Source organism: Molossus molossus, unplaced genomic scaffold (genome assembly GCF_014108415.1).
Source record: "Molossus molossus isolate mMolMol1 unplaced genomic scaffold, mMolMol1.p scaffold_m16_p_20, whole genome shotgun sequence".
NCBI classification, from domain to species: Eukaryota; Metazoa; Chordata; class Mammalia; order Chiroptera; family Molossidae; genus Molossus; species Molossus molossus.
In genome coordinates, this window is record NW_023425356.1 from 25,689,811 (window position 1) to 25,746,818 (window position 57,008).

Consider the following 57,008-nt stretch of genomic DNA (forward strand, 5'->3'; position numbering starts at 1 on the left):
AGGAGAACATTAGTCTGAACTGGGGGCTCCTAACGTAGGACTTCCAGGCTCTGCGAGAGGAGAGAGGAGGGAGGGTTGCCTGAGCCAGTGCTGTGCTCAGTGCTTTCCAGGTGTAAACTCACACACCCTGTCACAGGCCCGTGCTGGTGATGCTGATTCCCATTCCCACTTACAGTGACTCTGAGACTTAGGGAGGATAAGCAACTTGCTCAGGGTCACACAGTAGGGAAGGGGGCATTGGAACAGAGTGGTCTGATTTCACATCTTGGGAACTCAACTACTAGCCAGTACTGAATTGGGGACATAACTCCACATGGGGGGGTGGGTACTACTTAACTGCTTTCCCGCCAAATGGTTTTATGTTAGATCTTAGTCAAGCGGAAAAGAAGCAGGACTTTCAAAGCCTTTGATTATCACTAGGACAAAAGAGCTCTGTGGAATTTCACTGAGAAGACCCGTATATTCAAACTTTAAGAAACCAGAATCCAGCCCAGTTCAGTAGATTGAGCATCATCCTATGGACAGAGGTCCCGGTTCAATTCCTGATCAGGGCATATGTCTCAGTTTCAGGCTCGATCCTCAGTAGGGGGTGTGCAGGAGACAGCCAGTTGATATTTCTCTCTCACACCCATGTTTCTATCTCTCTCAAAAAAAAAAAAAAAAAAAAAATCAATAAAAACATATAAGAAAATAAAGAAACCAGAATCCAAGAAACTTTTCTAACTACCAGTCCAAACTCTATCATTTTAGTAACCTATTATGCTTTGCAGCAATTTCACCCCCAAACACGGACTTGTTTCAGACCAGGGTTCTTTGCACGTACTTTTGAACCCAGGAGCACGTGTTTGCTGACAGGGTAAGCGTCCAGGACGCTCCCGCAGCGCCACGGAACGGAGCAGTGATACTTCAGATTTCACACAGTGCCTTTTCTCCGAACAATCTAGGCATTTGCAGAACCAAAGGTATGAATTTATCATTATTCTGCCATTGTCTATTTATTTTTATTTTATTTTATTAAAACATTTTTTTTCTTTAATGATTTTGGAGAGAGAGGAAGGGAGAAGGAGAGAGAGCTAGAAACATCAATGAGAGAGAACATCAATTGGCTACCTCCTGCATGCCCCCCACTGGGGGTCGGGCCCACAACCTGGGCATGTGCCCTGACTGGGAATTGAACCAGTGACCTCTTGGTTCATGGGTCAATGCTCAACCAATGAGCCACACTGACCGGGCTGCCTGTATCTATTTAGTCAGCATGAATTCTATGCCAACACTATTCCAAACATTCCAGTGACGAAGCATGCAAAAGTAAAAACCCAGCAACCTGTTCTTTTAGAGTTCACATCTGAGTGACAAAAAAAATACCTACAGTATGTAAACCTTTTAGTGCCTCTTACTTCTTATTGAAAAGAAGCAGGTAACCAAATAAGTGCACTAAAAGTGAGGTACTGTGGACTGAAATGGTCGGCTCTTGGCCCTGACCTCAACAGCCTCTTTGTTCCATAGGTCTGCCTGCATCTGGGCTTCTAAATCACAGCTTGATTGCAGAACTAGTATATCAATTCATAAGGAGCCAGGCCTAGCAAAATTGGTCCTTGTTAAGGTATGCAGAAGAAAAAAAACTCTTCTAAAAATAATATACGCTATAATAATATATTCAATTTTTTTAAAATTATAAGGTCTTTTGCAAATGTAATATTAGCATTGATATTAATAAATTAGGTCAATTGCTTGGTTTTTAATATGGTGTAGTGGGTTCAAAGAGCAACCGATAGACCTGAGAAACAGTGAAGCAATGGCAGAGAGATACATCTCTGAGTTTCTTCTTCCTTCTTTTCTGCTCCAAGGTAGAAACCTTCCCTTATTTATGTTGAATTCCCGGTGGCTGGAAAAATGCTGGCATGTAGGAGATGCTCAATGACTATGTATTGACATGTTGAAAAAATTTTTAAAAGGAAGCTTATAGAGAATAAAAAGCAGCCTCTTTGGGCAGCGGTGTCTCCTGTTGCCATCTCCCCACTCCTCACGTTCAGACAAGTGTCCCCTTTGCAGGCCGTTCTCATTCCACGTGCACCTGCTCACGCACACCGAAGGCCAGCCTCTGGCTTGTGGCAGATGCTTTCTCCCATGTCCCACCTGCGCCTGCCGTGGGCACTGCTTGGATGAGAAGGTCAGAGGAAGAGGAGGCGATGTGCCTGCAGAAAGAGTAGGAATCAGGGTCTGCTTGAGCTCCGCTCCGCCACTTAAGAACCCTGTGACCTGGGCAAACCCAGCAGCCCTCTGAGCCTCAGATTCCTCATCTGTCAAATGGAGATAAGCCAGGCTAAGGCATTTTATGTGGAAAATGAACTGCGCTCATGGGATGCTTCATCAACAGAAAAAGCTGCTGTACTCAGTATCTTCACTTTATTCTATCAACAGAGTAATTATAAGAAATGGAGGCCCACCCAGTGAGCCCATCCAACAGCAGTGAGCTCTCCCTCGGTGTCAGCCTTGCACGATGGATGCAGCAGCAAGGACACTCACGGCCATGCTTCTGGGGCCTTCATTCTGGCGGGGGAGAGAAAAAGAAGCTTATGAACAAATAGGAAACAATTTCAGATTGTGGTACGAGTTATGCAGATGATAACGTAGGGTGTTAGATGTAGAGTGGATGCTGCTTTGGAAGACCTCTCCTGGGGAGGTAACAGACAGTTTAACCCACTGACCAGGTAAGAGGGAGCCAGCCCTTTGAGGTCTGGGGAAGTGTCGGGAACAGGGGGAACAGGGGTGCGGTGGCCTGGAGCACCAGGCACAGTCACAGCGCCAGGCTGCTGAGCTCAGCCTGAGAGCCACCTTGGGGCCGGTGGGCTCCTTGCAGGCTCCTGCACAGGCAGCCTACCTCTGCCAGGCCAGCCGCGCCCGCACCACTCAGTCGGCCTCCTGCGGCTGTGAATTTCTTGCTCTGGGAAGTAGGGAGGGCTGGCCAGGCCGGGATGGGGCAGAACCAGCCTGAAAGGTGTTGGGAAAAATGGAAACAAAGAAAAAAGGCAGAAAGGAGTGGTGTTGAGGGGTGCACAGGCCCTCCAGCCCAGATTCTGCAGAGAATTACAGAGTCTTGTTCATCCCCACCTCAGGGTTCTGGCTTTGGACAGGGAGGACCCTAGAAATGGACTCTCCCTCTCGCCATCCCCCCCAGTGTAGGAGGACGCCGTGAGGATTAGCACTGCTTGGTGTTAAGGATCCACCACACCTCTCCTCACACCTGATTGCCATCGGCTCCATAACTTGCCATTTAATTGCTCACCAGGAGGCAGGAGCCGCCTCGTCGCAGCCCCATGAAATGCCAGAGCTCTCTCTGCGATGCTGTGTGACTGGAATTACGCTTTGCACAGCCCACTTTTAGAAACAGGGCCTACCACTTCGATACACTTTGTGATCATTGAAATGGAAGCATTTTCACTTCTAAAATGGAATCACTCTCAGCCCTGACTGAGGTTTGGCTCAGCAGTTAGAGTGTCGGCCTGTGGAGCTAAGGATTGTGGGTTTAATTCCTGGTCAAGGGCACATACCTGGGTTGCAGGTCTGATCCTCGACCCCGGTCAGAGTCGTACAGGAGGCAACCAATTAATGTGTCTCTCTCACATCAATCAGTTGATGTGTCTGTCTCACATCGATGTTTCTCTCTCCCTCCCTCCCTTCTGTTGTGTCTAAAAATCAATGGAAAAATATCCTCGGGATTAATAACAACAACATAATGGAATCACTTTCTCTTTGTCTGGAGGCCTGGGCCCAGACCGGCAGCACTGGCAAGTGGAGGGTTTCCTCAGACCCAGGCACAGCTGACCAATCCCATAACAGCTCTGTCCAAACACAGGCCAGGTTACGGGACTGCCAGGAATCTTACCTGTGCCTCCACGTTTCATCAGAGGCGTGTCCCTCGGGGAGCCTGAGCCTGTCAGGCTGTGACTGTTTCTCACCCTTATTTGTATGTCATCCCCTTCCACCTTATGCCAAGGTCATCTGGGTCAGCCTGGAAAATGGGGAGGACACTCCTCAGGGGGTGGGATTCCAGGAGTGAATGGGTGCTGAGCCCGGCAGAGTCTGTCTGAGGTGTGGGAGGAGCTCAGGACTTGGGTCCCTTCTTCTCTACAAGCTCCTCATGGCCGGGGCGAGGGCCAGACCTCAGGTTTCCCTCTGGCTGGGTGGTGGAGGCCAGAATCTGCTGGGCCAACAGCAGGGAGGGTTCGGAGGAGTGTGTGCGAGGTGGCCTGTCTGCTGGTGTGCCCTTCCCGACCCTTTCCCCGAGTCTTCAAATACGAGTCTGAGCTGCCATAACAAAATGCCGCAGACCATGTAACACAAACTATGGACAGTGGTTTCCTCACAGTTCCGGAGGCTGGAATTCCGAGGTGGAGGTGCCAGTGTGGCTGGGCTCTGGGAGAGCTCCTTTCCTGGCTTGCAGATGGCTGCCTTCTCGCTGCGTCCTCACCGGCCCTTCCTCTGTGCTGTGTGTGTGTGTGTGAGGGGCGTCTCTGGTCTCTTCCTTTTCTTGTTTTAATCTTCACCCAAGGATATTTTTACATTTATCTTTAGACAGAGTGGGGGGGAAGAGAAACATTGACGTGAGAGAGACACATAGATTGGTTGCCACCCACACGACCCCAGCAGGGGCTGGGGCGAACCGCACCCGAGGTACGTGCCCTTGGCTGGAATCGAATCCGCGACTCCCTGGTCTGCAGGCCGATGCTCTAACCGCTGAGCCACACCAGCAGGGCTCTCTCCCTTTTCTTATTAGTACACTAGTCCTATCCGTTTGGGACCCCACCCGATGCCCTCCTCTAATAGTATTTTTTCAAGGCCCTATTTCTGAATACAATCACCCTGGGGGTTGGGGCTTCGACATATGCATACTGAGGGGACATAGTTCAGTCCCTACATCAAATGTCAAAGCCCATCTTCTCTCCTCATGGGTCTCGAATGCTAAGGCAGGTAGGACCACAGAGGAGATGCGGTCATTCGAGGCCGTGCCCAGAGCCATGGCGTCCCCCAGGACCTCAGGGAAGAGAGTTCTCTTCTGAAGGTGATGGTGGGAGGAGGCTCAGAGGAGAGTTTGGAGGCATCTGGCCTGAACCTTGATAAGAAGTGCAGGGTGAACGGGTGGCCTAGTATGCACAGGGGCAGTGTGGGCCGACCTGGGGCCAGGTGAAGAACACACGGGGCTGGATCAGTTTGCTGTCTCCACTGCTCTCCCCTGCCGTGGGCACGCTGGGAATGTGTGTGCTGCCCGAGTTTCCTCGGGCTGAACGTGCTGTTCGAGCGCATCGCACCACCGCCAAGGACAGAGCTGGCTGGAGTGGCTGCGACAGGAGGGCTGTGGGGGGAATCCTGCCGCAGCTGAAGTCCCCACACCTGGTCCAGCCTGGTAGGGGTCAGCGCTGGCAGTGCCCACAGGGGGCGAGAAGACGAGAAGAATCGTGAGGAGACGTGGTCGGCTGGGAGACTGCAGAGACTGCAGAGAGAGAGAGTTCTGGGTGACTCGAGTCAGGTTCCATGACTGCTAGGAGGTGCAGGAAGGGAGACCAGTGGAGAAGTGTAGGGGATCCTCATGCTTTCAAGGGACCTCAGAGAACCCAAGGAAGCTCAGATGTTCTGAGGAGTCTGAAGCTAAGGGCATCAAAGGCATCAGGGAGCTTGGGGGTCAGGCAAGAAGGTATTCAAGGGAGTTCAGAATCTCCTAGACTGGGGGTTGGAACACAAGATCTCGAGGGGATGGGGCGATTCGAGGTTTCCACTTTCTGTCCTCCACATGGTCCAGAATGTGGACTTTGTAGCTGAGGAGTGACGGCAGTCAGTCCTGCAGAGTTCTTATGCCTCCCTGGGGGTTGAGGTCCTCACGGGTGGTCTGAATACCGCCCGTAGCCATCTGGAGGAGGACGCAGGTGGGCTTGCAGATGTCTTGGATCAGGCATTGTGCTGTGAGGTGTGCAGTGGACTTTCCATTTGACAGAGGAGCGAAACTGAAGCTAGGAGAAGTGACTAATCAACAATTTGCTCAAGCAGACTAGTAAGTATGCTGAACTAAGATTCAGCTCGGATCTGGCTCCAGAGGCAGTGTTTCCTCCTCTTCGCACTCTCTGCCCCGGCTGGTTTGCTATCATTAATTCATTGAGCATCTATTGAAAACCTATTATGTGCTGGAGTGTGTGGTATTTTCAAGGGCTACAAAGACAAATAAGACACGCGGGCAGGGGAAATACATAGATAAGTGAACTCAGATAATTCAGAACAACAGTAGCTAAACTGGAAGCATGAGGTCCAGGGGATGTAGGAGGGAGTGGTCCATCTGCCTGCGGTAAGGGTGTATGGGGGAGGTGTAGCTGAGAGAGCTGGTTTAAAGGGAGCAGGTGATCCTCAGGATCAATGGGAAGCAGAGATGGAGGAGAATGGAGGAGGTTCTGGGTGGAAGAAGCAAAGGAAGTGACGGCGTGGAGGTTTACAGCTGCAGTGGCCTCTGGGGATGGTGTGGGTGTGAAGGGCAGAGGGGTCAGCCTGCCTGGGAGCTTTGTCTTTAGCTGGTTGGCACTGGGGAGCCATTGAAGGGCTTTCAGCAGGGCAGTGGTGAGATCTGAGTCTCACTTCTGATACTCTGACAGCCCTGGCTCCAGCACAACTTGTGAAGGCTCTTGGGGGGTTGCAATTCTCAGTCTGTGTGCCTTTGAGTCCAGTGGACCATGTGTGCCTCCAGAGCAGAGCTCAACTCTGGCCCACCTGTGTGACTCTGTCACCCACTGCAGGACTTCCAGTGAGCAGGTGCTCAGCACATCATGACGTGCTAAAAGCGGTTCGGTGCTGGGGCTGGGCAATTGCATAGACCAGCATCCCTGCCCACAGGACTCATGCCCACCCCTCTCCAAAGCCTCTCAGCTCAGTTTGGGCATGCTGCAGGCAGAGAGATGCAGTGAACAGAGCATGGGCAGATCTGACTTTGAATCCCAGCTCCATTATTTATTCCTTGTGGGACTTTGGCAAATTCTTTCACTTTAAGGCTCAGTTTCCTCATCTGTAAAATGTTGACAATAGTATGCAACTCACCAAGTTGTTCTGTGTGTTAGTGTGTATGTCATGTGCAGGCATGTAGAAAGTGCTCAGTGCATTTTGGGATCATAATCTTAATAAAAAATTACCATCATAGGTGCTGGTCACTTACCTGCCTGTTTTCTCTCAGCTCTAACCCCTTCCGTTTGTACTCTACTTTGTGAGGCTGGGGCTGAAACTCTGCAAACCACATTTCCAGACTCCTTTGCCAGCAGGCTTTCTGGTAGGTTCCGCCAGTAGGGAGGTCAGTGACAGGAAGACGCAGAGGGCTTGCCTCTTCCTGTTTGTTTCCTTAAAGTCGCTCCAGCACCAGTTGGGCAGCACTATGTCCTCCAAGAACTGGGTCCCGCCTCTATGGGTACTCTCCTTTGAGTTTCTAGATGCTGACAACCCCAAACTTACCCACTTGTTCTCCCAGCCTGTGGGTGGGAGTTTCTCCCTGTAGTGATCTCTGTGTGACCTAGTGTTCCCTTTGTGGCTCTCAGCCCTCTCACACCAGTAAAGCCAGTCCCTTATATTCAATACTCTCTGTGAAAACGCCTAGCGCGGTTTCTGTCTTCCTTAGGGGACTCCTGACACTGTATATGGCAGCAGGTACTAAGTGTCTTATAGATGATGCAGAGATCAGAAAGGGCATGATAGGGGTCCCTTAGAGACCAAAGACGAGGCAGAAGATGGGGACAGATGGAAAGGCAAGTCCCAGCAGAGCACAGGCCAGGTGACGGGCAGCGTGGTGCAAGCTGGCAGATAGGGAAGAGTCTAGATGGATTGAAATATGGGGTTTGGTCCGGCTGGTGTGGCTCAGTGGTTGAGCGTTGACCCATGCACCAGGAGGTCTCCTGTTCGATTCCAGATCAGGGCACAGGCCCAGGTTGTGGGCCAAATCCCCAGTGGGGGGCGTGCAGGAGGCAGCCAATCGGTGTTCTCTCTCATTGATGTTTCTATCTCTGTCCTTCTCCCTTCTCTCTCTAAAATCAATAAAGAAAAAAAGAAAAAAGAAAAAAGAAATATGGGGTCGTATTGGGCTGGAGCGGCCGTGGTGCTGGAAAGGGAGCTTGCGGTTGGAGGTGGAAGGCCAGCAGGGCAGATGCACTGTAGAGGTAAGAAGGGAGCGCGTGCTCACTAGCACCTTGTTGTTGCCTCAGTGAGGAGAGGCCCTCATGAGTGTCCACAGTCTCTAGGCCGCTGGGGGCATTCCACAACCCAAAACAGGTGACCAGAGGTTTTGCTGGTGGTGTTCAGACAGTAACTAATTTCAGAAGAAGGTGTTGACCCAGAAATTTCAGCCTCAGTTATAAAGATTTTGGATGCGGCCAAAGCGCTCATTCAGTGGAGCAGGATGTCACTGCCATTCAAGGACCAGGAGGAAAGTGGATGATCCCTCCAGAAGCCAACGAGTCCATGGACAAGAACAAGATGGGCCTGAAAGGCCCTTTAAAGACCCAGACAGCAGTTGGTCACCCACCCATGAATTTATGGCTTATAAAACCTTCGACCTTTATGCAAAGGTCTGGCTGCGTGTCTCTGTGTCTCCTCGAAGGCTATAAAAGCCCTTACAGCGATGTAAATACCACCACCACCGGAGAGCACGCAGAAGGAGATTACCGTGGAATCGAGCACGTGGTCATGAACGGAGCCATGCAAAGACCAAGCTCATGGCCGAGGAGGCAGCGGATGTGTTTGGAGTCCGCCTTTGAGCAGTCACTGGAGCAATGTCACTGATGTGCCACAAAGTCAGCATCATGTGAATATCAGATGGGCTTTTCCTGCAAAAATGCAGGGAAGTTGCAGAAAACTATAAAGGTATTAAATTTAATGAGCTGTACCTTGATATAGTATGTTTGACTATGGTCCAAGATCTGTCATAATTTGATGCTCTTTTTTTTTTTTTTTAATCCTCAACCGTGGATACTTTTTCATTTATCTTCAGATAGAGTGGGAAGGAGAGAGAGAAAGAGAGAAACATCGATCGACTGGCTGCTTCCTGCATGACCCCAACCAGGGCCAGGGACAAACTGCAATCAAGGTACATGCCGTTGATGGGAATTGAACCCACGACTGTTTGATCCATGAGCTGACGCTCTAACTGCTGAGCCAAACCGGCCAGGCCTGATGCTCTTGTTTTGCCAAATTTGTGCACAGACATCCTGAGCGACCTATGTGCGGGGCTGATTGGAGGTCTTACTGTGACACAAGTGGCATCAGTGACGCCAACAGGTTCACCACCCTCCAGCTGGTTCACAGGACAGCCCGGGACATCGCCGACAAGGACAGGGCCAACCCCAGCACCCTGCTGCTCAGCATGGTGATGATGCTGGGCCACATGGGGCTGTTTGACTTGGCAGGCGGATCGAAGCTGCCTGTAAGGATGGGGAGACTTGGGAGACAATGCCAAACGCTCAGATGTCACAGAAGAAATCTGTCACCAAGTAAAAAATTTGGATTAAGGCTTCCACAGACAGCGTTCGCGTCAGTCATGCCTAACCTCCCCATGTAGAGCTGCAGGAGGACACGTCCATTCTGTGTGCACTTGGGTTCCCAGGGTGCATTTCTAGAGCTGGCCTTTTAACAACATTTGCGCAAAGGATGTAGGTGATGTCCCTAGGTCTGCTTTCAAAGGACTTTTCCAAGTGCTTATTTTATGTATTAAATGTCTATTTGGTGCACATTTTTTGTAAACTCTAGGCAGACTGCATCATTTGCCATTGTTACCCACTTTACACTTCAGTTAAAACGGTTTTCCCTCAGCTGTAAATATGATACAGAATCGATAAGAGAAAACATATAACTTCTTAAAGAAAAAGTTTTCCTTGGTTTATGAAAAACATAATAAAAATAAAACAGAATATTGACATAATAGCACAAGATGACATTCTTATCAAGTGAATGGGCACAAGAGAAATTTCCTAGAAAAGTTTACATCGAAAGCAGTGACTATGATGTATTTCCTTATGATATGGAAAATTAAGACAGATTAGTCCTGTATATGAATTACTGAGTATGAATAAAGACTTCAGATTTAAGAGAGAGAGAGAGAGATAAAGAAGGGACTGAAGGACAAGAGAGGACAATTCAGCTGATTTCAGCCCTTGAGCCAGGATGGTGGTGGAAGGGGCTGGACGTCCACTGTGATCCTAGGCCAGTCATTTTGCTTCTCTGATCACTGATTGTATCCTCGCTAAAGAGGATTTTAATACACACACTCATGCACGCGTTGGACATAGAAAGCTCTTTGTCAGCATAAGGAATTATTGATATCAGATACTATTCTGAGTAGGTGGGGAAGAGCAGCTCTGGAGTGGGGCTCGCAGGACCGGGGAGGGTGTTTTCAGGCTGGGAGAAGGAGGAGGGTGAGAGCCCAGTTGGGAAGAATGTCAGGGAGACCTCTGGGGTGTGATGGTCCACACTCAGACTAGGAGGCAAAGTGAGGCAGAGGTTGGGGGGTCTGGGAAAGGCGATGGGCATGGTGCTGAGGAATGAGGGGTGCGTGAGAGCCATAGGTAGAGGCTGATCCTGCAGGATTGGGAGGGGAAAGTGCCCTCCCTTTTTGTGGCCCAAAGATACTGCGAGCAGAGGGCTGTTTGGGGGGCCGGAGTTGCCAGGAATCTCCAAGAAGTGTCTGCTTTTCTCTAGCTCCTGCCTGGTTTTATCTCCCCAGACACAAAACATCGTGGGGTTACAAAAACATGCTGCCAATCCTAAATTCACAAAAACCGACTCTGGCCTAGTCCAGAACACGGAGGAAAAATGCTTTTGGACAATGTGTGAGGGTCAGACTCCTTTGTACCCAACCAGGCAGAGAGTGGGCAGAGCCAGGCTGCAGGCTCGGACCTCACCCCTCTGCCCCTCCGCCTCCACCCCTGTGCAGGCAGGCTCCTTGTTTTTTTTAAAAAAACTGCTTGTTTCCACTCCATAAATAATGTATGTTCTTTTAAAATCATGCAGAGAAGATACAGATAAGCAAAAACAAGATATAAATCATCCATGATCTCATGTCCCCGATGTGTATTTACACTTCCAGATAGTTTTTGAGTTTGTCCATGTAAATGCAAACCGTGGCACTTACATTACTTGCAACTTGCTCCTTTCACGCCGCAGGTCCTCGTGGCCATCTCTCCCTGGACTAAATGCGCTCCTGCAGCATCTATTTAAACACTATCACAATTAGATCACAATGACAGTCATTTCTGCAGTGCTCCCCAGCTTACAGAGCACTTGGTGTCCATTATCTTATTTCAGTCCCTGACCTTCCCGAATGCAAGTCTCTCCCTTGTGTAATTCTGCTTCCAAATGAGGCCACCCCGGCCTCCTTCGCACCTGCACCTCCCAAGCTCTGGAAGTCTTTCTACAATCCCACCTTCGTTCTTCCTTCCTTCTTCATTTGTCGGCAGCAGTTGATTACCACTCTGACTGCCATCTGGAGAGATGGACACTGGCTGGATCCCTCTCTTCCGTCTCCACTTCTTCCTACCTGACCCAGCTGTCAACCTCCGCCCTTTTGTATACAAGCTCTCCTCTCTGCCTTCCAGAGAGAGGCCCCATCTTATTTTCTTGAGAATCCTCCACAGTCTCAGAATTCCTTCCCCACTACCACCCTAGTTTCCTGTGCATGGCTCATCCTTCCCTCTCTTTCCCTGCACCTCTGTCCACTGCCCCCTCATCAAATCATGTGTAAGGACCAGCCTGACACAACCTAGGAGGGAGGGAACCTGAGTGACTCTGCTCCCGAAGGGTGTGTCCCCACCCCCAACAAGATGTCTCCATGCTGTTGCTCACCAGTGGGGATGGTGGGGGCCAGACTCACAGACAGCCAAGAGGAGGCCATAAGAAGTCCTGAGGTGGCCCGGCCGGTATGGCTCAGGGGACTGAGCACCACCCCATGGACTGAGAGGTCCTGGTTCTGTTCTTGGTTGGGGCACATGCCCAGGTTGCAGGCTCGATCCCCAGCGGCCCCTTCGAGGGCCTTGCTGCAGTCAGCATCAGGGGTAGGTAGCTGAAGACTCGATCTCCAGCTCCTGACTATCCCCAAAGGCCTCACCAGTGCTCTCTACTCTGGCTCCATCCTTGCCTCACCAGCCTGGATTCCTCACTTGGTACACATTCAACGTCACTCCCTCATCCTCTCCAGGGATGGGTAATGCCACCCTATGTCCACTCACTAGGGGCTTCTTTAGACAAGTGACCCAGAGGGGCTGCTATTCATGGCAGGCAGGCAGGCAGAAGAAGACCTAGGTGCTCGGGCCCTCTGACAGCTGGGCAAAGACAAGGATGGTCAGGAGCACTCTCCCTGTCAGCCCCACAGAGATGGAGGAAACCACAACTCACCTTCTCACTCCTGGGGCAGTGTTGGCCCAAGGGTTTGTACAAAGGAGCCTCTAGCAGGAAGGAAGAAGACCTTGCTGCAGGGCGATGGCCATGTACTAACATCTCCCTTGTTCTAAGCCCCAACAGAAGGTTGAAGACAAAGGCAAACACCTTCTGGACCAGGAGGAACTTCCACAGCATCCTTCACACTGGCCAGGGGAAGGTCCAGGGTTAACTTCTTTCTGCCTGTCATTGCCTCCAACATCCTCACACTGGTTGGATGGACTCAGATTCATAATAAGACATACATTTTGGCACCTAAGAAACTGGAAGTCCTTCAGTAGAAAAGATGAGCCAACTTGAAAGCGTACGAAAGAGGAGTACTTAGAAGTTGTTGTTTTTTTCATCCTTTTTCCTCTTGGTCTTATTAATATCAGTTCTTTATTTATACAAATGTTTTTCTCAGGACCATAGGCATGACATATTATTTTCAATTGTCTCTGTGTTTAAAATAAAATTCTATCATTTATTGGAAAATCCTCAATTTTTCTCATCAACCTCATATGAAAATTCCAACAATTAAGTTTTAAATATAATAGTGTATCTGAGGATTTACATGTAGCATTTTCTAAATGCAGATGTCAAGTTTCCCCCAAAGGGAGCTATTATGAATTTAGTTGACTGAAAAGGTTTCAAGAAGTATTATGCATCTGTTTGTTGAAAAATAAAGGCAAAAAATAAGATTAATAATAGATGCCATTTATCTTTAGTAAAAATAGCTCTCAGAAGGCAGTAAAGGAAGCTACAGACATCACTTTTCTCTGACTTTCTTTCGTTCACTGTCTGTAAGGCATCAGTGAATATTCCTTATACTGATGCCCATAGGAGATACACATTTTCATTCATCTGCTGTATTTAAGATATATAATTTATTATGTTTCAGAAGAATTTCTCTCAGGTTTTTCTTCCAAATATCATGATGGTGAGAAGGGAGATTTGTGCATGATAACATCTAAGAAGTTAATTAGAATGATGAGATGCCCCTGGCTGGGCATCTAAGACCGGCTGCCCTGCCGTTCAAGCTCCTTGGACCTGGAGAGAGCACAGTGTTTCAGAGCTGACCTAAGAGCAGAAGCAGGATGCTGACCTCTCATGTTCTTTTATCCTGCTCTTCCCCATATGGTGACAGCCAAGAACCACCTTGGCTGCAGCCTTCTGCTCTGCTTCCAGAGCTGAGCTGAAAAGGAACTAGAAGTGCCTCAATCCATCCTGCCTCCACCAAGGCTTGGCTCCGTGGCACAGCTCACCTAACCTCAGACCACATCTACCTCCTGTCCCAGGTCTCTGGGCCTCTCTCTCTGGAAGACTCCAACTTGACCTCTCTACCCCCACAAAGATGCATCAGTTGGTCCTGAGCTTAGAGGGGGTGGGACATGAGACCCACAGCCTCCAGGATCCCTTTGTCCAGATGGAAGACTTGTCACAAGGACATGGGGACAGTTCCAAGGGATAGATGGCAGCCATGTAATTCTTTTTTCTTTTTTTTTCATTTATCTTCAGATAGAGGGGAAGGGAGAGAGGGAGGAAGAGAGAGAGAAACATCGATATGAGAGAGACACATTGAGTGGCTGCCACCCACACAACCCAAACTGGGGCCGGAGACAAACTGCAACCGAGGTACGTGCCCTTAGTGGGAACTGAACCCGGGTCTCTCTAGACTGCAGGCTGACGCTCTAACCGCTGAGCCAAACTGGCCAGGGTCATGTAATTCTTTTATGCTAACCTGCCTCCACTCCATCTCCTTCCCTTCCTAGCCAGCTGCAGGTTATTTTTTTCCTGCCTAGAGTTTTGTTTGAATCTGGGAGAGAGAAGAAAATCATGAAGGGTGTTTCTGGAATCTCTCTTTTAGTCACTGTATTTCTCTTTATGCCTCTGTGGTAAGTGTCCATCACTCCCTCCCCAGATCAAACTATTGTCTATCTCCAGCTGTCTCTGGGAGAGGAGACACTCCTTCCCTCCACACAACTTCCCTGTATAGTTGGGAAGTTCCTTCTGAAGTCTAACCCTCATCTCTCTTGCTACCTTGTTTTATCCACTTCTTTTCTAGGATATGGTTGGCAACAGAGTTTGTGTTCTAGCATCCCTACATCCTTCTCCAAAAAGTTCTTCTTGGCCAGCCACTACCTGCTCGTTGGAGATGGAGCACGGGAGTCTTCTGATGCTTTCTTTCCTTTCTTAAACCCCTTGACATTCAGGTGACCAGCCCTTCCTGAGCATGCAATGTCCAGCACTGCGGAGGTTAGGGGCAGGGGGGTGAGGAGAGGGCTTGACCCCGCTGCTGCCCTCCGGGCCTGGGCAGGTGCGGGGGTGCCTGTGTGAGTGTGTGGGTCTCAGATCGGGGGTGTTTGTGTGGAGTATCTCCCCTCCCTTCTACCCTGCTGGAGACCTCTCAGAAACCAGCAACACAAAGGAGAGAACAACTTCCCACACTCTTCTCACTGAGCTGTGGTTCTGCCAGCAGCCATTAGGGGCCACTGTTGCTTCAGCCACCAATGATTGGTGGGTCAGGGCAGGGGCGGAGGACAGGTGGTCCTTGCTGACCACTCTGACCCTGTTAGCATGGTGTATATGAGTTGTAATTGTTGTCAAAGACTCATGCCCACCCCACTCAGGCCTTAACGAGCTGTGGTTTGTGGGACAGCCGCTAGAGCGAGCCGAAAGCTGGTGTGTGTGGTCTGTGGCCGCAGAAGCGACAGCCCTGACGATCGGGATGCCGCAGGAAACGCTGGCACAGGCTGCTCGAAAGTCCTGAGCCACGGCCAGCCCCTTCCACTGCCATCCCCTCCACCAGGTTTAAGTCATTCATCTGCAGTTCTTTCCCTTTAAGTGCCCTGATGGCACTGGCATAAGAGCTAGGAAATGAACTCCCCTGTGCTTTTTCAACGTACCTCCAGGGCATCTCTGCTGGCCGAGGGGCACCAGACACACAGACTCTGCTCTGATATGTGTCTCCTGCCTCGCTGGGTGGCACTAAGCCTGGACTGGTGATGTGCTCAAGGCCCCTCCCCCACCCCATGTTCTGCCCACTTCAAATCTGTCCTGGGATACCCCCGGATGTGTCTGCCCATGGAAATAACAAGGGATAACTTCAAGATGAGGTATCAGGATGGGTTGGTGAGGCTGGGAGGCCAGTTACAGGGTTCCCTGCTGGGCTGCCTGAGCTGATAACACCACGATGGCTGATGGCGCTGCTTCGCCGCCATGGCAACTGTGGCTGCTCAGGTCCTCAGGAGGTGGTGTGTGACAGCAGCATAGTCATCTGTACCATTGCTTCAGGGCCACCACCTCAAGGAGGGAGGGAGGCAGTTCATCCAGTGTTAACCCCAGAGAGATGAAGAGAAAACGGGCTACTGGGGACAAGGGGACAAACAGACATTGGCATTTATTGTGGCTTCTCCAGAGACGGGATGAGAGGAGCAGGAGTGAGGGCAGGGAGGAAGCAAGCCTCTTAAAGCCTTAATCATTTGAGGGTATGAGAGACATTGAGGGGATGAGACTGGGAGGGGTGGGGTGAGTCACTCCAAGGGATGTTCCAGGGGAAGAGGAAGGAGAAGCACCGAGCATGGAAATCCCTGGGATGGCAAAGGAGAGGAGGAAGTGAGGGCAGGCCTACAGGCCAGGCTGGGAACCTGCTCCTCCAGGGCCCTGGGTGCTTCCACTCCACCTGGTGTCTGAGGCAGAGGGTAGGAGGCAACACACTGTGGTGAGAAAGACGGTCATGTGGACACCGATTCCCAGCAGTTCAAACACGGACAGAGCAGGTTCCAGGCCCATTCTAGTGGCTTCGCAGGTATCAAGTGTGTTGATGGCCTTGGGTGTCCACAAGAGACCTGTGGGCTGAGGGGGAGGGTCTCTGGGCAATACCTCTGGGGTGGACAGGCCCTCTCTTCTTAGTCGGAGTAGGGGCTCTGTGAAGACCTAATCTCCACTCCTGCTGAGACCTTGTTTACTTTCTCAGGATGAACTCAGACTCCTGAGAAAATCTTAGAGTGAGTCTGCTCTGATCAACACCCAACATTTCCTGCCCCTGCTCTCTGCCCCACCATTGGCCACCCCACGGTCAGGGGTGTGAAAGTCTGCACATCTCACAGCCACAAAGGTCATGTCCCTTCCTCTCTGCCCGTGGGAGGCCAGTCAGCCAGGGAATGGAGTGCCCCTCAGTGCCTTGGCCCCCCATTTGGAGGGCTGCAGTCTGAGGAAGCCCTTTTTGGGGTTGGCGGGGAGTCGGGCTCTGCATCAGTGGGCAGGAGGGAAGCCCGGGGGCCCCGGCACCCTGGGCTGTAATAGAAGGAAAGGAGGCGGAAGGAGGGCCGCAGCTCCTCCTGTATGCTGTCCAGGATGTGGGTGAAGGTTGGTCGCAAGCGTGGGTTCTGTTGCCAACAGCGGCTCATCAGCTCCTGCCTGGTGGGTGGGAGGGCAGGTCAGAGGGGTCTACATCCCCCACCTCTTGTACTGAAGGTCAGTCAGTATAAGTGGGGAGGGTCACAGGGGGAGTGACTGGGCATCATAGTGGGGATTTGGAATTGGGCTCAGAACTGAGGATCAGTGAAAGTAAAAGCATTGAAGGAGGTAGACCAGATGCTGGGTAGAGGATTGGGATAGGCTGGGGTGACTCACAGCTGAAGGGGACAGCTCTCTAGCTCCTCCAGGACTCCACCGTCCATGACGAACTTGAGCACTTGCTCATTGGATAGACCCTGGTAGGGTTGTTCAGCCAGGGTCACGATCTCCCAGAGCACCACTCCAAAGGACCTGGAGGACATACAGGAGGGTCTGAACCTAGCACCCTTCATGAGGGAGTGCACCCAGGCCTCTCCCCAACCCCGCCTCCACATCCCCTGAGCCCTCTGCTCCAGCCAGGCCCCACCAGACATCCGAGTGGGTGGTAAAGATTCCATCTTTGAGGGACTCAGGGGCCATCCAGCGCACAGGCAGCAACCCCTTCCCACCCTTGCGGTAATAGTCTGTTTCATACACGTCTCGAGTCATCCCGAAATCTGGAAAGTAAGGGGGACAGGGCGTGGGGCAGCAGAGCTTTCGCAGCTTCTGCCCCAGGAAACTTTCCCGACCTTCTCCACCTCCAGAGTCTCCAAGAATCCTGGAATGTGAGTTCTCTAAGTATATCAGAGACTCTCCCATTCAAACCCCTCTGCACCTGGACAGGGAGACTGAGATTCAGGGTGGGGGCTATCAGGAACAGAGTGGTGAGCCAGGCCTGGGTCCTTGGATGCCTAGCCTAGGGGGAATCTCTCTACTCAGATTTCCCCACCTGCCTGGCGCCCTCTATACCCCCAATCTTGACGGTGAAGTCCTGGGACACCATGCAGTTTCGGGCTGCCAGGTCTCGGTGCACAAACTTGTTGGCAGCAAGGTAGGCCATGCCATCTGCAATCTCACCAGCCATCTGGATCATATCTCCCAGTGCAGGCTGTGGGAGCCCAGGGTTATTCTATAGTCAAGAGAGGGGGCTGGCGATGAAGGAACCTAGAGGCAAGACTCCTTACCAAGGATTACTCCCCACAACTATGCCCAAGTCTTCTCCAATTCCCAGCCAGTTGGCTCAGAGTCTTCCCCATCCTCACCTCTGCCTCAGGCCGCAAAGATCGAAGATGGCTTTTAAGGTCTCCACGGGTCATTAACTCCATGATGACCAGAGTTGGCTGGCCCTGAGACACCACACCCAGGAGACGTACCTGAGATGGACGAAGAGCCTACTTGCAGGTCTACCCAGCTCCCCTTGACCCACCTGGCCAAAATCTTGACCTGCTATGACCATACTGATCCATATACCAACGCTGACCCCTACCCCAACCATGAGCATAACTCTAATCCTGACCTAACAGTGACCTTGACCCTAACCCATAACCTTGGTTATATCTATCATCCTAGTCTTTATGAGTGGCCCAACTCTGACTTTGATCCCAGTCATGATCCTAATAATGATCTGGACACTCAATATTGAATCCCCAACCATGACTGTTCTTAGCCCTAGCCATGATTGTACCATGACCCTGGTTTGACTCTAACCCCAATCATGACTTTACCCCAGTTAGGTTCCTAACTACAGTCACAACCTTGACCTTGATGGTGCACTGACCTCATCTCTGATACAATCCCTCTTACCTAATTATGACCCTGACAATATCACTGATCCTCCCTTACCACATGGTGACACTTGAATGCCTTCATGACAGAAGCTTCCTTGAGGAACTCAATGCGTTCTCGTGGGCTGGCCAGCTCATTCACTGTCTTCAGGGCCACGGGCGTGGACTCCTCTCCAGCCTCGAGTCCTTGTGCCAGCCCCTCATATACCATCCCGAAGGAGCCCTGGCCCAGTTCCCGAATTATGGAGATCTGCTCCCGAGGCACCTCCCACTCGTCAGGGATGTACACTGAGAGGAGGTGGAGGTCACGAGGCAAGAATACTGCTGTCTGCCATCCCTCCCCCCCACTTCTCTCCTCTGAAGGGCTCAGGTCCCAAGGCTGCCTGCTCCAAAAAGGTCTCCTGCAAGTTTGCCTCTCCTCCCCTCCTGCCTTTCTTTTCCACATCACATGTCCACCCACCCCCAGACCTACTATCAGAGGCACTGAAGTACTCCGGATTCACAGAGGCATAGAGGGTGCTGTTTCTGCAATAGGAGATGGGAAGGATCCTCAGGAAGGAAGGAGCAACATCAGAGGACACGAAAGAGGGACAGTGAAAGGAGAAGGGAAGTTACTGAACACTCCCTGGCCCTGATCACAGTGACCCTTGGGGAGCCCTGAGCACTCTCTGAGCTTGTCTTGGTCTTAGTTCTGGGACCTAGATCTGATAGGCTGGGAATAGAGAGGACAGGAGTAGAGGGGCTCCAGCCTCCTCAGCTAGCCCTTAGAACACAGCTAATCAAAGTCCTGCCCCCATTTCCCTCTTTTATGCAGCCCAGGGGGGATCTGACATCAAGCGTCTCAGTACACATCCTGTGGTCTCCTGCCTCTCCCCCAGCTATGGTAGGGCCAGCTTCATTCGTCCTCAGGCTGAGTGTGGTGACCCAGACGGAGGGATTTCCCAGCATGTGGGGCTTTCACTGCAAAAACCAGGAAAGTCCCAGGCAAACTGAAATGCGTTAGTCATTTTAACTGAAAAGTATGTCTACTCCCATGCAAAGGAAGTCCTTTCTGCTATCTCATCTACTACCTTCTGATTGCACTGACTTTATAATGAGGGCTCAGGGAGAGAAGGGGGCTGGGAACCAGTGGGACCTGTTCTTACCTCTTCTTGCTGTAGAAGAAACCAAGGGCAGCAAGAATAATGAGAAGCATGAGCCCCACAGGGGTGACAGAGAGAAGGACGTGCAGTCCCCCGGAGTCTTCCTCCTCTGGTGGTCAATCAGGGCAGCAGAGGGTAGGGTCAAAGATGGAGAAGTCAGAGGGTAGAGGACACTTCTCTTTCCACAATGGAAGATGAGGATGGGGCAAAGATGGGTTGGAAGGGCATGTGGTTTCCACATTGAGAGGTATGGTTGGGGACCTGGGTAGGGCTGTTTGGGAGTATAGGTCTGGGACAGAGGTCGAGTATACCTGAGCCAGGGATGTAGAAAGCAACACTTTCTGTCCAAGAGCCATTGCCAGCCAATGAGGTTGCCCGCACTCTGGCAGAGTAGTTTCCAGGAGGCAGCAGGGCCAGGTGGACGCCCCCAAACTTGGCATATCGCAGGCGGGACACACACAGCACTGTGGCCTCCTGAGGGCAACACAGAACAGCTGGCTGGGAAAAGGATGGAGGCACAAATTGGGGCTGGATTCGGGCATCTTCTGGGGTACCTACCTCTCCCAAGCGGCGGTACTTGATTTCGTACTTGAGGATAAGTCCATTGGGGTCTGATGGCTCAAGCCAGCGTAGAAGGACACTGCTTTTGCTGGCCGCCTCCCAGGCCACCTTCCCTGGGATACCATCAGCCTCTCCTGCAGGAGAGGGTATCAGGTAGCCCAGCCACAAATACAGTCATGTGCCACATAAGGATGTTACCATCAATGATGGACCACATATACGATGGTGGTCCCATATGATTATAATAGAGCTGGAAAAATACTATCATCTAGTGACTCTGTACCTGTCCTAACATCACAGTGCAGAGCATTAGTCACGTTTGTGGGGAAGCTGTGTAAACAATCCTACTGTGCTGCCAGTGTATAAAAGTATAGCACGTACAACTATGTGCAGTACATAATACTCAATGATAAGAAATACTGTTACTGGTTTATGTATTTACTATAATATACTTTCTGTCATTATTTTATTATTATTTTTTAATCTTCACCTGAGAATATGTTTTTATTGATTTTAGAGAGAGAGGAAGGAAGAGAGAGAGAGAGAGAAACATCATTGTGTGAGAGAAACATGGGTAGGTTGTTTCCTGTAAGTGCTCCAACGGGAGATCGAACCCTCAACTTAGGTATGTGCCTTGACTGGGATTGAATCTGCAAATTTATTGCTGTATGGGGATGATGCTCCAATCAACGGAGCCACCTTGCCAGGGCTGACATTATTTTCTACTTATAAAAAAAAGTTTGCTGTAAAAAATAGTATGCCATGTTATGGCTGCACATCTCAAGTATTTACTGCGTTTCTTTCTTTCTTTTTTTTTTTATCCTCACCCGAGGATATTTTTCCACTTTTTGTACAGATAGAGTGGGAGGGAGAGAGAGAAAGGGAGAGAGAGAGAGAAACATCGACGTGAAGAGACACATTGAGTGGCTGCCACCCGCACGACCAACCAGGGCCGGGGACAAACCGCAGCCGAGGTACATGCCCTTAGCGGGAACCGAACCCGGGTCTCTCCGGACCGCAGGCCGACGCTCTAACCACTGAGCCAAACTGGCCAGGGCACTGCGTTTCTTTTTAAATCCTCACCTGAGGATATTTTCCCATTGATTTTCAGATAGAGTGGGAGTCGGGGAGGGGGGGGGGCGGTGTGGAGAGAAACATTGATGTGAGAGAGACACATCAATTGGTTGCCTCCCGTATGACCCTGAGCAGGGTCAGCGATCAAACCACAACTGAGGTACGTGCACCTGACTGTGCCCTTGACCAGAATGGAACCCCAGACTCTTTGGCCTGGAGCTTTAATCAACCACTGAGCCAAACCGGCCAGGGCTATTGTGTTTGTTAATTGTATTCTATTATCTTGTTCTTGATCTAATCTCGTATTGTTTTGTACGGTAACATGCTGTACAGGCTTGTAGCCTGGGAGCAATAGGCTTAGGTGTGTAGTAGGCTATACCATATGGGTTTGTGTGAGTGCACGCTAAGATGTTCATACAACAAGGAGTCACCTAACCACACATTTCTCAGAACATATGCCTATTGTTAGGCAGTGAATGACTGCATTTCCTCTCACCTTCAAATTCAAACCCAAGGGGGCGAAACTGGGAGGTTTGGGGAAACTCTAAGATTATGGGGACTAGGAGGAAAGCAAGGCCCTCCTCGCTGGCGCTCAAATTCACTAGTTGGAGCACTAACTGGACAGGGTACTTGGGGTCGGCGGTGGGTGTAGAAAGTGGGCTGGGTGGCTTACTGTGGGGCATAGTGCGTGCAAAGACGAAGGTGGCGGCGCTGCAGCCCACCGTGTGCGCCGCGTGGTTGCAGGCATGGATGTCGATCCGGTATTCCGTGAAGTGGCGCAGGCCACTCAACACCGCTCGCTCTCGGGGCACTTTGTCCTCCTGGATCTCGAAATCTGAGCTGTTTCCCCCGAGTCGGAGGGCCCCCGAGGCTCGGCGGTGCCTCCCTGAGTCCCTAGGGAGGGCGCGAGTCAGAGCCACGTCCCCCCACACCAGCCACACCCCTGAGCCTTGGCCCCGCCCTCGCTCACCTTTGAGGGCTCTTATTGATGGACGTCACCTTCCAAGGGGATCTGGGGAGACCAGGGAGAGCCCTGTCACGCCCGTCCGGAACTGCCCTTCTGAAGCGGCGCACCGCGTCAAAACCCACCCACAGCCAGGCCAGCCAAAAACCCTACCCTTACAGCAAGGCACGCCCACAGGCCCCGCCCACAGGCCCCGCCCACGGCCCCGCCCACAGGCCCCGGCCCCGTCGCACTTGGGGATCGTGATGGCATTGTGTAGAAAGTTTTCAAACTTCTTTTGGAAGGAGGCCTCTTGCGCCCCTAACGGGGGCAGGACCTGCCCCGGTGGTGGGTGCTGGCAAGGGCAGCAGCCGGGCTCCACCTCCGCCTCGAGTTCCCCGTCTTCGTGGTCGAAGCGTGGGTCGTTGTTGCTGGTGGGCAGCCGCAGACCTGATGCGTCGACAGGGAGGCAAGTAGTTAGACTGGCAGCACCGTTGGCCTGGTATCCCCACCCTTCCTGCCCATGCCTCATCCCTGCGCACCCCGGTGGCAGTAGTCATTGAGGTAGAGGTCGCTGTCTTCTGCCAGACGCTGCCACAACACCAGGTAGTAGGTGATATTCCCATTGCGTTGGGTCGGTGGCTTCCAGCGCACCAGCAGGTGGGACGAGGAGTTGGACGTGGAAATGACATCTTGGGGAATAGTAGGCGCTGGGGGTGTGAGTAGGGTACAACTGAGAAGCTGCAGATTCATTTTCAAATACTGTCTAGCTCCTCTCTCTGAGCCCAACCACTACTTGTCCCAAGGAATAGGTGACTCTTAACCTCCTCTTCCTAGAACTGAGCATTTTGTCCTTCCCTTGTTTCCCAAAAGCCCTTGATTTAGCTTGGTTATTTCCCCTGCACGCTCCCACCCACACTCTCCCTAGGATCTAGGAGAATGCCCCCTATTCTTTATTTTATTTTATTTTATTTTAGTCCTCACCCAATGATATTTTTTCCATTGATTTCTTTTTTTTAGAGAGAGTGGAAGGGAGGGAGGGAAGGGGGGGGGGAGAGAGAGAGAGAGAGAGAGAGAGAAAGAGAGAGAGAGAGAGATTTGTTGTTCTGTTTATTTATGCATTTATTGGTAGATTCTTGTATGCGCCCTAACAAGGGATCAAATCAGCAACCTTGGTGTATTGGGAGGACGCTCTAATCAACTAAGCTACCTGGCCAGAGCCTGCCACCTATTCTTTACAGGACTCAAGCATCTAGCATCCCAGATGCTATGAGCCAGGTGTTCAGTGACCCAGCATCTCTATTTCTGGTGCCTGGGTTCCCCCATTCTCTCTAGGACCCAGGCATCTAGCTCCCACTCCCTTCAAAGGCCTACCTGCAGGCAGGGTTCGGAGGTAGATGATGGGGCTCTGGGCTCCGGGGTGGGGGCTATCTTCAGCAGTGGTCAGTGTGATGGCCCGCACGAACACTGCATACTGTGTCCAGGGCTTGAGGGGGGCCAAGGTCACCCCTGGCTCCTGGTTGCGGCTTAGGGGCAGCTCCACATCTAGGAGGTTCCAGCTCTGGGTCCCACAGGCATCTGGACCTATGTGCTCCGTGGCATTCTGGAATGGGCTGAACACCCCACCCCCAATTTCTAGCAGCCCCTTCCTCTCTGAATCACCCCAAGACTGTCATTGTCATTCTTTTCCCAGTATGCATGAGGGTATCCAGAAGCAGATGTGGGTCCACCCTTTGGGGTAAGTGCCTTGTGGCATGACACTCTGACTGAGTGGGTCTGCTCGGAGCTGGAATTGAGGCAGAATCCACAGTATATGTCTCTGAGGGGGCACAGCCACTTCCACACCACAAGGCAGTGATGGTAGGGGAGCTTTCTAAAGGACCTCTGCGATCCTCTGCCCTTTGAGTCCAGAGGCAGCTGTGCAGAGTTGTGTAGATTGTGAGATATGCAAACCAAGGGGTACTATTTACATTGCAATCCATGTCAGTGCTCCTCAAAGTATGGTTTAGGGAGACCAGAAAATTTACTATGACCTGGGAGCTAGTTATAAATGCAGATTCTCAGGCATTGTTCAGGACTAACTGAATCAGAATCAGTGGGGGTAGAGCCCAGGAATCTGTATGTAACAAACTCTCCAGCTCCTCATGCTAGAGACCTTCATCTACCACTGAGGCCTAGAAGAGCTTTGGCCATTTGAACAGACTTCCCACCATTGACTTCCCTCCCTTCCCCCCAGGCCAGGCCCTGTGCTAGTGAGCAGCTAAGACCTCTTCATTTTAATTCATGGAAAATGCTTTTAAGCCAGGTGGCTCCCATCTTCTCTCTACCATAAGAGGGGAGTACTCCTCACCCCTGCCCTTCCAGCCTGCCGTCCCAAATCCATCTCTCTCCTCTAAGGATTTCTATTTTTGATTCCTAGCCATACTTTTGGGGAAGTCCTTCCTGTGGTCTAAGCACTATCCCTCCTGGTTTGGTTAGTACACTCCAAACTAAGAGCAGCCTGTCCTTGGCTGTCCCTGCTTACTTCCTTCATCAGGTCTTAATGAAATGCTGGCCAAGCTGCATATGAAACTGGCCAAATTAGTGGGTACTCCCTAGACCGCTGCTGGGGCAGGAACACGTGGTCAGTACAGAAGATTAGCATAGTGAATTGAAGTTTAATTATTCAAGCCTTCCCAGCGGGGCGCCTCTCCAGGGCTCTAAGAAGTCCTGACTGCCCTCTACATTTCAGTGGGGGAGGTGAAAATGAGACACGGAGGGATGAAGGTGAGGGGAGAGAGCCAGAAGTGGGCCCTACAGGGGTGCGACTTAGAGGTCCTGGTTTCCTGACTCCCCATAGCCCTGCATTGGCCTGCCCTCACTTGCCTTTGGTCGTGATGACCCCGCCCCCGTTCTGCCCTGTCCCTTAGCCCCGCCCACCCGTTGTGGCCCCGCCCCCGTCCGGACCCGCCTGGCTCTGGCCCAGAAGAGTACTCACGACTCCTTGTAGTAAACGATGAAACTGAGGAGGTCGCGAGCCTCCAGCGGCTCGTAGCGCTCCCAGCGCAGTGAGATGCGGTCAGCCTCCGTCACGTTGGACACGAAGCGCAGGGTGCGAGTCTGGCCTGTGCGGGGCGAGGGGCAAACACTGTCAACCGCGTTGGTCATCTGCTCCAGCCGCTTACTTCCAAGCCCCGACCTTGACCCCGCGGCATCCCACCCCCAATGTAGCCTCCGAAGAGGTTATCCTCTGTCCCCTCCAAGCGCCCCTTCACACCCGGCTGCGCATCTGGGTGTTTCTTGGGGTTGTGTGCTCCCCCTCGGGGTTGGGGTTGGGGCCTCACAGGCGGCGCGGTCTCCGTTGGTGCGGGGGTTGATCTCGGCCTTGTTTTGCCGTCCCCGCGTGCCCGTCACCTGCTCCAAGTGGTAAATGTGCTCCAAGCAGAGGCGTGGGTTGAAGGCGAAGTAGATCTTGCCCACGGGGATGGTGAGCCCCGCAGTCACCCAGGACCCCAGCTGCTGTAGGTTCTGGTTGTCCAGCACGTACAGAGTGTAGTTCCTGGGGGCCGGAGGGGAACTTGTTCCAAACAGGAGACGGGGGCAGGGGTGGGGAGGAGGTGCCTTATGGGCTCCTCTTGGAAAGGCTGTGTTGAGGGCACAGGGGAGGAGGGCCGCTCACCCACTCGCTCTCACCAGGGCATAGAAGGTATTCATACACACCCACTCTATGCTACTGACCAGCAGTCACTCACTCTCTTTTCCTCATCAGTGAAATGGGGTCAACAGTTTATCTGTCTCTGTCCTTCCCTCATCTCACATTAACTGAGCACCTGTTACATGCCAGGCTAAGGAGTGGTACTCAACGTGGGGCTACACCTCTCCAGCTGGAGTGTGGGCAACCCTGGAGATACAAGGCAATGTGCCAGGAGACATGAGAAACCACTTGGCTGGATAGTAATTTTAAACTTTTTTTTTTTATTATTTTGAAAAGTCCTGGCAACATTAAGGATAGGCCTTTACTGGTAGGTGGTCGGAATGGGTTTCAGACCAGGCAGTCTTGCCCTGCAGCTGAGAGGATCAGGTAACGGTTATAGCTAACCCAGAGAGAGTTATATGTAACTACAGCTTATATGGTCTACACTGTGTTCCAGGCTTTATATATAACAACTTTAGTATTCACAACAGTCCTAAGAAATAAGTAGTGTTATATTAACCCCATTTTACAGATGAGAAAATTGAGAACCAGAGAAATTAGGTGACCTACCCAGAGTCACACAGCTAGGGAGTAGCAGAGCTGGCTCCAAAGCCCATGCTCTTCACCACTGTTTTGGGAGCTCAGGGAGAAGATGTGATAGAGGGACTGGTCAGAAGCTTGTTTCTGACCCCTTACCCATCCACCATGGCATCTCCCCGGATTAATTTGAGGTTCTTGAAAAAGCCCAGGGACACGAGGGCAAAGGAGTGCTTGATTTTGAGGAAGCCAGTGATGGTCTCTACCAGCCCCAGGCTGTGCTGCAGCTCCTGCTCCAGGTTGTCTGGGAGGGGGGAAGTCAGGGCTGGAGCAGGGGCAGGAAAGCGGTGGGTCCACAGGGCAGGGGCAGGGAAAGTGGTGGGTCCACCGGGCAGGGGCGGAATGGGTTCCAGGGAAAGGGGAGTCCTCAGCTTGGGGCCTAGGATAATAAGAAGTGGTGCTTTAGCTGGGGCTCTGTCAGGGGCATGGCAGGGAGGAAGGGTATGGCCAGGAGGAGAGATAGGGCCCAGAGGGATGTACTAACAGCCCTGGCGAAGATTGAGGATGAGGCTCCCCTCCACGTGGGTGCAGCCCACCAGATCTTGTGCCACCTGTATGGAGTCGATAGTCTTGGTGCCCACCTTGCACTCTTTGGGGCACAGCCCCTCACACTTGTGGCAGAATATGCTGGCAGGGAAAGCAGAGGGTGTGGCATGAGCCCTGGGCCAGTGTGGGCCTTCTCACTACTCCGAGGGTGCCTCCCACCAGCCCTACACTCACCTACTGCCGTTACGGGTGAAGCCTGGAGGGCACTGGGCCAGGCAACTGCCCTGGTGGATACCGAAGGTGGAGGCGTGGCTGGGCACAGAGCGCAGGCTGGCACAGAGCTCAGCTGTGACACAGCGCCAGGACTCATGCTGGTAGGTGCCTGGAGGGCAGGCCCGGTGGCAGGCACCCTGGAAGTAGAAGTGGCGGCAGGCAACGCAGGCACTGGGGTTGTCTGGCTGGCTGCAGCCCCCCAAGCATTCCATGTGGCAGCACTCACCCCCAGCTGTGCAGGCCAGCCCATGGGGACAGGGGCACACTGTGGGCAGAGTGCTGTGTGAGACTGTATCCATGCGTCCTTGGTCCTGGCCCCACCCCCTCCTTCTGGGGTAACGCTCTTGGTCTGAACCAAAATCACTCCAATTCAGGAACACTGGCTGCTGACTCTTCCTCAGATAGGGGCTCTTGAGGACAAGGACTGCGGCCCCTCCCTGTGACTCTCCACCTCCCACAGTGCCTAGTCAGAGGTGTCAGAACTCAGCACAGGGCAGTGACCTTGTCCATCAGCGCTGCTGCTTCCCCTCCTGCTGTCCTGTCTAGGCCTGGTGCCCAGATCATCCCTGGGCATGGTGCCAGGGTGAACCAGCCAGCTTCTCCTGAGTAGCTAGGCCCAGGGCAAGGTGGGTCTGGGAGTGTGTGAAAGAAGGGGCCACACCAGTCATTTCACCCATGCCCTGCCCATACCTCCTCCCTCTTCAGTTCTCTGCTCTGGGTGGGAGGCAGCCCCAAGCAATAGTGGGTGGGTTTGGGGCTGGAGAACCAGTGGCCTGGGAACTGCACAGTGGCAACTGGATGTCTGTGGGAGCGTGCATGTGGTGGGGGTCAGCCAGGGCATGTTGACACTGTACACGAGGGAGGACATGAGAGAGGACGTGCAGCAGCTGTGTTTACAGCCAACAGGGAGGCATCAGGGAGGTGGGGCTGGGAGGATACAGTAGGGATCTAGTTACTCTTCTGTCCTGATGCTGAGGGGTGAGGGAAAGTGGTTTCCAGGAACTGTTGGAAAGAGCTCCAGTTTGGGGGACCCCAGATCTGCCCCCAGACTCTGAAAGGTCTTCCTTCCCTCCCCTAGAACTTTCAATTCCTCCTCCTCCTTCACCCCCTCCTTATTCTATCCCCCCTTTTCTCCTCTCACTTCCTTTTGTTTCCTCTCCATGCACCTTACTTCCTAAAGATCCCACCTCACATACTTGTCCCCACCTTCATCTGTCACCTCTTCCTTTCTTCCCCTACCCAGCTCCCAGCCTCCCCTGGATCACCTGTGCTGGTCATGTTTGTCGGGATCAGAACTGCTCCCACAGCCTAGGCATTGCTCTAATGCTTTATAATAGCTCATTCCTCATAACAACCCTGTTATCTTTTTCAGATAAGGACAGTGAGGCACAGATAGGCTAAAAGAACATAGCCAATAAGTAGTAGAGCTGAGATTCAAACCTGGGCCATCTGCCTTTGTACTTAAGCACTGTCCCATACTGCTTCTTGTGCTGCTGTCTTGTATCCATTCATGTTTACCCTTACCCCCATGCCCACCTTGTACCTGTCCTTTACTTTCTCCATTGCTACCTGATGCCGTCTGTGCCTACATCTTGACTACCTTCTGCTACATCGGTTTTTTAATTTTTCTGAGCCTTCGTTTCCTCACCTGCAAAACAATAGTACCTGCCTTATAGCGTGACTGAGGATTAAGACAAACAGCGGTGCGAAGTACTGACCCACACCGTGCTGTGGCCAGCCATCTGACCCTGTCTTCCCTGTGCCCCCGGTTGTGTTCTGTGCCAGTGCCCACCTCTCTGGCAGTGGCTGGAGGTCCAGCACCTGTAGTCTGTGTGCCCACTGAAGGTGGTCCTGGCACAGGGCTCACCAGTGGCGCCCAGCACACCAGGACACACGTCGGCACACTCCTCGCCCAGCTTGTTGCCCACGATGTGGTTGGCGCCAGGTGAAGGCTGCAGCAGGCCCCAGTCGATGGTGGAGAGGTGGCAGAGCTCCTGGTTTTTCTCCACACGCACGGCCCCACGCAGCACAGCCCCCAGTGCCGGCAGCCCCACATCCCGCAGGTGTGGCATCTCAAAGATGACTAGTGCATAGCCCAGGAAGAGGCGGGCACCGCGTATGACTGCTAGGTTGGGGAATAGGTCACGCAGGCTCTCCAGGCCATAGACACGGAACAGCAGCAGGTACTCGGTGACTTGAGTGAGGCGTGGGAAGCTGAGGCCACGGAAGTCCTCGCCTGTGGCCGTGAACATGAGCAGGATCTGCAGGTGGCCTTCCACTACACTGCAATTCTCCAGCCGCCGCAGCTCTGCCACCTCTGAGCGGATATCCAGGCTGGGGCACACTGTGGGCACAAGTGCCAGGCAGTGGTTAGTACAGCTTGGGCCAAATTCTCCATCCCACCCAGCAGCTTTGGAGGGGATCACACTGGGAGTGGTACATGGAGTGGGAGCCAGGTTCTGCTGTGGATGTGGAGTGTCCTTCTCACAGGGCCTCAGGGGCCTCATGGGCAGCTTGAGGGGGCTCTACCAGATAAGCAGATGAGCCCCAAAACCCACTTCCCCTCCTCCGTTGATTGCCACTTTATTCTTGCAGTCAGATTCCAGATCTAAAGCCATCCTGACTCCTTTCCTTTTCTCATGCCCACACCCTGTGGGCTCTGTCTTAAAAATACTTCCAGAGCACAAATGGTGTAGCTCAGTGGTTGAGCGTCGACCCATGCACCAAGAGGTCTCCGGTTTGATTCCCGGTCAGGGCACATGCCCAGGTTGTGGGCCAGATCCCCAGAAAGGGGTATGCAGGAGGTGGCCAATGAATGTTCTTTCTCATTGATGTTTCTGTCTCTCTCTCCGTCTCCCTTCCTCTCTCTCTAAAATTAATAAAGAAAAAAAAAAATCCAGAATCCAACTGCTGGGCACCATGTTTGCTGCTTTTACCATCATCTTCTCCCGGATCTGCAGTAATAGTTTCCTAAATAGCCGCTTCACTCCCACCCTGCCTTCTCTTCGGTCTATTCTCCACTCTATAGCCCAAGTGATCTTCTCAAAACACAAGTTGGATCACGTTCCTCTACTGCTCAAAATGTCCCAATGGACCCCGTATCACTCATGAAAAGCCAACATCCTTGCCATAGCCTGCAAGACCTCTCTAGCCTCTCTGCCGTCACCCCCTCCTCTCTCTCCTGCAGCCACACTGACCACTTTACTGCACCTCAAATGAGCCAGCTAACCTCGGTTTTGAGGTCTTCTCTCTAAATGGCTCCCTCAGCCCCTTTAAGTCTTTGCTCAAATGTCACCTCTGACCATCCTATTTAAAATTGTAACACTCCCTATCCCCTTCCTACTTTATTTAGTGCATAATTCTTAACACTGGCTAATATAGAATTTATTTATTTTGTTTACTGTAAGCTCTAGAAGGCAGGGATCTCTGTAAAATCTTTGCTGTATCCTTGGTGCCTAGTATAGTATGTGGCACAAAATTTGTCACTCAATAAATATTTGATGAATGAATGAATGAATTCTGTGACTGGGAATCAGTAGTCTGAGCTTCATACACTTTACTTCTGTCCCAGAGCTAAGGGAGCTAGATGTCTGGTCCCTTGTTTCCTTTCCAAGGGTCATTCCATGGCTCCCCATTGCCAAAAGTTCACGTTTAAATTCCTCAGCCTGACATTTGGGTGTTGATAAATTGGTCCCCGCTAATATTTACAGCCTCAGAAGGGTTCCTCATCCTGGTAGTACCTTTAGCTCTTGTCCTGCAAGCCTCAGGTCAAGCCCCCCCCCCCCGACCCTCTTTCCCTTCAGGCTCAGCAGCACTTAGCCCAGCACCCACACTAGACTATCTGGGCATTGCCTCATGTTGCTCTCTATATCTGTCATCCCCTCAAGGAGGAAATCCGAGGGCAGGGCCTTTGTTAGTCAGTTCTGTATCCTCCCCTTGGTACCCATTTCAGGCCTGGAACCACTGGACACTCAGGAACCATGGGTCAAATTGATGGACATCTGGATCCAAAGTCTACTCTTTGGGGATCCTGATATGTCTGGCTTCTCCAGGGCCCCAGCCCCACTTCCTCTTCTCCCCCCAAGACACTAAGGACCATTCTCCTGACTGGGCTACCTGGTCCCTGCATTCACTTGCTCCCAAGGATACTGTTCATGGCACCCCACTGGGGAAGATTCAAGTCCTGCTAACGTCTCCAGCCTCTACTCCCTGCTTTCCTACCTAGCCCTCAGCAATATCACATGTCTCACATAACCAGGCCCCTCCCCTGTCCGCTAACAGTAGGGTGGGCAGGCAAGGCTGGTTCCCTGGAGCTTACTTCACACCTTCTCCTTGTTGGCATTAATTGTCCCTGTGCTTAGCTCTGCCCAGCAACTCTGTGAGTGTGTGTGTCTGAGCACATACAGGTACACACACATACACAAAAGAGAGGAAGAAAGAATGGGAAAACACTTGTAGCCCCTCCAGGCAAAGGCCAATCAGGCCCTTGAAGACAGATGGGGGATTCTCTCAGGTGCCCAATGCCAATTCCCATCATGCCTCTAATGGGCTCCCCTGATGGGAGTCATTCGGAAAAACAAATCTCCGACCTTCACGGATTAACCCTAGCCTGCTTCCCCTTAGGGCATGGCCCTGTGCAGAGCTGCACTGGGAATGGGACATCTGGGTCCCTGACCAAACACCAGCCCCTCCACCCCCAGGGACGTGCTCCTGTCCTGACAACCATGATTCTGGCTGGCATCTTCTGTGCCCAGTCCGGGCACAGCAGTGGAGGAAGTGGTGCTGGGAAGGGACTATGTCTTGAAGGCAGTGCTTCTATGACTCTTCAGGGACCCCCCTCCACAACCCATTTGTATCATTTTTGTCTATATAGGAAGGGAAGACTGCACCCTGCCCCAGGAAGCCCTCAGTACAAGGACCTTAAGCAGGCACCCAGCGAGTGCTGGATTTGCTGGAGTCCTGATCCCTTGAGGCTGGAAGAGAAGGGTGGGTTTGGGGAAGGGGACTTCTCTTAATTCTTCCCCTTTTGAATCTTCCATCCTCAGCTTTTTTTTTTACTCTCCTGGCCAATTCTCCAGCACCCCCATGAAGGCCACTTAGTCTACTTGGTCCCACCCACCCCCAAATCCTACACATGGGGATTGTCTCCCCTGGGTCACTAATAAAAAGCCCTCCACTCCAGTAAATGGGCCCTAAGACGGGGGAAATGGAACAGGGCCCTGGAGGCAGGGGCTCAGGACCCCAGTCTAGCTTTACCTCTCAATTTCCTGAGCCCCTGTCTCCTGTCTGCACGAGTTCAATCACTTAACTGTGCCCAGTTCTCAGCTACTTATTCCATTCCTGCCCACTTCCCATTCAGGGACCCGGGAAATGACCTCTAAGACTCTCCTCTCTCATTTTGGTTCTCATTCAGGCTCTGTTGGGATCATGGTTTCACAAGTGAGAATGGAGGGCATCTATTCATCTCTCTGTTTCAAGATCCTTCTCTCCTCCCAGGGAACTGAGAGGAAAACACCCTCATGTAGGGAACTAACTGCTCCTACTGGTGGGAAGTCCTTCTGAGAGCTAACCCCAGTCTTCACAATGCAGTAGCTAAATAATGTGTTCCAGCTGGAAGCTCAGTTGTTTGGCCTTCCAGCTGGCTAGAAGGGAGATGGGGCTCTAGGAGGCAGTACCGGGGACTCACCCTCTAGTGTGTCGAGGCCAAATCCCAAGGACAGGAGGATCGCAAGCAGACATGCCACCCATGGCCACAGTCTGGACACTGCCATTGCCCCAGTCCTGACTCTCCAGATGGCTCTGGGCAGAAGGGTCTGACAGGCTCTAAGGGCCAGAGACACAGGCTTCGGAAGGGAGTGGAAGAGTAGGGACCAAGCCACAAGGAATCCTACACAGATATGGCAGAAGACCGAACAAAGGAATGACAGACAGCCACAGAGACACAGACAGTGACAGGCAGCTAGAGACAGAAACTCAGCGTGAAGCCAGAGAGAGAAAGATGAGGACAGAGATGCAGAGACTCAGAGAGGCTCCCAGGGGAAGAAAGTCACACAGGAGGCAGAGAGCAAAAGGGGTCCAAGAGGCCGGCCAGCTCCAAGGGATAGAGAAGCGCGGGCAGCTTGCCGTGCCACGGAGAGCAGCGGGGGTCCGGGAGCGCACCGGAGGCTTTCGGGATCTCTAGAGGAGCGCTAAGCTCCCAAGCGCCCGCTGGCCGCCTCCCGCGGCGCGCGCAGGGGCTGCGGTCCTCCCCACCTCCAGTCCAAACGGATTGGTTTGCTGGGACCTCTCGATTCTCTCCGCCCCTCCCGCCAAGCCAAAATATTTAGCCTGACAACTGAGAAGGGGGCAGGTCTGTTGGGGAAATAAGGTCAAAATATAGAGGGGGGTGGTAGGCCAAGAACTGAACTCCCCTGGCCCCGCCCTGCGGATTTTTCTCAAGCTGGGCTGCAGCGCCCGAGCAGCGCAGCGAGCAGCCAGGTCCCCTGGGCAGGAGTGGTTCTAGGTTCTGCTATCACGCACTGACACCTGCGGGGTAACTTCTGGCAGCCATGACCCGGCGGAGCGAGCTTGTTGGAACCTGGCGGGAACGTGAATAGTGTCTCCTTAAGAGTCAAGCCCTTGCTTCTCCCAGCCCCTCAGCATCCTCTGAGGCCTCCACGTCCGCTTTGCGGTGCGAGCTTCCGTCCCAGCCAAGTCCCTTGGTTTCCACCAATAACCCCGTGGAGAGGGCAATCACCTTGTGGGGCCCCTCCTCTGTCCTTGCCTTCTTGGATTCTGGCTGCTTGGTTGTCCTGGTTTGTCTGTTCGTCCCTGCCTCAGGGAATGGCGAGGCGGGGGTTGGTGTGCGGTCTGTGCCAGGGGCCCTGGTGGAGAAGAGAGCCACGCGCCGCTCTCTCCCTGGAACCCTAGTCCGAGGCCCCTTTCCAGTCCCTCCAGGACCCCTCTTCCTCCTCCTCTCCCCGGCTCGAGACGGACGGGCTCTTGCAGCCACGAAGGCCGACAGGGTGTCAGAGGCTGGGACATGTCCTGTGGCGCCCTGGGTGCTGGGGATCCCCGGGCTTTCCGGGTGTGCGGCCTCCTAGGACCGACGAGTCCCCACCTTCACCCGCCGTCCGCTACCACGTCCAAGGAGCTAAGAGAAGATCTATTAATTTCTCCGTGCAGAAATCGATGCTCTTGTCAGGGCGGCGATCGATGCCCTCCCAACTTGGACCTACCCGGCCTGGGGGCCAGCGCTGGCTGGCCTGAGTTGGGGACTGATGCTTGGGTTGGGAGGCGCAGAGCAGTGGGCGCTGCGGACTGCGCCCCCACCCACCGAACCCCGGCAGAGCGCACACCTTTGCGCGTGGGCTTCTTGCGCCACCCTGCGGTCTCTGCTGGAAATCGGCATCTCGGCTCCCTAGTAGCTCTGCTTTTTGGGCTACACCTTCTCTTTTCTCTGACTCTTAATTTTTCCATCTCGAGGACCTGTGTTTGGTCTTTTGGGGGTCCCTTCCCTTTTCTTCCTAAGGTTTAGAGAGTGTTTCAGCTAATTTACTTCAAGTGACACTGCACACTCCACAGGCACGTGCGCCATGAGGAGGGAGATCTGAGGCCGGGGGCTGGCTAGGATGACCTGGACGGCAACCTCTAGCCGGCTCAGTCACCTCCTCGCCCCCCTAAATGTAGCTGCTTTAGGCTGGGAGAAATAACGTATCAACTTCCCAGTTCCCCTACCCCAGCAGATACCTCTGAGGCGTTCCACGATCGCCCTTCCGGGTCTCCCAGAACTGGGGGGATCTTCGAGGAGAAAGCTGGTGCAGGGGCTCCTGAAAGGGGTGGGGGCCCAGTTGGGGGCTTAGGAGGGGTGAGGGAGGAATGGGAGCCGGAGGGGGCGGGGCGGGGCCGGGCGGGGGCCTCTGGCTCCGCCCTTTCCTGGCGACTGGGTCTTTAACACCGCCCAGCGCACATGTCTGGGGAGGCCCGCCGGCCGCTGTTGGAGCGCACAGACGGCGGCCCGGCCCGGGCAAGGCGGGCGCCGCCGCGATGCTGCGAGGCGGACGGCGCGGGCGGCTCTGCGGGCAGCTCCGCGGGCACGGCCTGGCTATGGGCCCGGGCTGCCTGCTGGCCTGGCTGATGCTGGCATCTGCTGGCGCCGCATCCTGCCCCGATGTCTGCTGCTACCACGGCCCTTCGGGGCTGCGCTGCACCCGGTCTGGGGCCCTGGATGTCCTCCGCAACCTGCCGGGCACCGAGAACCTGACCGAGCTGTGAGTGTCGGGCGGGCGCGGGGGCGCGGGGACGAGCGAGCATAGCCGAGCCCCGAGGGTGCGGACTTGCCGTGGTCAGGAGGGCGGGCGCGGCAGGAGGCTGTGCCCTGGTTCTTCGCGGCCGCCGCCGCCCTGGCAGCCACCGCAGTTAGGGACTGGACGTCACCTAGCGCTCGGTGCGGCTGGGGCGCTGGCTTTGGGGAGAGCAAGAGGACTTTGCGTGGACCGCGTCTGACAGAGCCCAGCCGTCTCCAAGCAGTTTTCCAGAGCTCAGGGGAACCTTTCAGTTTGGGTACCCTTACTGACTTATCCTCTTTCCAGGAGGAATCTAGCCCCCTATCCCCTTCCTTGTCACCACGAGGCGACCCCGACTCTTCCCCCTGGAATTGGGAAACGAACTGGAAAAGTGGGAGGTGGTGAGGAATCATAGCTTGGCGGTGAGCTTTCTTCTCCCCTTGTCCCCACTACTCCTTGATTTGGATGTAGGAAATGAGACCCCCCCCTCCTTCCTGGCTTCTCTTTCCCCATATCCATCTCTTTCTACCTTTGTCTCCCTACATGGGACAGGAAGTCAGGCCCTTGCTGAGAGACTCTCCTCCCCTCAGGACCCTAAACTAGGAGGAATCTCCAGCATTCTGCAGTACTCCAACATTCTGCAGTAATCAGTTACAAAATACTCAAGCACTTTTTAGCAGCTGGCGAAATCTATGGGAGTGTTCTGTAGTAATTGGCTTAAAGATACTCAAACATCACGTGGTGACGACTGAAAAATACTTGAGTATTCTGTGTGGCTGGTGGGGCCAGCAAGACTTCTAGAAGAGAGGAGGACCTGCTAGAAAATCATCCTCCTGTCGCCTGAGGCTTATAGGGTGGGCAAGGAACCCTGGTCTCATGCAGTGATGGACAGGCTGGAAGGTATCTGAGTCAGGGGCCATCACTGTCTGGAAGTTACTTGAGCAGCCTGAGATAATTGGCACGGAGTTACTCGGGTATCTTGTGGTAATTAACGGGAAGGTACTCTATCTCTCTAATGGCCCTAGGGAGACCAGAAGAGATGGCCTTGTCTTGGTCTGGGCCTAGGTCTCGGCATAATAGGAGGGAACATGAGATCCAGGCTGCCACCCCCGGTCCATTCCATTCATCACCCCGGGCCTTCAAACCAGGGCCCAGCTCCTGAGTATTTCCTATTAGAGGTCTCATTTCTCAGTTTTCTTCCAAGCCCAAGTGGGTCCAGCCTGGGTGGGGGGTCATGGACTAGGTGGGGTTGGGTATTAGGAAGCATGCAGGGTGGTGAGCTGAGATGTCTCTCTGGGTGGGGCAGCAGCCTGACCCCCTGCCTCTGCCTGCAGAGTCCCCTCCTCCTCCATCACTGGCAGAGCTAACGAGGAGATAATGGACTTGAATAGACAGATTGATTATGAATCCAAACGAATGAGGCAGCTTTGAGCATGCTGCCTGACAGCTTGCACATGCTCGGCCACTGCACCCTCACCCCCTCCCTGGGTCCATACAGCTCTCAACCCTCTGGGGGATCTACTCTCCCTGAGTTACTGGAGTTTATTCCCTAGGCCCCAAGGGACTGTCCTACTGTCCTGCTGGGGCCAAGGTTGGGAAGGGGAGAGAAGGAGAGGGTTACTCAGGTTGGTTCTGGTTCCCATAAGTTAGGGAAAGTAAGAGGGTAGAGGGGGAGAGATCTGAGACCCGCAGTGAATCGGGGCCCCTGGCATGTGTGTGTGTGTGGGTTCACTGACGTGCCTCTGCAAGGCAGCTGAGTTCTTAGGAACTCCCTGGCATGCCGATCCAGAGGCTGGGCAGTGCCCAGGGCGCCAGCAATCCCCACCCCTGCATGCTTGCTCTTCCTTCTTTCTCATTTCCCTATCTTGTTTTCTCTGGCTCTCTGTCCTTATCTATCTGTCTCTCTGTCTCCCTTTTCTTATCTGTCTTTCTCCTTGTCTTTCCTTCTCTGTCTCTCTGCCAGTCTCTTCCTGCCAGTTTCTCTTTCTCAGTCTCTTTTTTGCTCTTTCTCTGTTTTTCTGCCACCCCCCACAGTGTAAGTCAGCCAGTCCATGCCTCTTCACCCTCACCCCCAACCCACCCTCTCATTGCCCCTCTTCTCTTTCCTGGGTCCCTCCTGGGAGGGGGTGGGGTTCAAGATGTCCCTGACTGACAGCCTCTATTCCTCTGCTTGCTCTGCTGAAACGTGGTTGGGAGGGAGTAGGGATTGTTGCTTGAGTGTGGAGAAGGCCAATGGCTTCAAGAGGGAGAGGGTGGTGTGTGTGTACGTGTGGAGCAGTATGGGTGAGCAGGTGTGTTTGGGCACACATATTTGCGTGACCATGAGGCATCCTCTGTGTTAGGCAGGCAGTGGCAGCTATGAGCCCAGGCCCCTTATGGAAGCAAGTATTTCAGCATGACCCCCATTGTTGAGTGTGTGCAGGAGAAGCCCTGTGTATAAAAGCAGAACACCAAGCCCTGGCTGGTGTGGTCCAGTGGTTAGAGAGTCAGCCTGTGCACTGAAGGGTCATGGGTTTGATTCCAGTCAAGGGCAGGTACCTGGGTAGCAGTTTCAATCCCTGGCCCCAGTCGGGCATGTGTGGGAGGCAACCAATCGATCTCTCTCTCTCTCTCTTTCCCCCTTCCACTCTCTCTCAAAACACTTTTTTTAAATCAATGGAAAAAATATCCTCAGGTAGGATTTAACAAAACAAAGCAGAACACCAAGTCAGGAATGGACTTGTGTGTATTTGTGAATGTGAGTATGCACATATATTCTCACACATGTGTACGTGTGTGTGTATGAGGGATATGTGTATACGGGTGTCCATGTGGAGGGTGTGAGCATACATGTGTGCAAACCTGTGTGTTCAGGCATGCACATATGTGACTGTGTGAGGCGGTACATTTCTGTGCATATACAGGGTGTCCCAAAATATGTATACAGGGTATCTGCCAATCTATTACATTTTGAGAATAAAATGTATTTTAATAAACATTGGCTTTATAATTACTTAAAATTGTGTATGCATTTTGGGGGGACACCCTATATTTATTCCTCTGTGTGTGTATGTCCATGCCTGAGAGTGTGCATGTACATGAGAGATGTATGAGAGTGTGCGTGTGTGATGGTGTGAGAAGCATGCATTCATGTGCATGTGTGATGGTGTGAGGAGGTGTGTGTCTGTGCATATGTGTATGCAGATGTGGGTACCTGCCCGTGCATTTGTGTGTGTATTGACAGGTCTATGCATATGTGATTGCGAGAGAGGCAGGTGGCTGGGTATGGGAACGCGAGTGTGGGCCTGGCCTCCTGTGACTCCATCCCTTCTCCCCACAGCTACATCGAGAATGAGCCGTATCTGGAGCGTCTGGAGCTCAGTCACCTCAGGGGCCTGGGGGAGCTGAGAAACCTGTGAGGAGGCTGGGGACTGGGGGTGTGGGGCTCAGTATAGAGTTGTTGGACCAGAGGGTCAGGGTGGGCCCAAAGATTCTAGAGGCCTGGGAAGACCTGAGAGGCTGAGGCCTCAGGGGCTGGAGGTGGTCAGAAAGCACAGGGGTTCAGGGTAGCTGAGGAAGCTATGAAGGGGGTGGGGAGGGGTCCAGGGCTCAGCACAGGGGCTGGGCACTGCCATGGGCAGATATGCCAGGGCCCAGGTAGCTCAGGCCCAGGGGCTGATCTGCTGCATCCTTTTCAGCTCCATCGTGAAGAGTGGTCTCCGATCCGTGGCGTCAGATGCCTTCTATTTCACCCCGCGGCTCAGTCGCCTGTGAGTGGCCCGGGCTGGGCAGAGAGGGTGGGAGGCCACCCAGACTTGGGCAGCTAATGGGCTTGGCCCTCCCCAGGGATTTACTCTGAAGAAGGCTCCAGCCTGGGGCTTCTCATCCACTTCAGGATGGCAGTGCTCTCAGCTTCCACCCTGCCAGCTAGAAGGTCCTTCTTGCTGTCTCACTTGTATGCTTCATGCTACAAGTACACTTCTCATAGGCGCCTGCCCCATTTTCCTTCCCAGGGTTCAGATATTTATGAACTGGGGAACGAGGGGCAGGAGCAGGACCCTGGGGTCCGGCTGGGACTCTCTCTCCCCTGGGAGCTCCGGTATCAGATCTGCCACTCATCAATCTCCACATTCCTGGGAGTCATAGCTCAGGACAGGGAGGGCAGGGATGGGCTGGAGAGACTGCTGAAGGAGAGACCCTGCCCCTGACTGCCCCTTCCTGGCCTTCTGAGGGCAGGAGTTCAGCAAATCCTCCCCAGCACAAGCAGGTGGAGGGATGGGAAGGGTGCTGGGAGCCTTTTGTTCACATGGTTGTGCTGGGTACTCTAAACTCTCTGTTGTGTCCAGTGATTCAACAACAACAATAATGTGATGTGACATCACTAACTATGTACTGGGGCTTCAATAAAAATGTGTACCTCATAATACTCATGTCAGTGAATCCACATTATCAACTGAGAGAGGGTGGCATCCCCACTTTATAAATGAGGATGCTGAGACTCAGAGAGGTTAAGTTTCTGGGCTGAGGTCACACAGCTGTCAGTGGCAGGCCAGAGTCACACTCAGCTCTTGTCTGGTGCTAAAGTAGGTAGTCTTTCTGATCCCTATGTGGTGGTGCCTCTCTGATCCAGCTCCCCCAAAACTATAGGACAGCTAGGCAAGGAGAGGGGTCAGGGCAGGCTCCTCAGAGGCAGGTCCCAGGAATGGCAGGCTGGTTGGTGATGGGAGCTCCTAAACCAGCTTCCTGTGTGGCCTGGAGCTGGTTGTACCTAGTTCACTTTCCATCTCTACAAGGGGCTGGGGGCCTGTGGTCCCTTTCAGCCGACTTTCCCTAGTCCCTGAGGAGATATGGGACCTGAGGAAGTACTCCGAAATCCTAGTCATCCGGTAGGGGGCAAAAGAGTGTGGGAGCCCAAGTCCTCCCCCTCCTCTGGCCCAGTCCTGGGCTCTGTGGCCAGGAGAGCACAGATGGAGCCCCTTCCCCCAGCTGGGGCCTCAGCACTTTGCCAGCTGGGGCCAAGGAAGGAGCAGCTGTTCCCTGAGAACCCCTTCCCTGGGGTCTGGGGAGGGGATTAAGTGGGGTGAGCCCTTGTTCCAGGAAGAAGGGCTCTCAAAGAGCCTAACCTGTCCCCCCATCCCAAGGCCTCCCCGCTGGTCTGGGATGGTTCTGGTTGTCAACTTCCTCCTGGGCTCCTCCCCTCCCTCAAGCTGGGTCAGAGGGAGGTCGGGTTGCTCACCGGGGTCTGTCTTGCTGTCTCAACTCCCGCAGGAATCTCTCCTTCAATGCTCTGGAGTCTCTCTCCTGGAAAACTGTGCAGGGCCTGTCCATACAGGAGCTGTGAGTATGGGGGCTCCCAGGGCAAGAGCAGCGTGTGTGTGCGCGCGCACATGCGCTTGTATTTCTGTGTGACACTATGTCACTGTGTTTGTGCGGAACTGGCAGGGGTGGGGTGGCTCTGGGGACTCCCTGTTAATCTGTGAGCTGAGACTGGGAACTCTGTGCATGCCTGTGAGGCTCCCATAAAAACAGAGGCTGCAGTCCTACCCATTGAGGAGCTTACTGCCCTGGGGCGGATGGGGTGCGTGGTGAGGTGCTGGCCTGGACAACTAAATCTGTGTGTGCTCAGGAGGCTGGGGGCTGCCAGCTCCCTGTGCACATGGGATGGGTGGGACAGCAGTGGGCCACTTGTGCTGGGTGGGCACTGCCTCTGGGTCACTCGGGGAGGCAAGGTCCTTCCTTCCTGGTTACCTGGCTTCTCCCCCTGGGGAGCCTGGGATAGGGAATTCCATGTGGCCCACAGGCAGCTGTCGGGCTTCCTGCATTCTGTCCTGTTACTCGCCCATGAGAGGGACGTCTCCTGTGTCCACACTCCTTTCCCTCTAGACGGTCCATGCTATGGTCTAATTGCACTCTCTCTTACTGTAGTACTTCATTCTCTGAGGCTCCTCAGGCCCCACACCTGCCCCTCCCCTGACTCTCTTGGTATCCCCCACACCCACCAGAGTCCTGTCCGGGAACCCTCTGCGCTGTTCCTGTGCCCTGAACTGGCTGCGGCGCTGGGAGGAGGAGGGGCTGGGCGGCGTGCGGGAGCAGAAGCTCCAGTGCCTGGGGCGCGGGCCCTTTGCCTACCTGTCCAACACCAGCTGTGGTAGGTGCTGCAGGTGATGTGAGGGGCTGGGAGAGAGCTACGTGCCGTGCCGGGACAGGGCACAGAGCAGAGCTGGGGGGCAGTCCTGAAAGATACCTGGGGAGTGGCATTGGCAAGAGCTGGGGACACTGAAGGTTGGGGAGCATTGCCAGTGGTGGGCTTGGGTCACTGAGGAAGTCGGGGGAAGTAGCTCGCTCTGGGGTAGGGTTCTGAGGCCACTACCTTCTCTGACACCCCTTGGGCATCCTGGGCTACCAGGCGTGCCCATGCTGAAGGTCCAGATGCCCAATGCCTCCGTGGACGTGGGGGACAGCGTGTGGTTGCAGTGCCAGGTGGAGGGGCAGGGCCTGAAGCAGGCTGGTTGGATCTTCACAGAGCTGGAGGAGTCAGCCACAGTGACGGTGAGAAGCCCTTCGCCATCGCTGCCCCTCCCCCGCTCCCTAGGAGAATCCTGAGCAGAACATGGGGGACAAAGACAGGAAAAGAGACCATGAATAAGAAGCACATAGAGGGCAATGGATGGACAGAGGTGGTGTGGACGCATGGGGCTCAGACTCGTGCTGTGGGGCAGCCCCTGGCACACTCATGGCCTCAGGAAGGACACTGGCCTGTGGGGACCCCAGGCCCTGCTGCAGCCACCAGGACTTGGACCTCCTTTCTGGGAACATGGTTCTGGCTGCAAGACCGAGGGTCACAGAGCCCTCACATATTGGAGCTGAGGGGGACCCTGCAGACCATCCCTCCCATCCACCCCCTTTCCAGACAAGGAAACTGAGGATCGTGGAGTGGGCACGATATCTGGGGTCCTGTACCCAGACTAGTTCCTGGGGGACTTCAGTCTTTTCCTGGAGGCTCTGGAAGCAAGCAGCGTGATAAGCATGTAGTAAAAGAGGCAAAGTTCTGGTTCCAGATCGCTCACTAATTCATTCTCAGAGTGATTCAGAAACATCTCTTCATCGGCCTGCACTTTGGTTTTCTTATCTCCAAATTGAGGAGGTGGACATGATGGCCTTCTGATGTCCTGCCTGCCTCTGGGCACTCTCCGGCCTTTATCTGTCATTCAGATGTGTCTCTGGGCACCTTCCCAGGCTTGCCCCGAGTCCTCAGGCTGTGAGGAGTCAAGAGTAGCCACAACTGACTAGGAGACCTTGTTGACAAGGTCAAGAGGGGCCAGCAGTGGTCTGTGCCCACCCAAAAAGCTGTCCCCACATGGGTAGATGCCCAGGATCCATCCCCTGGGAGGAGGTGGGCCAGTGGGACCTGGGGGGTAGTGTTCAGTTTAGAGGCCCTCAGTTTGTGTGTGGGGGGTCAACCCCAGAACTGCTGGAGGCTCTTGGAACAATATCGCAGGAAAAAAACACTGAAGCCCCTAGCAGGGGGTTCCAGACATGGTGGAGGGACAACTAGCCACTGGTTTGTCCTCCCAGAGATAAAGCCACTGAGAGTGGGCAATGGGAAGGGGGCAAGGCAGAGGCCAGCGGTGAGCCGTGACCATCTGTGGAGAGTCCTTTGATCAACTATGTTTTGAAAAAGTCCAGGTTTTTGTTTTTCTCTTTGGGAGATTTACATGTTTGCTACCAGTTGTATTTTCCAGAAACTTCCTATAGAAAAGTCACATCCTAACTGGGTTCACTGGAGGGAAGGGAAGGGTGGGCCCCTTCAGGAGAGTGAAGGGTGGCAGAGCAGCTCAGAAGGAAGAGTTGGTAGGATGCCACACTCCAGGGTGATGTGGAGGAGATGGGACAGCCAAGAGAAGCTGAGGGCAGGGCTTTGCCTCGAGGTGGCTGGAGCCCAGAGCCTGCTGGATAGCACATCTTTTTTTTTAATTATTATTTTTATTTTTTATCCTCACCTGAGGACATTTTTCCATTTCTTGTTCAGATAGAGTGGGAGGGAGAGAGAGAGAAACATCAACGTGAAAGGGACACATCGAGTGGTTGCCACCCGCACAACCCATCCAGGGCCGGGGACAAACTGCAACTGAGGCACGCGCCCTTAGCAGGAACTCTCTGGACTGCGCCCGGGTCTCTCTGGACTGCAGGCCGACGCTCTAACCGCTGGGCCAAACCGGCCAGGGCTGGACAGCACGTCTTTGAACTCACATATTCCAATAGAAGCCCAGGGAAACTTCACCACCTCTGTCTTTAGTCAGGGATTCCACATTTAGAAATGTCTAGGTAACTGGGATTTGTCCACAACTTCATTTATTTTCATCGTTTTATGAAAATGGCCTTCTAGTCCAGCCGGTGTTGCTCAGTGGATTGAGCATCGGCCCCACAGACCGAGAGGTCTCGGTTGGATTCCCAGTCAGGGCACATGCTAGGGTTGTGGGCTCGATCCCCAGTAGGGGGTGTACAGGAGGCAGCCGATGGATGCTTCTATCTCTTTTTTAAAAATCAATAAAAATATATTTTAAAAAAGAAAAAGAAAATGGCTTTCTAAAATGCCAAAAGATTACTTTGTCTACCTCTTCTGCTTACAAAACAAGGAAACCATGGTTCAGCGAGGTTAAGATCATATGACTTCCACATGTCCATGGTTTCTTAGGAAGAGAATCCGAACCTGATTCAACCTTTTGATGATGATTCAGAATGAAGTCACTTTGTCTAACTTCACTCTGTGTCTTCATTTGCCAAAGGAGATCATGATGCTACTGTTGCTTCTAATGAGTGCCCTGTTACCAGTGCCATCTCCTTGTTTGTGACCTTCCCTTGGCTCTAACCAAGGGTGTTAGAATGGTGTGGAGAATGGGAGTGAGTAGGTGGCGAGGTCCCAGTTGGCTCTCCAGTGAGTGGTGTGTATTTGGTACTTGGGATTTGTGAAATCTATTTAGCTGTTCAGAAGGGTGATTTTGGTTCAGGGTATTTTGTGCCTACTTTGAGGTTATTGGTTATGTTCTACACTTTTCAGATCATTAAATAAATAATCCAGGAGAGAGTCTGTGAACAAACTGTAAAGGAGGCCCGTTCTCTGCTATATTCTCTCCCATACCTCTTTCTTCCCTCTCCCTACCGGCCCCCTCTCTGTTCCATCTGGAGCCAGAGGAGGTCCCCAAAGACATCAAGCTCTAGCCCCCAACCTCTAGCCAGAAGCCAGCTGATGCTCTTCCTGATTTCCCCCTCTTTTCCTGACACAGCAATCGGGGGGTCTGCCGTCTCTGAGGCTGACTCTGGCCAATGTCACCAGTGACCTCAATAGAAAGAATGTGACATGCTGGGCGGAGAACGACGTGGGCCGGGCTGAAGTCTCTGTTCAGGTCAACGTCTCCTGTGAGTCCCAATGACTGCCCTGTACCCCCCCCCCCATCTCCTTCCCTGAAAAGACGTGAGGGTGGGAGGGGCTGGAGGAAAGGGGTGGGATGTGTATCTCCACAGCTGCTCCCTCCCAGCTGTTTCCAGATTCCCATGAAAACCTGATCCTTTAGGGAAAATCCTGGGGGCTCATCAAGGCCGGAGGGATGGAGATGGATTTCTTTTTGGCCCCCTGCCCAAGTCTTGCTACCTGAGGCCATCGGCCCAGCTGCCCGACTGTTCGCACTGCTCCACTGTATTTCTTCCTGCCTGTCCCTCTGTAGGACCTTAACTCTACATACTGGTTTTAATTTAACTGGAGAAGCAATTGACCTTTCTAGCTCCTCTCTAGGCTCACTGCTTAATTTCTCCACGTCTGCCAATAAACTATTTTAAATCTTCTATGTTATATAACTTCTCTTTTAATGTGAAATAGAAGATACATAGATTTGTGCATAAAACCTATACCCTTTCAGCAATAATATTCTTACCAGCACTTCAGCAGACACTCCCTTCCTCTCCCCATTCAGAACCCCATCCTTTTCCTCCACCCCGTCCTGACTTTTGTGATAATCATTTCCTTGCTTTTAAAAATAATTTTATACGAGTATGCTTCCCTATCAATATGGGATAGTTTTGCCTGTTCTTGCACATTCTATAAATGGAATCAGACCTCAAGTATTATTTTGTGTCTAGTGTCTCTTGCTTGCGTTGCATTTGTAAGGTTCATCCATGTTCATGAGATTAGCTTTAGTCCATTCAATTCATTGCTGAATAATATCCCATTGTATGAGTGCTGGCTGCAATTCCAGTATTAACTTATATAGGTATATGTGGATAGATAGAGATATAGATGTTTTCTTATTATTGAGGGGCTTTTTGCCTCTTTCAGGTTGTGTCTATTTCAAAACTATGTCTTCCCAAAAGTTTTTTAAAAACTTTTATTTATTTATTTCTTGCTCGTTTGCTGTTTAGGCCCCCTCCTGTCCTCTTAAGCTCGATTACACGTTTCCAAAAGACCCCGTGTTTAATTTCCATGAGCTGGCACCACTCTGCGCTAGGGCTATCCTTCTTTACTTTAGGCCCACCTAAAGCTTCCACACTTTACACACTTGATTTAAGATTTGCTGTCGAGCCTCCCCGCCAGCCCCTGGAGGTGAGGTTCATGCGGGGTCCCGGCGGCCCCTGACTTCTGCCCGGCACCCTCTCTGGCCCGCAGTCCCGGCCAGCGTGCAGCTGCACGCCGCGGTGGAGCTGCATCACTGGTGCATCCCCTTCTCGGTGGACGGGCAGCCGGCGCCGACTCTCCGCTGGCTCTTCAATGGCTCCGTGCTCAACGAGACCAGTTTCATCTTCACCGAGTTCCTGGAGCCGGCTGCCAACGAGACAGTGAGACATGGGTGTCTGCGCCTCAACCAACCCACTCACGTCAACAATGGCAACTACACGCTGCTGGCCACCAACCCATCAGGCCAGGCCGCTGCCTCCATCATGGCCGCGTTCATGGACAACCCTTTCGAGTTCAACCCTGAGGACCCCATCCCTGGTGCGAAGGCCACCCTGAATCCTGCCCCCACTCCCTGGGCTCCACCTGGGTACATATCCTTGGTGTCCAAGGAGGCCTGGCCCACTTTCTGCTGGGATCCTGACCCTACAAGTTGGAGAGCTTAGTCCCGGACAGAAAAGAGTGCAGTTCTGTTGTCCAGCTTTGTACTGGCCTCCTTGCCCCGGCCTCCTCCGTGCCCCAGGAGTCCCGAATTCCTGAGCTACTCCACTCACTGGGGCTGGCTGGAGAGAGCCGTACACCAGGGCATCCATGGCCCAGCTGGAAAAGGGCCGTGTGCGTCTTCTTGCTTGAAGTCCAGCGCCCCGCCACCCCATCCCACCCGCAGCCCATGAAGGGATGAGTCCCAAGGGGGATGGGGACTCGCTGTTTTCCTTCCCCATCTGACTGCTTTTTCTCCTCCTTTCTGCTTCAGTCTCCTTCTCACCAGTGGGTGAGTAGCCTGGGCTGGAGGGAGGTTCTGTCTGGTCCCTGGAGCCAGGGCTGGAGCCGAGGGTACCTGATCCCCAACGGCTCAGCCAGGGTCAGGGTGGGGAGTTGCTGGAGGAGACACAGCATGTGCCAAGGCCCACCTTTCTGCTCTGTGTCCCCACAGACACTAACAGTACATCTGGAGACCCGGTGGAGAAGAAGGATGAAACACCTTTTGGGGTGAGCGTGGGAAATGGAAGATTTGGGGTCCACTTGGGGTTGGGAGGCTGGGCTGGGGGCTCATCTGCATGTCAATTCTGATCAGAGAATGGGGATCACTACAGTCTGGCCTGCCCTTGTCAACCACCCTCACAGCCACAACCTGGGGCCCCAGGGGAGGAGGAGGAGGGTCTGGGAGCCTGGCCTGGGCTCCTATGCAGGATAGAGAAACTGCTGTTGGGGAGCTCTTAGAGATCAAGAGAAGCCCCAGATCTAGCCTCCCTCACCCCAGGTCTCAGTGGCTGTGGGCCTGGCTGTCTTTGCCTGCCTCTTCCTTTCTACGCTATTCCTTGTGCTCAACAAATGTGGACGGAGGAACAAGTTTGGGATCAACCGTGAGTGGGGGGGCTGTGTGCCCGTTTGTCCTACTGCCTTTGTTTCCTACCAGCTCTTCCTGACTGTCTTCTGTGGGGTGAGATGGGGTGCTGTGGACACATGGAGTTTAGGGAGTGTGTGTCTGGGGCATATGAGGGCCTGGCTGTGGGGCTGTGCGTGTGAGTGTGTGTCGGGCTGGTGCTGGGGTAGTTTCAGAAGCAGCAGATGCTAATTGGTGGCTGGACTGTAGTCAAACACTAAGTGGGTCTGGGAAGTCTGAGCTCTGGGGGGGCGGGCAACAATGGGGGAGTTCTTTGGTGGCCCACGGGGCCTGGGGTTGGACAGGAGCCAGACACAGAGAGGCCATAGTGCCTTCCCTTCTCCCTGCTGGCTGTCTTGCTCCCTAGCTCCTCTGTTCCTACCCCTGCAAATGACAAGGTGGGGTTACCTGGCACCCTGCAACCTGTGGCTCTGTCTCCTTCCCAGGCCCTGCTGTGCTGGCTCCGGAGGATGGACTGGCCATGTCCCTGCATTTCATGACATTGGGTGGCAGCTCCTTGTCCCCAACTGAGGGCAAAGGCTCCGGGCTCCAAGGCCACATTATTGAGAACCCACAATACTTCAGTGATGCCTGTGAGGGGCTGTGCTGGGTCAAGAAAGGGTGGGGGCAAGTGTACGCACATGCGCATGTATAGAAGCCCCTGCGTCGTCGCCTTTGCCTACCCCAGGCCTGAAAAAGCCTTCCCCTCCGCCACACACCCTGTCCACCCATCACCACCCCATCTATACCCCAGCATGGGGCTTGGTGCAGAAGTGAAGCTGAATTCCAGTCCCCCTCCACCCCCTTGGTTGATGTCCTCGTGCTGTGCACAGCCCAGCTAGACTGTCCTGTCCTGGCCCCTACCCCATCCTTCCCAAGACTGGGGCTCCTGTCTGATCCTGTCAGCCACTCTCCAGGTGTACGTCACATCAAGCGCCGGGACATCGTACTCAAGTGGGAGCTGGGTGAAGGCGCCTTTGGGAAGGTCTTCCTTGCTGAGTGCCACAGCCTGCTGCCTGAGCAGGACAAGATGCTAGTGGCCGTGAAGGTAAGACCTTAGCCATTGTTCCACAACAGGGTGCTCAGGCTGGGGGGTGGGCTGTGGCATCTGGCGTGGTCCACCTTGGATGTGGGAGGGGAGGGTTCTTCCCCTCAGTCCTGTCCCTGCCCCTGCCATCAGGCACTGAAGGAGGTGTCTGAGAGCGCCCGGCAGGACTTCCAGCGCGAGGCCGAGCTGCTCACCATGCTGCAGCACCAGCATATCGTGCGCTTCTTCGGCGTCTGCACCGAGGGCGGCCCGCTGCTCATGGTCTTCGAGTACATGCGGCACGGCGACCTTAACCGCTTCCTCCGGTACTGGCCCCTGGCCCCCCGGCTCTGAGCCCTGTTGTTCCTTTCCTGCAAGCACATTCTTGCTTGTCTGTTGAACTGAGGGGGACACCAAGAAGAAGCAGGAAGGCATGACATGTCCTCAAGGAGCTCTGAGGCAGATGTGTGAACGTGGGGGTCGTCCGTGCAAAGGACAGAGTGGCGGTAGTCAGGGAGGCTGCACTAGCAGAAGTCATGAGCTCAGCCTTCAGGATGGGGGCGCTTTGCAGAGAGTGTGCATTTGTGGGTGGTGCACAGCAGCCATGCCTATAAGAGGCGGCAGTCGAGATAAGTGTCACAATAACAGCCACGACAACAAGCATGTATCAGGCACTTACTATATTCCAGGCGCTGTGTTATATACTTTACAATCCATTCTGATGGAAGCTGATGTGCTTGACACACATATCTGTATAAGAAGAGAAATATAGCCCTGGCCGGTTTGGCTCAGCGGTTAGAGCGTCGGCCTGCGTTCCAGAGACACCTGGGTTCGGTTCCCGCTAAGGGCATGTGCCTCAGTTGCAGTTTGTCCCTGGCCCTGGTTGGTCGTGTGGGTGGCAGCCACTCGATGTGTCCCTTTCACATCGATGTTTCTCTCTCTCTCTATGCCTCTCTCTCCCTCCCACTCTACCTGAACAAAAAAATGGAAAAATGTCCTCGGGTGAAGATAAAAAAGAATAGAAATATATGTTTATTTTTCATAGTCCCCAAGCATATGTGGCAATTTATACTTGAAGAGTTACCAAAATTTCATTTCTTTGGTGTTGAACAGAACAACTCTGATATGCTTACTAATTTGTGCTGATCATTTGAATAACTTTCAGAAACGTGCCCATGTCACAGATGAGGCTTAGAGAGGATCAGTGACTTGCCACAGGGCACAGAGATAGTAAACGGCCCAGGGGAGATATGACCCCAGGCAGAGCCCTGCTTTTAACCCCTGACTGATGGTCACCTGTTCTGATGAGATGAGCCCCTGTGAGGATGGGGCAGCGTGAGGCCAGGAGAGACCAGGGTTTGGAATCAGCCATGACTTAGCTGAGCCTTCTTTGTCAGGTAGCCTTCCTCTCTGACCAGTTTCCCCACCCAGGAGGACTGTGATTCTGGATGAGAAAGCTTTGTGTAATCGTTAGCTGATGGTCATGCTTTGGTCCCCAAACAATCCCTTGGGAGTGATGGGTCACTCATGCAGTCAGGCTGCAGAAATCAGCTGGGAGACACCCTGGAGTCTGAGCTTCCCTTGTGAGTGGGGAGGAGTCACTGGAGGCTGTGGAGCAGGAGGGAGGTGAAGCCAGACCCGGGATGGATTAGCTCAGAGGAACTGAGTCAAGAGGAGCCAGAGAGGAGCCCTTGCCCTTGCTCACAAGACACAGTGTGGGCTCAGTCCTAGGTTCCAGGGATGCAGGCCACCATCTGGGGCCCAGGCTGTGGGAGCAGCAGCTCTAAATGCTGGATGAAGCACAGGGGGAACCAAAGAAAGGAGTCATGAAAGCTCCCAGATGAGTTCTGGACTTCCCCTGGAAGGGGCCATCTGCTCCTTCTTGCCTCTGGGCCTTTGTACTTACTGTTCTCTGCCTGGCACACCGGACCTCCCTCCCAGCCACTTCATCCACTCCATTCCTGACCCCTTCAAATGGCTTACCGACCTCTTTTCCTCAGGGCTGGAGTCTCAGTTTAGATGTCTCTTCCTCCAGGAAGCCTTCCTTGACTTTCCATTCCTACCCTGAGTACTGACCAGGTGCCCCTCACATCCCATCCTACTTTCCATTGTAGCTCTGGTGCATGGCACACTGGAGATACTTAATACATACCTGGAATAAATGAAGAAATAAACAGACAAGGAGAAAGCTGGCTGGTAGAAAGGGAAGTATGGACAAAACCATCAGCTCAGGCAAAGGTTCAGAAGAAGTATTGGGGAGCAGAATGAGTGACCAGGGACTGCTCTGGAGTGGTGCCCGTGGGGAGGAGGAGGGCATCCTGGAAACCGTTGGAAGGAAGGAAGACCCCACAGGAATGGCCAGACATTGAGAGCAAAGGGGAGAGCCACAGGAATCCAGGAGGGCTGCCAGGTTCCAGGCCCAGAGCTGGGCAGGGAGGGTCCCTTCACTGAGGCAGGGGCAGCTGAGCAAGGGTTGGGTCAGAGGTATCCATGGGCAAGAGATGTGCGGGCCAGTGGGCAGCTGGAAGCTGGTGCTGGAGTTCAAGGCAGCTTGCCCAAGAGGAAGGCATGAATGTGGGAAGTGTGGGCACTGCTGGAAGCCCTTGAGCTGGGCACACCTGCGGGGATGGGGTGGGGGGTGTCCCTGCCCCTTCAGACAGCTGCCTCTCCTGTTCTTTCCTTCCTCCATTTCCAGCCCTCGGAGTCCCCTCCCCTACTCCACCCCAGCTCCCCAGACTCCCTTTCCTCAGGCTCCTGGGGTGTCTCTCCTCCCAACCCACTCCTTCTTCCTCACTCTTTTGCAGGTCCCATGGGCCTGATGCCAAGCTGCTGGCTGGAGGGGAGGACGTGGCTCCAGGCCCTCTGGGCCTGGGGCAGCTGCTGGCTGTGGCTAGCCAGGTGGCTGCAGGGATGGTGTACTTGGCGGGACTGCACTTCGTGCATCGGGACCTGGCCACACGCAACTGTCTGGTGGGCCAGGGACTGGTGGTTAAGATCGGCGATTTCGGCATGAGCAGGGATATCTACAGCACCGACTACTACCGCGTAAGGATCTTTGGTCCCAGTCCCTCCCCAGCACCCAAACCGTAGACACCTGGAGGCCGGGTCCCGCCCAGAGCTTGCCCTTGCCAGGGTCTGAGACTTTCAGGCTAACCCCCCTTCTTAGCTCCTGGGCCCGCAGTGGAGGTGGGTCTGTCTTCGTTACCCGGGACGAAATGCATCATCGGTTTTCCGTCTCAGCCCTGGGCGGGAGAGTCACTTCCACGTGTTTTTATTGGCGGGACCGGGGGCGGGCCTAGCCCGGAGAGCTGCGCAGGGGCGTGCCCTGGAGGTGACGCGCCCCCCGCCGCAGGTGGGAGGACGCACCATGCTGCCCATCCGCTGGATGCCGCCGGAGAGCATCCTCTACCGCAAGTTCACCACCGAGAGCGACGTGTGGAGCTTCGGCGTGCTGCTCTGGGAGATCTTCACCTACGGCAAGCAGCCCTGGTACCAGCTCTCCAACAACGAGGTCAGCCCCTGCTCCTGGGACACGCCTGTGGGCCCCCCTCCCTGCCGCTCCGGCTCTCTTATAGAACTCCGTCCCCTCCTGCCCCTCACCCCACTGCCGGCGGCCACCACCCTCCTGCCGACACTGAGCTCCCTCCACCCCAACCCTGTTCTTCCTCGCATTCTGCTCCTCTCCTATTCTTGCCTCCACTTACTGGCTCCCAAGGAACCTCAAAGCACTTTATAAATGGCACCCGGACCCCGATCCTAGCTACATTTTATAGAACTAATAGGCATTTTCTGGGTGGAAGGGAGAGGCGTGGAACAGGAGGACAGCACAAGAGGGCCTGACTCTGCAGCAGGAAGGCTGAAGGTTAGACTGTAAGAAGGACAGTCTTGCCCCCACCCCCTCATGGTCGGACATAGCCAGAGCAGGCCCCAGGTGTTCTGTCTTCCAGAGCAGCTCCCCCACCCCCTCCTTGGCTCACAGCTGTCAGTTTCCATTTCTTCTCCTAATGCAGTCTGTTCCCTGGAGGCTGGTGGGGTGGGGGAGAGGGTTATAGATTTTAATTTTCTCAAGCACTGAGAGGAGTGGAATTAGTGCCGCCTATAACCCAAGTCCTCTAATGGGGTGGGAGGGAAGAAGGGGAGGGGAGAGGCTCTAGGCCCCTTCAACCAGCTCCCTGCCATCATCTCTCCTTCTTTAGGTCCCTTAGAAGCTGTAGCAGTCCTTCTCGGAGTCTAACTTTGATCTTCCCTGCTGCAGTTTCTTTTCAGATGATCTAGGTCCCTACAGAGTAATACCTACAGAAGAGAAAAGGAAATGGGGTTGCCTTCTACCTTCAAAAACAAGCCAGCCATTTTTCAAGGCCTTTATGCACAATCCTGCTCTATTTTCTTTTTGCCCTCTGGAGCTGAGAGGTGGAGGACCCTTCCTTTCTCCTTCAGCCCTCAACACTAGGCTGTTGGATTTGGCAAATCCATTTTGGCCTTCACCCCTTCCCTTCTTCAACCCACCTGGCAAGTCTTCTGAGGATATGATTCTAGCCTGCTGGCAAGCAATCCTATCCTCAGCCCACCTTCCCAGAGTCTATCTAGACATAATCCTCCCCCTGCTGTGTCAGAGTGGAAAGGAATCGGGATTCACTGCATCCTTTTAGACTATTAGTAGCCAAGAGGCCCAGACATATTGTGGGGCCTGCCTTGGGAGCCTCAGTGCGGCAGGGGTGGGTTTGGGCCTGTCTCTCCTGCCCCAGCCCAGTGTGCCCTCTTCTCTCTCCTCTGGTGGCCCCAGGCGATTGAGTGCATCACTCAGGGACGTGAGCTGGAGCGGCCACGTGCTTGCCCACCCGAGGTCTATGCCATTATGCGGGGCTGCTGGCAGCGGGAGCCCCAGCAGCGCCACAGCATCAAGGATGTGCACGCCAAGCTGCAAGCCCTGGCCCAGGCGCCTCCGGTCTACCTGGACGTCCTGGGCTAGCGGGCTGGCTGGGGGCTGGGGCTGAGGAGCTGGAATACTGGGACCTGCCCTCAGCAACCCCATCATTCCCAGCAGCCCCAGGGTGATCTCAAAGCATCCAACTCTCCCTCAGCATGCTGGAGGGGTCAGGTGGAGTCTGGGAGGGAGGGGATGTGCCCTCTTCTCTAGGTAGGGTTCTGTCGCAGCAATTATATTTATTATCCCGTGGCTGTGTCTCTTGCCAGTTCTTGGGATGGCGTCGTTCAGGGAGTGGGGTATTGGGACTCAGGTGGGGAATGATTCTCTGGGATCCTCCCCCTTCCTGGTCCCCTCTCACCTACCCCTGATGTAGCTGTCATCTCCACCTTGTGGCTGTGGTCTGCCTCCCAGTCCTGAGGTCACCTTGTTTACCTGGTGGGGAGGAAGCCTCAGGTTAAGCTTCTCAGGCCTTCAGACCCTAATTGCCTGCTCCGTACTTCATGTTCAGGAGGCTGGTGCTACAGTGGGAGGGATGGAAGTTAGCTGTCATGGTGGACAGGATGGAAACATTGATGGGGTGAGTCTTCCTTGCACAGAACAGAGCCAGCGTACAGTAGAACCAATGGATGCGAGTGTGTGTGTGTGTGCGCGCGTGCACATGGCAGGGACAGGGAAGGAACAGGGTACAGGAATGGTGAGGGAGGCAGGACCATGTGTTGCTTTCCCTCCTTCACTCTTCTTTAAGAACTTTCAGGTCAGCATCTGGAGGCCAGGGACTGGACAAAGCCACTTCCCTGTCCCATTCTGCCCAGAGGAGGAGGTGGGGTCTCCTTTTCCCTCTCCCCCTTGGAACACCACTGGCTTACTGAGTGGCCTGAGACTTCTGTCAGCATGAAGGCTGCGTGAGGACCCCCATCCCCAGGACCTGGGCCCTGCCCCCATCTTCCTCACCCCAGAGCCAGGGAAGAGCAGTCCCCCCCACCCCCTGCCCCATCACTTTCAATCACCTGCCCAGCTCCTGCAATAACCCACATTCCCCACAGCTCCTCAGGGCTAATGGCATGGCTGCCTCATGTCCCTGGGTGCACAGCTCTCCCCACATGGTGATTCAATCTGGGTCTTATCACCCCTAGGCCTAGCCCAATGGTGTCTGCCTCTTGTCCAGGCTGCTTAGTGCTAATGGTCTGACCAGGGCTGCAGGCTGATTGATGGGAGGTCTGGTTGCTGAGGGCAAGTTCGCAGGCCCTCCTCTCCTGCCCTGGGGTGGGTGGGTGGCGAGGCACCACCCCAGTGAGGGAGGGCTTAAAGCAGGTGGAGTCATTGGGAGGAGAGGGGATGGGAATCTGCGGAAAGACAGGGTGGGGAATAGATTCTCCGGGTGAGCCTAAGGACAGGTGCAAAGAGAGACTGCAGACAGAGATGGGGACAGGAACTACAGATGTGGAGGCACACAGAGACTGCAGAGGGAGACAGCAGGAGAGGCACACACATGGATGGACAGAGGAGGGACAGAGGAACAGATGAGTGGGACAGGCAGCTGGTCAGAGTGCCCCGGAGAATAGCATGGACTTCTGGGGCGCTTTCTATCTCACCTGCACTCCCACCACCCGCCTCCTCTGCCCCCTGAGCTCTCTTCAGGGCTGAGGACGGGTGAGGCACTCCGAGCCTTGGGGACTCTGTGTGTAGAGGCTCAGGGGCTCTGGGTTTCAGCCAGCATTGAGCAGGATTGAAGCAGGGGGTGGAGGGCAGGTAGCAGAAGAGACCTGCCAGGGCATTTCCAACGGGGAGAGCCTCAGGGCTTCAGAGGCTCCTAAAAACCACACCTGGAGGTCTCGCTGGAAAAGCTGGGCAGGTGGGGCGAGGGGTTCTGGGAACAAGGTTAGGGCAGGGAAGGGAAAATTCCGGGAGAACATGGGAAAGGGAACTGAATAGCTTTTGTCCATTAGGAAACAGCAGCTGAAGCCAGTCACTCCACCCTCTTCAGGTGATCTGGGCCCAGAGCCTTGTCCTGGATGAAGAGGGGGCAAGCACCCACATGACCAGCTTCGCTGATGGACAGGAATAGCACATCCACAGACACACTGGCCTAGCCCACACACACAGGCCGCCCAACCCCCGCTCATAGGTGGTGGATTTTGTTGGTACCCTACCACCCCATTGTGGCACATGCCCCCTCTCTGGTAATTACCTCCTGGCTGTGCCAAGTCCATTAGCTGCACCCCCCCCCAACACACACACACCAGCGCTGAGCACTAGTGGACATGGGTGCCTGCAGGGGGTAGGGATCAATGGAATGGGACCCTGAGGACCCCATGGGGAGCCGGGACAGGGACAGGAACCTGAAGCTGTGGGAATCAGGCATCTGGGTTCTCCAGACTTGGCATGGGCCCCTCCATCCAGCCCCCCCCCTCTCAGAAATGTCTGTCTTGGATGGAAGGCAGAGGCTCAGAAAAGGTGGTGGGCACTGCAAGGACCCCCAGCATCGAGGAAAGAACCCAGAACGCCTCTCTCTAAGGAAGCTCCTGCCAGCTCCTCCATGTGGACTCTGGAGAGAAGGATTCAGTGGTGCAGAAGCCAGGGGGGCTCCCCAGCCACCCCCACCCTCACCTCAGGGGGATGGGCTTTCTAAAGAATCCAGGGGTCCCAGCCTTCCTGACCCCCTCAGCCTTCCTGAGCAGCCTTGGCTTCCTTCCGGTCCTGCTCCCTCCGGGGCTGGGTTCCCAGCAGGAGAGCAGAGCATCTGTCTGGTTTCCAGGAACAGTGTGGGCAAAACGCTGGGGCAGCCTGGGTGGAGCATGCCCTTGCCCCCTGGACCCCCCAAAGTGAAGAGAGTTCCGAGGCCCTGGGCTCTCTAACTACCAGCTGGAGAGAGCCTGTCTTGCCAAATTCCTCAAGTGGAGTCGCCTTGGACAGGCTGCCCTGAGAGAGGAAGTGACAGTCCCAGGAGGAGCCAGGACCTAGGAATCCTGACTTTCAGCAACTGCCAGGCTGAACCATCAGGCAGTCCAGCTCCCCGCCTCCCTCTCCTGGGAGTGAGGTGACTCCATTACTTCAAGCATCAGTCCCCTCCCAGACTGTCTCTCTCTGCCCCCCACCCCCACTCCAGCTGACAGCCTCCCCTGCTATGATGGAAAGTTTGAGCAGTTTCGGCTCTGGGGCGCTGGGGAGGGAGAGGTCTGGAGCCGGAAAGACAGACAGAGAGGGCAGGGCTGCAGGAAGAGCCTTCAGAGGGGAGCAGCTCAGGGGAGCAGATAGTGCGCGTGCAGAGGGCAAGGGAAAAGGAGAGCTCAGGGGCAGAAGGACAGAGCCCATGGTCCTGGAGCAGGGCCCCAGGGCAGCACTCAGCCCTGCCTCTGATCAGCCCCCCTCCTGCTAAACTGGGTCCCTTCCTCTTCTTCCAGGGCTGGGTTCCCTGGAGGTGAAGCTTCTAGATTCTGGAGTCAGGGTGCCTGGTTCTGCACTTACCAGTT

General features: G+C 53.9%; 2 protein-coding genes and 1 pseudogene across 3 annotated transcripts; 2 read left to right on the forward strand and 1 right to left on the reverse strand.

Annotated features, from left to right (window-relative positions):
* Positions 1–7,402: 7,402 nt before the first annotated feature.
* On the forward strand, positions 7,403–15,193 carry LOC118637707 (annotated as a pseudogene).
* A 1,405-nt stretch (positions 15,194–16,598) lies between these two features.
* INSRR (insulin receptor related receptor) lies at positions 16,599–33,065 on the reverse strand. Its single transcript, XM_036272253.1, has 22 exons — positions 32,981–33,065; positions 29,087–29,638; positions 27,256–27,559; positions 27,020–27,162; positions 26,635–26,779; positions 25,589–25,803; positions 25,243–25,369; positions 23,640–23,878; positions 22,808–22,975; positions 22,520–22,715; positions 22,293–22,334; positions 21,996–22,216; positions 20,246–20,382; positions 19,999–20,161; positions 19,691–19,796; positions 19,018–19,070; positions 18,604–18,833; positions 18,024–18,134; positions 17,731–17,890; positions 17,309–17,438; positions 17,059–17,193; positions 16,599–16,842 (listed from the first exon to the last, which is right to left on the reverse strand). The coding sequence occupies exons 1-22, from the start codon at positions 33,063–33,065 to the stop codon at positions 16,599–16,601; spliced, it is 3,906 nt and encodes a 1,301-aa protein (XP_036128146.1).
* A 2,141-nt stretch (positions 33,066–35,206) lies between these two features.
* Positions 35,207–53,787, forward strand: NTRK1 (neurotrophic receptor tyrosine kinase 1). 2 transcript variants are annotated; one of them, XM_036272254.1, is made up of 17 exons: positions 35,257–35,543; positions 38,878–38,952; positions 39,236–39,307; positions 40,806–40,874; positions 41,540–41,685; positions 41,944–42,086; positions 44,822–44,954; positions 46,195–46,521; positions 46,955–46,972; positions 47,135–47,190; positions 47,462–47,564; positions 48,031–48,177; positions 48,502–48,632; positions 48,765–48,937; positions 51,416–51,656; positions 51,964–52,122; positions 53,395–53,787. In XM_036272254.1, exons 1-17 carry the CDS (start codon positions 35,320–35,322, stop codon positions 53,578–53,580), a joined length of 2,403 nt encoding a protein of 800 aa, XP_036128147.1. In that variant the 5' UTR covers positions 35,257–35,319; the 3' UTR covers positions 53,581–53,787. The 2 variants fall into 2 exon arrangements, with proteins under 2 accessions (XP_036128148.1, XP_036128147.1); XM_036272255.1 differs by lacking the exon at positions 46,955–46,972 and having other exon boundaries at positions 35,207–35,543.
* Positions 53,788–57,008: the final 3,221 nt, after the last annotated feature.

Coding starts and splice junctions, on each gene's coding strand:
- INSRR (XM_036272253.1), bottom strand. CDS start 33,065: ATGGCAGTGTCCAGACTGTGGCCATGGGTGGCATGTCTGCTTGCGATC. Junction 20,383..21,995: donor TGCACGCACTATGCCCCACA/GTAAGCCACCCA, acceptor CCTCTCCTGCAG/GAGAGGCTGATGGTATCCCA. Junction 19,797..19,998: donor TTTCTACATCCCTGGCTCAG/GTATACTCGACC, acceptor ATTGACCACCAG/AGGAGGAAGACTCCGGGGGA.
- NTRK1 (XM_036272254.1), top strand. CDS start 35,320: ATGCTGCGAGGCGGACGGCGCGGGCGGCTCTGCGGGCAGCTCCGCGGG. Junction 40,875..41,539: donor GGCCTGTCCATACAGGAGCT/GTGAGTATGGGG, acceptor CACACCCACCAG/AGTCCTGTCCGGGAACCCTC. Junction 47,565..48,030: donor GAACAAGTTTGGGATCAACC/GTGAGTGGGGGG, acceptor TCTCCTTCCCAG/GCCCTGCTGTGCTGGCTCCG.